Genomic DNA, 72,089 nt, shown 5'->3' on the forward strand with positions numbered 1-72,089 from the left:
CGTCTCCGCGAACTTGGTAGGGTCTGTGACGTATTCGTAGGGATAGACCCCCTTACGCCTGAAGAGACCTGCGTCCAAGTTCGGAAAGTTTCCGGAGGTGATGAGCATTTGCTCGTCGCTAAGCTTCCCTGCGAGAGCATCGAGGCTTGCTGGGAGGAACCTCAGGGAGTCGAGGAAGCGAAGCTCGACGGTAGAGTGTGATCCTGAGATCGACACTCGTTTGCTCACACTGATGTAACGCTCCTCGTTCTGGGCGAGAACGTTGATTCCCTCGTTGTCGTACCCAAAATGAGGCACCAGATGGTGGAAGTCGTATCCCGAGCCGTTGTGAAAAAACACAGGGATAAAGTGCGGGTCCCGGGCCATGAGGTTGCATCCGTTGCACCAAGTACCAACGTACCTACCGTTAAAGTGATCGTGGTGTTGGACTTTACGGTTGTTGGCGGTGTACTCCTTGACGCAGACAGGGCAAGCAATGGCCTCGTCGTGTCTACGTTGATCATCGGGGGACAGTGGGAGCATAGACTTGGGGGCCAACAGTACCTTCCCTATCTCATTGGCCTCGACAACCATCCTCTCGAGGAAGTGTTTGGCTGTGTCGGGACCACGGTACACGTAGGGCTCGGGGGCGATGTGCTGGTCTCGTCGCACCACAACGTATGCATAACTCGAAGCCTCGTGGAGTTGGTAAGGGGTGGTGGAAGAAACTTCAGGGTCGGGATCGCAAGTGGACAGGGGTTTGAGGAAGGCTTCGAAATCCGCGATGATGATAGCGGGATGCTCTACCATGGCACCGTGCATGTGGAAACGCTCCACAGTGCCAGGTTTGGGCAAGACTGCCACACCCGGCTCGTTGGCATTGCAGTAGATCTTGTGGCTGGCAAGCTTCTCTGCAGCGATGTTGGGACCTCTGATGCGCTGGTAGTCCTGCTGTTCTCGATTATCAAAAGTTGACAAGCACCTTCGACAAACTTCTATGCTATCACGATGCTTGCTTTTTTGACTCGACACCAACCGAGAGATGGAACGGATGAGGGTGTAGTGGTGATGGGTCTCGTCCTTGATGAGCAGAAGGTGAATTTCCTGCGCACCATCGCCCTCTACGTCGCTCACCCGGATGGGGTACACCGCATTTTTGTCAGTGAGACCGTAAACGTTGATAGCCAACCGCGCACGAACCTCAAACTTTCGAATGTCCGAAAGCGCCACCGGGTAGTCGATCCCAACCATCGCATCTTCCAGCTCTGACTCGTAGGGTAGGTAGTGGTTAACTCGGCGTGGTTGGTTTTTCCGGTCGACAGGGTGCAACGCTGCCAGAACACACCATACGAAGCACTTGGCGTCACTGTTCTGAATGTTCAGGACGGCCTTCTTTGCCGCAATAGTAGGTGGTAAGGGGACGTAGCTGGAGGCGGAGAGAGGCACGAACTTACAAAGTTTGACGCACAGTTCGTGAGGCTCGCCACACAGCGAACCCCCCGAGCCTTTAGCTTGATGTTCCTCCTGTTTTGCCACCAGCTCCTCGGTAAACTGGTTGTAGATGACCTCGAGGTTGTCGACATCTGCCAGATGCAGCGTCTTCGCCTTGGTGTTGTGGCAGAAGCTGTAAATTTCGTCAGACGGCTTCTTGTACTGGCAACGTAGCGATGCGTAGAATTTAGTGGAGTGCGTAGCCAGTGCATCGCCGAGGATGGAAATAATTTTGGCTTGCACGTTCTCCAAAAAGCTACGCACGTCGCATGAGCCCTCCGAAGTGAGGACAAAGTCCTCTAACAACCGCTCGAAAGCAGTCTGGTTCGCTTTCGCCACAGGCTTGATGCGTTTCGTGGGTGGTGCATTGATGGAGGCTGCTTCTGCCTTCCTCTTGGTGGAGGTCGAAGGCTGGGCCCCAGATGTATTTTTGCTTAGACAATTAAGCTTATGCTTCTTGACATACGCAATTGTGAACTGTTTATTGCATCCGGAACATAGTTCAGTGGCAGCCAAATGCTTGCCTGGCACGCAGGTGCGACAATGTCTTGCAAAATGTTTGCTTGATTTGGTTTCCTTGCACACAGGACAACTTTTCATGGAGCGCATTTTTTTTGGGGGGTATGTTTATTTATATGTGATCTGTTGGTGGTAGAGTGTTTACAAAATAAACCCTGTAAAAAAATTTAAAAAAATATATAAGAAAAATATGATTGTAGATAGGAAAAAGCACAATAAATATTGTATGCATGTGTAATTCTATTTAGCTTATTTTTGCTAGACACGAATCTTCTTCAGATTTTATTGCCCATTAGTATATTTTTCTACCAATCTAGTAGAGGTATGAAACTATGAAAATGTACTTGTTTATATATATTCTATTGTTTCGGCTGATATAATAGCAAATATATATATATATAGCTATTTTGAAATTCTAAAACTTTCAGGTATACTTATTTTTACATGCAAACATACATCATAAAAAATTACACAATCGTATTTTTTTTCCATACACACATTTTTTTTATTTTCAGAAAACAAAGTTATTTTCAGAAAACAAAGTTATTTTCGATTTTTTTTAAATCAAACAATAAACATTATTTGTGTTTATAGTATTTGTCGGGCAATAGCAGATAAAACAAGAATGGGTTTTCTACGACCCCCAGTTTACGAGTTACAAAACAACTTAGAAATCACATCTTGAAATTTAAATTTAAAATAACTCGAAAACAGTAAGCACTAATCATTATGTTTCCAATAGGTTGTAGAGTACATTTAATTTTTTATCAAATGTCATTAAAATTTTCGAAATAGGGTAAAAACTAAGCCAGCAAATCAAGTTTCTCAAAAAATAAAAAAATTGTCTATATTTTCGAAACTTGAGGGGGTGGAATCGATTTTATTTGCTAGTCGTATAGTTTTTGTCAAATCCTATCCAACAAACCTAAAATCATCATCCTAGGTCAATTAGGAACCAAGAAAATCAATGTCTTGGAAAACATCTTAAGACAAATATCTTAAGAAAAAAAAGACCGGAAGTCGATTTTCTTAAAGATTAAGACAAATATCTTAAGATGTTTTTCCAAGACATTGATTTTCTTGGTTCCTATGGGGCCTAGAATCACGCAACTTTGGATTATGTATATACCGTTGTTTTTTCCTACATATTCACTAGGGCTCGAAAGTGCGGTAGTTGTGTTGTTGCCTTGTAATCAAGAGGTCCTAGGTTCGAACCCGATAAAAGTACATAGTGGTTCGGGTCCTATTTTAAAAAAACTGTAGGCCTAGTCCCGATTAGTTTTACTGTGCATATGTGAATATAGGAAAGTACAATGCAAAGTCAGCAATGTGTGATGTGGTCAGCACCAAATATTTTAATTTTATATGTATATTTAAGTTTCATGCATAAACATGGCAGTTTTCCTATATGCTTTTATGGTATGGTGCTATGCACGGAGGAGCACTTTATTTAAGCATATTTAACTTCTCTTTCCATCTCTCAATCTATTCATATTTGACACGGTCATTGCAAGTCGGCCATTTTGTTTACGTAGCAATTAGGCTTAAAAAAACTTTGGCCGTGTCCGGATTGGCAAGCGCTCCGTCCAGTTCTCCCCCGTTGCTCTCGCGTGCCGTCGAAGTCACGTCCAAGTCGTCCGAATCTGCATGTCCCCTTGTAGTACGGTTGTCACTTTTCCCGCCAGGTGTCAGCTCGAACTTCACCCACCGCGCTCTGGGGCGCAGGCGCATCGCACGGAAGCAGAAGGCAGACGCCAAACAAACATGACAATGATTTCCACCTATTTACTACTCATATTAAAAATGTAACACGCTATTTCATCATTTACAATTTTTCCGCATTCAATATTATCGATAAAATGTTAAAGTATAACTGAGTTTTACATCCTCTAATCAGTAAATGTTGTCAGTACAAAGTGAAAATAAGAATATGGCTGCCAAGCGCAGCGTCACAGGGAGTTCAAGCGTGCATCTGTCGCTCCTCTCTGCTCCCCCCACCCTCCGACTCCACGTCTGCCGCGAATTCGGACAACGGAGGTTGGCTGAGTCCCCGGATGGAACGGTGCTCTAGGTGACATCTGCTGTCGATTCGGACGCGGCCTTTGACACACTCATTGCAAGTCGGCCATTTTGTTTACGTAGCAATTACGTTAAAAAACTTTAAACCACATTATTGTTATTTTTTTTGTGAATGCTTGTTGTGATATAAAAACATAATTAGATATATTTTATTTAATTTTATGTTTAATATCTTTTCTGTGTATAAAACTAAATAATAATAAAATTCGAAACACTATGTACCTCCACTAAATATCAAACGCACAAAAAAAAAAAACAGGCTAACACACGCAAAATTATACTGGTCTGCCAGACGCCAGAGCCTCGTTACTCTACAGTCCAGGGTGTACTACGCAGAAGTGAGGTTAACTGTTGGGCGTCTTACCAGAAAGTCGTCCTCTTACACCCTGCATATTGCTATTTTGCATATGCGGGGTGTATATAGTAATATGTAATAAATATATATATAAAAAAGCAAAAAAAAAAAAAAAAAAAAGAGAGATACATGCAACACACTTAAAACTTGTATACTTTCTCTCTCTTCTTTTTGCGTGCAACACTACCTATTTATATAACACAAAGCCAACTCATCCAAGCAAACAAACAAATTTACTCACGTTAGTTAATTTCAATCACAATCACAATGTTCTTCTTGCAGCTCACAATCACAATTTTCTTCTTGCAGCTCACAATATTCTCCTTGCAGCTCACAGAGTAGAATGATGCTTTATTAGTCAGAATAGAGGAAGCTCGCTTGTGTGATCTCCCGTTACATGCCTGCCTCCCGCCCCACTTCCCCTAGTTGTTATAAAATGGCGACGGAAGTGTGTACATGTTTCTTTTCTCCCCGTCTTTTTTTTTTTTTTTGGTTTATGAATAGAAGCAGGAAACTTGGTTCTGGCGGCATCAGTGATGGGTAACGTGAGTGACGGTCTAATGTTAATGCCCTCGAGCTTCTAGTTTTATTAGTCGAGGAGTAATATGTAGGTTAACAACATGGACTAGTAGAAATCTGCTCTGTCAGCATGAAATTCCATCATTATTGTTAGCTTTTAAAAAAAAAACAGGAAGTACATCCGCCACTGTGAATAGCCAGAAATGCTGCCCCCTCCCAGTCATCCATCTCTCTTACAATAGCGTGTGTGTGTGTGTGACACATCGTTCCCCCGAGAGAGGTTTACAAAGGTCACGATATACAAACATTGACCCCCGGGAGTTGGAAAATTGCGATATGGCGCATTCGTTCATTACTGTTGCCAGCCATAAATCTCTTTTTCTCTTTTTATCTTACAGCAACGTTGGCATCTCTATTTTTTTTAGTTGTAAGTAAATTGCCAACACACTCTAGTTAATAATGCTACATATTATACGCACACACGCACACACATACTATATTACCATCCACCCATCTTTCTCTCTTTTACGGCAGTACATATTTGTTGCCGGCTCTCCTTGTTTAGTATATGTAGGTTGGCAAAAATTGCTTTATGCACTGTAAGGCAAGCCTCAAGCAAAGTTGACAGCTCCTTGCTTTAGGCTAGGTTAGACCAAGAAAAAAAAAGCTGTAGGTAGGCTGTCGGTTGTTTAACTCTTCCCTCTCTCTCTCCTCTCTCTTTTTTTTTTGTAAAAGGCTATGGCAAAACTACCAGTAGGTTGGCAACTTTGCTTTATGCACTGTAACGCAAGTCTCAAGCAAGGTTGCCAGCTCCTTGCTTTAGGCTAGGTTAGACCTGGTTAGGTTAGGTTAGGCTAGGTTAGGTTAGGTTAGGTTAGGTTAGGTTAGGTTAGGTTAGGTTAGGTTGGGTTAGGTTAGGTTAGGTTAGGTTGGGTGTTGGCAGCTGTCGGTTGTTTAACTCTTCCCTCTCTCTCTCTCCTCTCTCTCTCCTCTCTCTCTCTCTCTCCTCTCTCTCTCTCCTCTCTCTTTTTTGTAAAAAGCTATGGCAAAAGTACCAGTAGGTTGGCAACTTTGCTTTATGCGCTGTAAGGTAAGCCTCAAGCAAGGTTGCCAGCTCCTTGCTTTATGCACTGTAACGCAAGTCTCAAGCAAGGTTGCCAGCTCCTTGCTTTAGGCTAGGTTAGACCCAAAAAAAAAACCTTGGTGATTTTTTCGAGTAAAATATTGGCAACACTGCCAGAAAATAAGGCTCATGCCTTACGAGAGCAATCCATTAAGGCGAGCCTCAAGCAAGATTGCCAGCTCCTTGCTTTAGGCTAGGTTAAACCCCAAAAAAAACCTTGGTGATTTTTTCGAGTAAGGAGCTGGCAACACTGCCAGAAAATGGGGCTCATGCCTTACGAGAGAAATCCATTAAGGCAAGCCCCACCGAGCCCCATTTTCGGTTTCAGAAACCGCCCACTACCACTACTCTCGTTTCATCAGCGATAATGCACACGTTTGTACCAAGTAATAACATTTTCAACTTCCTTACAAGGACATTTTTGAAACTGCAGATTAGATCATTCTGAATTTGTGGACTTAAGTAAGTGCAATTTCTTGGCCCGTTCACTAAGTGTTTTTTCAAAATGGGGTCATATTTGGAAATTATATCAACTACATCTAGAAATAACCCCCCTGTCGTATCCTTCTTTATTCTCAGTATGACCTCTCAATGGGCGGCCTCCTTTTGTAAGACAAGGAATTATGTTTATTAGCCTCTCCATGATTTGTCGATTTTGCAGTCTTGTTTGTTCTTGCTTTGAAAGAAAAGCCTTCTTACACTCATCTAATTGGACGTCAATTGGTTTATTTTTATTGTAGTTTGACCAGGAACTTAAGCTTTGCTGGTGTCCTTTAGTTTTTTCATGACTTCGAAAACATTCGTTTGCTCTATGCCAGTTTTTAAAACACCGTGTAATGAATGCTTGATCAAGGTGCCCTCTCTCTGATGCATTGTTTGAAGCAAAAACTCTGCAGTAAAAACAAAATGCAGAGTCAACATCTACACTATATTCCAACCATTTGTAACTGTGAAACCAGCTAGATTGAAAATCCATTTCTTTCCCACCTATTCTACTTCTAGGGAAAACCACCAGGTTTGGTTGGTACGGTCCTAATTTCAACCTTACATCACATTCTGTTCTGTTATGTGGTATTGCATTCACAGGGTCACAAGGATCTACTGATATGTCAATAGGCTTACCTGGTGTTTGTTCAGCATCAGGAGCATCGAAACAGGATGGTTTGTTACTTAGAAGTTCACCGATACCACTACAACTTGTACTATCACAGACGTTTGAACTTTCAACTGTCAGCTTTCGATCGGGACCACCTTCGTTTCTTTTCAGTTTTACGACAAAACGATCCATCTTCTTTTAGAGCATAGACTCACTATTTAAAAAAAGTACGGTAAGTTTACACGAACGAAATATCACGTATCCAAGCGGCAACTTTCATCATATAATGGCTCCTTCGATCATTCCGACAGACGAATTTGCAACAGAATCCGAAAAAGCAAGTACAACGACAGTTACAACGAAGTAAACTAGTCGGTTCAGGAAAGAGATTTAAATACCAGCCACCAGCGACATTGATAAATAAACTTCCAACAATATAGTTGCATTGTCAAAATGTTTACTGATAAGCTTTCTGCCTCACAGAAAGCATACAATAATTAGTTGATTGTGAGAATGGAGGGGAAGGCGATTGTTGGCAGCAAATATATTACTGTGACATTGCTGTTATTGTTATACATATTGTATCCCTGTATTATATCAGTTTTTAATTTCGAGCGTTCAGTCAAGAAAATAATCTATTTCCACAAATATAGGTAAGTTTTAGACCAATATTGAGGAAGGGGCTTGGAATTCTGGGATAAACTCAGCGAGTTCAATATTTCTAATAATATATTATTTTAATAACTTTGTCCTGGAGAAAGAAAGATGCCGCTTATTTTCTCTCTTTTTGAAACATCTGTCTTTAATTCTCTTGGATAAAGCAGCTCATTAGGGTGTGCCTAGGCACACCCGGCACACCCCGTAGCTACGCCTATGGTCCCATGTCTATAGTGATGCGAAAGTTTTCCTGTGTAGAATGGAGGGCCCGAAGTAGACTCCGAGACTAATGTTTCAGCGAGAGCACAAAAGTTTCTACCTTACAATTTCTGTAGTATTTATCACAGTGTAATGGAATGACATTAATATTATTTATTTGTCCTATTTTCCTTTAATATCAATGGTGTTGTCGAATTGTCGTTAGATATATATTTATGTGTAAAGTTCTAACATACTGGAAAATAGAGGGTAAAGTTACGAGACTGCCGACTTTCGTGACTGAGTGGTTAGCACAACGCGCTGCGCTGCCACGGGCTCAGGGTTCGAATCCTGGCCCGGGCATGGTGGATGTCCCTTCATCTACATCGTCATTCATCCGTATCTTTGCGATTAGTTACAGGTGTCAGAGGAGCAAATAAAAATGAACCAAATGAAAGAGTCAATCAAGTTATGAGACTGATTGCGCAAAGGCCTCCGTTTTTCAGTGCTATGGAGAGCCTCATACTTCTATCGCCGTCATTCCTTCTGCTGGTGTGTGATATGTTATTGTATTAAAATATTTCCGTGGCGACACGGACAGTTTCTCATAGATATAATACCGATTGATCTAGTTATTCTGTATATTTTCTATCCTTTGGATATTTGAAAAGGTTATTGCTGAAAGATTCTGGTCTAGGTTGTCGAAGTTTTCGTTTGGATATACAGTAAACTACTCATTTACTTACTCATCTCTTTGGGCGAGAGGCACGTGTCCCTGTGTCCCGCACTCAAAACCTGCCACATCGGAATCTGATTTCTAAAAAGTAGGTTTAATTTATGTTGGAATTAGTTCCCAAAGGGCATTACTAGACTAGAAGGCATATATTATAGAACTACGTAAGACAACTCAAAATTGAAAATTTATACTCAAAAGTGTAACACTTCTTTTGGTGTTCCATCACATGGTGTATTTAGTAACATTGCAGCACTTTTTGTGGTAGTCTGGTTTCACGAGCGTATAGTACAGATATTACAGCTGTAAGAATATTAAGGTTTTGTAGTAATTTACTTTAATGGTATCTGGATAAAACCTATCCTTCACTCGTCAATTTTGGTGAAGTGTTCTTTAAATACCTTGTAAAGCTTGATTTAATGCTAACAAACAAAATGTGATGGCAAGCGAGACGTGAAATACGTGTTACTTTTATGTGATTTCACTATTGCTGAATGCTACATGTATGCCATATTTGTTTTCTTTTCTTTTTTCGATTTTTGGGACATAATGTAACTCAGAAAATGTTCGAAGTTGCACGTACAGAGTGCTTCACGAGGCTTCAGTCATTCAATTAGTAATTAGTAAAGTTGTCTCTATTTGAGGAGAGGAAGATCTCTCACCGAAAATGAAAGCACAGCTTTACATTAGAAATTATATTTTTGATCAGCAAGTGCGCACTTTTTAACACTAGAATGGAACACATATACATAGAAATTGCAGGAACAGTTTTGAACTCTCACGTCCGGATGTTGCCTGCATGGGGGGCCGACGGAGTTCAAATTTTGAAAAAAAAAGGAAAAAAAAAAGTATTCCTTCTGCTACTTCATGAATAAGGAATTATTTTGCAAAGATTTGTAGTCTAATCTGCACTGGAAAAAAACGAGCGTAAATTTGTAACTCTAGAAATATATTTAATTTAAAACGTTGTGAAATGCTAACATTTCCGCTGAAAACACACTCAGCGTCGGAGCCTATAGCGTCAAACGATCCTCGGGATTTAAGGGTACGAGGTGTAAATATTGCTTTGGTTCAAGATATTGTGAAAAACATGTGAAAAGTTCTTTAAATCCAATATAAATACCTCGGACAGAAACAAAAATGCTCCTTAGCCCCCTGAAATGCAATTGTAAATGTGGTATTTAGTGGCACATCTGATCAGAGCGATAAAATAAGTTCACTTTACCCTTATGTAACAAATTTGTCAAAAATAATAAAAAAGTCTCACTATAATGGTTGACGTGCCTTACTGAACATCCTCTTTTTCCTCGTAAGGTTTGATGCAGCTAGTTATCTGAAACCTACTTTTGTGGCGGAAAGATAAAAGTATGTAAATAATCCAGGGAATTAACTAACGTTCCACGAGCGTATCACTCTGTCCTACTTTGTTACACGGAAGTTTCCCTGAGGTCAGGATTATCGTCGCCGAAAATGTCGGGCAGTGAAGAATTGGAAGAAAGAAAAGCATCACATGGAGAAAAAAGGCGGAAGCGACGGATGACCTTCTCGACATTTGGAAGCACGAGTTAACCGAGGAACACTAATTAAGAATCACAAGACTTAGAAATTCTATGGTTGATATTCCAGCGCCTCTCGCGGCGATTGTTATTTCTAACCACCTAGTCACGTAATCAAGTTATTCCCACCACCTGTCGTTAGTGTCGTTTTAGTTCAGAGCCGTTTGCAATTTTACAATTAGGTAAGTATGTTAGGCTGTTTGAAAATGATTAGAAATTTTCTTTGTGCCTTCTGTATATTTCGCATTATTATTATTATTTGGAATACACTGGATAGCTGTCGGGAATATTAAGTAAGAATCTGCATGCAGACTATAGCTGTTGGAACCTAGGATTGACTTTTAATCGTATAAAATTTGCGTAGTGGTTGAAAGTGCAAACAGGATCTTGAACACCGCACAACCATATCTCTTATTTCTTTTTTAAACAAAGCAATTTGTGAGAAAGTATATCGATGAAAACCTTCGTTTCGAACATAGGAGATGCTGCCTGGAATTTTTAAATAGGCACTAGCCCACTGATCCTAACGCTGGTGCCAGCAAATTATAACAAATGAAAAGGTTATTTTACAGAATTTAGGAAATTGTAGAATTGTATTGAATAGCAACGTTAGCTATAAGTGTAATATATTCCAAAATCAACCATAGTTGATTGCAATCAGCTTCTTGCCCTGCGTTTCCAAATAGTGTGAAGTGTTTGTATCATCGTGAAGGGGGAAACCGTTCACATCGAAAGCAGAGACATACTTTTTAACGTTGTTGATCTCTTTGACAAGAATGTAATGGAGGGAAGTCATACTCATGATAAAATGTACACAGGAAAATATTTTGGATTTTCATCCTTTGTGCCTTTTTTGTGCAATGATATCATACGATTTTTTTTCTGTGTTTGAAGTAAAATTTCATACTCTCAAACTATGAATATTAAGTTTTCAGTGTAATACTAATAGAAATAAAACTTTTTATTACAGGTAATATTACAGATATCGGTATTAGTGTAGACATCTTTGGTGTTGTTAGTATCAGGTAGACGTCTCTCTTTTCTCACAAATTCTGCACTGGTAAGAATGATTTCATGAACTGATTTGGAAATGATTGCTGACGAAGTTACAACTGAAGAGATATATTATCGGTAAAGCTCGTATGTGTGGAAAGAAAGAATGAAGCAGTTAGAATTTATCTTTAGAAATGATGATAACATAAAAAGACAATTATTTCAACCGAGGAGAATTATTATTTCGTAATAAGCTTTCAAATCCTACAAAGAAGGCAACATTATCTCATGCATATATTTGTTTTACTGTTTTTTCTTTTATCTTTGCGTAGCTCTACTGTTTCTTCGCATCAGACGCGTAACAAGAAATACTTGTCACGATTTGTTTTTATTTCTTAACAGGACTATAAATGTCATAGACGATTAGTGTGTCTATGTTTGCGTGCGTTTGATCTTTCTATTTTATGTCACTCTTCAATATATTTTAAAGGTTGGATCCTAAAAAAATGTGAAATGTATGGAGACATTTCTCCTATCGCTTGCAGGTAGAAATCAAATTAGATGTATTTTACCTTCAATCAGAACTTTTGGGCCATGCTTCTGTTTCTTTATTGAATAAAAAATAAAAAAAGAATCAATGTATCTAGGGGCATTCATTTTTTTGCGTAAAAACACTGATTTGGCAAGTATATGATCTGTACTCGTAAATCAATATATTTTATAAGTTCTCCCCCCCCCCCCCCGATGGCGTAGTGTCGAGCTCCGTGGCGGAGTGGTTAGCACAGCGCGCTGCGACACCAGTGGTCCCGGAGTCGAATCCCGGCTCGGACATGGATGTTTGTGTTGTCTGTCTTGATAAAAATGATACAGAGAATTGAGTCAAATGTGATATGAGTGAATGACGTGTCATAGGGATAGCTGTCGCTTTCCTTTCATTAAAAAAAATAGTGGTAATGTCTTCGGCTTGCAATCAAGGAGTCCTGTGTTCGATACTTGGTGGGAGCACACAGTGATTTGGATCCCTCTTTAAAATGTAGATCCAGTCCGGATTGACCTTCCTGTGCATAAAGTGAACTAAAAAAAAGCTCAAATTTTGCATAACTATTTCGCATTTGTTCCAACGATCAAATTTGATCACATTAACATATTTTCTCCAACTACAAACTAAACTTTGTCAATTTGTGTTTATTAATAAACGTTTCCCTTTTCTGAATAATAATAATAATAATAATAATAATACATTAATAAAACTATACCATACCGTTAAAATTAGTTTGACAGCATCTGTCTAATGTCCTTATGAATTTCAATCTTCTCAGTCCTCGTGCTGTCTGTGCTAGGCAATTTAGATATGTTGTACTACGTAATAAAACAATGGAATTTGTTACAAATATTCGGAAATTTGTATGGCGGCTTATTTCACAAAGCTGTACGAGGTCTGTCTAACATGAAACCCGAACTTTTTGAAAATCCCTCTATTATCTTGTCATACAACTTAATCAGATGTATCCCCTTCAAAGTAGTAAAGCTCTCAGCGTCTTTTAAGTGCTCGAATGAGCTCTTGTTTTATATCTTCTGTGGAATAGCTTTAAGTGGCGCAACGAATTTTCTTGAATGTCCTTTATCCTTTGAAAACTGTGTTCTTTCACGGTGATCTTAATCTTCGAAACAAGAAGTTTGCAGGTGCGAAATCAGGCGAACAACAGCGCTACGCCGAAAAATCGCTATAGCGTTGTCATGGTGCAGTATTCACGTTTTCCATGCTAACATATCTGGTCTCTTCTGCAACAAACCCCGCATTTCTTTCGAATCAAACTCTTTGCCGACTGTTTGACTGTGTGACGTACTCAAAACGACGTCATTCCAATCCAAGGAGACAATCAATATCACTATTTTGCAACAGTTTCAGAGTGCCTGTATACGTCTTGCCCAATTTGAAACAAAATTTCACATTAGCCCATTGATATTCAAGAATCTTCATTTTCTTTCAGTACGAAAATACTAGCACGCACGAAACAGGACTTCACTCTAACGCTTGCAAACTAAAATTGATAGACAAGCCTCGTATATCCACCAGTTACATGTCATTCATATGTGCTCACAACATTTCTCGGGTTTCAATAAATAGTCTTAGTGACATGAAGGCGCTTTAACCAAGAAAATCAAGCACCGCGTACCCAGTCCATTAGATGAGACAGTTATTTGTTAGTCAAGGGTTTGCAGAATGAACGAGATTGAAGCATCAATTGTTTTTTGATCTCACCAAAGCAAGTGTAAAACCTACTTTTGTAGCTGTAATTTAAGAGTTTGTCAATTATTGATCAAAACTTATAGGGAAATTTGATGTTGCTCTCTTGTTGTCAGATTACTCTTTTTCTTATTTGCAGATTTGCATTCCGTAGTGTCAGTGAATAAATTTCAATACAAATTTCAATAATGCAATTTAGAAATTATGTACATCAGAAATAACTAATAACTTGAGATTAACCAATGTATTGAAGAACAACTCGTGTTGGATCGTTATGATCCTCTACTATTTCAAATATGTAGGTTGCTTAAAAGAAAACATTCACGATTTAATTTAAAATGGCAAAAACAAAATTATATCCTGGAATAGTCAAACTGAGAAAACGTGTATTAAATTGGCAATAGCAAGTAAAAACCATATAGAAATATGCCTATAGCCTATAGCTAAATTTTGAAGCTCTACTCATACAAATATACTTTAAAATATTAAAGAATTTTGATGCCTGATAGTCCATAAGCATGTAAAGATGATTCCTTTGTTACTTCGTAGGTTACTGCTATCTTTTCTTTAGATTTTGCATGTATGAAATATTTTAAATACAGATGCATTGTGCAAACATTTAACTCTATGTATGTTTATAGATATATGGAATTAAATTGTACTTTTAAATTAGTCATTAGAGCCTTCTTCAAAGATTAATTTACATTATAATATTATATTAATATTATACATTTTTGATGAATTATCAATTAAGAAATCAGAAGACTATTGATTATTATATAATGAAGTTGAGCAAACAAGATATGCATTGATTAGATCGAAAAAAAAGCATGATACCTAATTATGTATTATATCTGAAAAGATATAATTATCATTTATTAAATGCGATCAAACAGGATATGAATAAATTTAACACTTTGTCAACATTTCCTTTCAAAGAAGATACGGAAGTATCATTATATCTTATGCAAACATCTGTTATCTATTTATAGGCCATATTCATGGACAACATTTATTGACATGCGTTGCTCGCGATTTCAATTAACGTACTAAAAGGTGAACTTCATTTTGAGTTTTAATACCGGAGAAAAAGTTACAAATTTGCTTTACCATTTCTCCTGACTCTTGCTATTCATTGGATATTTATGTACAAGTTACATTTAAAAAGTAAAGTTCTTCCTGTGCGAGACTTCCTCTACGTATCATAGCCAGAATTCATTTATTTCTTAAATGGACCAGAACAATTCTATTGTTATGGAGCAGTTAGTAAAGTTCTCGTACGTCTTTTCCCCTTTTCCAAGAAATATGACGCCATGTGGTTCAAATCCAAACTCCAGAATTTTTTATGAGTGATATTACTTAACCATGAAGTGTAGTAATGAAGTGAAATAATTTTGCGTAAGAATGTTTGTAAAATTAATTAATTGTGTAGATCGATGAATTTTATTATCTGCTCAGCTGCATTAATTGGTTCTCAATCTGACGTTTCATGGTGTGCTATTATAAGATTAACCCTTAACTACTCTGGTGGTGTCTGACAGACGCCAGTCGTCATGTATTTCTAGATTTAAAGCTACTCGGTAGATGGCTCTGGTTTCTTGTCTACCTCATAGTTTGAGATGCACTTTCAATGTGTAAATGAGACCAAAAATTTACTGTGACATTTTTGCAATATGATTCGCTTTGGGTCCGAGAGACCCCACCAGAATATAAGTGTAAGTATTTTTCATTGAACATCGTGAATGCAAAACTACTTGTAGTCTTTGCTTTCGTATAAAATATTCCGTTTTATTATGGACTGAACAGGTACAAGTTTCCGTGGTAGTGTGCATGTGAGTTTCCGAGTGACTTGAAAATGCCAAGACAAGGATGCACCACTCTGCATTCAGCACATCAACGTGTTATGCAAGAAATGCATGTAAGGATAAAGAACCTACCGCTAATACAAAATTTAGATATATTTGTCTGTGCTAGGTAAACATCTTGAACCTCATACTATATATGTATTGGTAAGTTAGTATTAAAAGGAATATACTTAGTCAACCTTGTATTTTTTACCATCTTGTGTTTGTAATAAAACATAATACATATAAACTTTAGTAAACCTTTAACCTTGTATGTTTGTAATAAAACAAGTAAACCTTATTCAACTGTGTACTCTATATGTATTGGTAAGTTTGAAATAATACAAAAACACTGAATCAGCCTTGGAAATTTAAAAAATTCACCCGTGAAAAAAACAATTGGGATCTGTTAGACCCCACAGGAGTGATCCTACTGCGATTGGTGGAGTTAATTATGTAATGCTATATGTGAAATATTTAGAAGCAATTTCTCATTAACTTTTCTCGAATACAACTACTGTTATTATTTAATTTAAGTAGGTCTGATTATACACTTTATTTTCTTTAGAAATCAATAGAAAATTTCATCAATACGGTTGCAAAGTATTGTTTCTGGTTTTCATTGCACATGAAGAATGGTTGTCAGAATCCAATGGAAATTATTTGGTCAAAACGTAATGCGATAATATGAAATCTTCCTTTTGACTGCACCTATCACGTGATAAATTTTGTTTCCTGTTATTGAGACAACTTTCTGGAATCTTAACTTTACCCATCTCTTGAAAGGAATCAATTTTCCAATTAACGTGGATAAATATTTTGTCAAACACCCGTTACGTTTGGAAAACAGGAATCTACTGACACCCAGAATCGGAGCTTGGACCAGTGACGCACAAGTCGATCTCGATACTGCTGCATGAAGCCAGGGGTCCCGGGTTGGAATTCTGGCCTGGCCATGGGTGTTTCTTGTGTGTTCCTTCATCAATTTTATCATATCATCACTTATCCTCATCTTTGCGATTAGACCAATGTGGCAGAAATGCGAAGTAAAGTAAATAATATAAAAATCAAAATTTAAAAAAAAATTCCATACTGCTACACCACAGTTGCCACTTGAAATCATTCCCAAGCAAACGAATTTTCAACACGAGATATATGCAAGTAGGGCTAGATAAATAACGTATATAACATTTATCAAATGAAGGTTAAGAGCAATTCCACTGTTCAAATTTGAGTCTTTAATTTGCTTTATTTTTCCGACTCATGAAATGAGTGCTTCGTGTCACACTGGTGTATAATATTGCCGAATAGGAAAAGAATAGAAAAATAAATGAAGACTGACCCACAATGTTGCCATTTCTCCTTGAACCTGACGTTCGTAGTTTCCCTTCTTTCTTCTATGTAGAGTATAGTATGTCTCACACTATTTCACAAGTACAAGAATTAAGATAAATCTATCACGATTTTAATTTAATTTGGGAATGAGACATTTTATTGCATATATCAATGTAGTTCACTAATCTACATTTGCACGTGAATTCATGATATTCTCACCTGTCACGTTTTCTACATAGCAAAACAACTTGCGTAACACTTAACACCATGAAAATTTGTGGTTATGGGGTCAAAAATCACAAATAACTTCCACACCTGGACGGAGATTGGAATTTCATGTACTTTGTTTTACATTGCTTTAAGATAACCATTAAACAATTATTATTTCATAGTAATCTTTTGATATATTGACAACATCAGCAAATAGTCGTGCTCGAAGTCACTGTGTTTATTTGTTTCGAACAGTGTTTTATGTTCTAATTTTATTTACATAGCATTTAATTATCCTTTTTTCCTTACACAGGCAAGCGATTCTCAAAGAGCTGGCAATGGACGAAGACTTCTTAAACAGGAACGAATACTCCATAGAAGGCTTCTTCAATGTAAGGAAAAATACCATCCTCGAGAAGAACTCTATCTTATCCTCCAGAATTCGCGAGACAGTGGAAGCTGTCAGGCAACTGATCAAAGGTAATGCGAAAACTGGCAACAGGCAGGTTTAAACTATCCACTAATAACATAGATTTAATAATAATAATAATAATAATAATAATAATAATAATAATATACTGTATATGGTGTTTTAAAGGATCTACACTTTGGGAAGGCATTCACATGGTTACTTTAACCTTACAACATCCAACCCTTCGGTCGCTATGGCTGCAAATACCACCACTAAACGGCAGTTTAGATTCTATTTTTTAAACATGGAACGGGCCACTTACAATGTATTTAGCACACCACATACATAAGCTGCTGCTTAACTTAATCTGTAATGGAAGTAATATCATCTTTTGGTCCCCTATATACGATTTTACTCGTAGTTATAATGTCTAAGCCAATTTACATCAGATTGTTATATTTTTCTACAACATTTCAAATATCCCTTTTTTTTCCATTTCGTGGCACTTTTTAAAACAACCTTGTACTTTGGAGGCCCTAGGAAATTGGAGACTCGGTGCAGCAGCCCTAAAAGCCCCACTTAATTATACTATTTGTGCTTGGCGTTCAGACTATTTGTAGAAATACCTGTTCCATACCTAAACGACGGTTACATTACCTCTGAAGTTCAGCAAACTGAAACGTGTTGAATGATTTCTCTAACATGAATTATTAGACCAGTCCTTGAACGTACTTCCTTGCTCTGACCTGCATTGTATTTAGGTAGTCATCGCACTCACATTTCTGTAACGTGGCCCTTCCTACGTTACCTCGAAGAAGTTTTAGTGCAAAATTGTAGCTGCAGAAGTGCTCTAAAGTTCTCGTGAGATTAGTTCTTGCTTTCAGATCATATCCGACAACAGAGTTTTACTTGGACAGCTCGGTTAAGCGAGCGTAAAGTAACATTTTTTCAAAATTCCATCTAGTTACCTAAAACTAAAATTAAATAACTCCATTTGCATAATATACTTACATAATTTATTTACTGCATTAAAATCTACATAAATTCAAGTTTCTTATAAATGTTTGATGTGGCTTCCTTTTGTCACTCGGCAAATATCCCACCGCTGGTTTGAAACTCATTTCCACATTCGCGTAAGCAAGGCCGCATCCACTTGTAACGGTGATTTGTTGTCGCAGGTCATACAGAGTAGCAGTAAGTGAAAGAACCTACATTTTGTATTTTGCAAAGGAAAAAAAAAAAAAAACACCCTTCAACAGAAATTACGGACTGTGTTTTTCGTGGGTCCACAGACAACACTGTACGCGATCCGCACCGCTGTTAGAGTCCATGTCAACTGGTTTATTGGTCACGTAGTCGCCTGTAACAGAGCGACTGACCTCTGGCGGACTAGAAATGAAACTTCATGGCATGGCACGTATTAACAAACACATATGAATCAATACTTTCGGATTTACTCAACTTCAGTTTGAGATAACAAATTCAGAATAACATAGTACGTATGTTGACATAATTTTCTTAAATATTGTACCTAGTACACACGAGCTTGCGTATGTATATGTATGTGTATATACAAGGTAATTTGTAATTGGACGTCTTCATGGAAAGGTGTAATACAACAGCATATTTGCAACAAACTTGACCCTATGCACCGGCGGTCGGAAATCAATGGGTTTCGATTTTTTGCAGTGTGTAGATTTTCGTGACATATTCTGATTTGCGACCAAAAACCACTAATTGTGAAAACACTACTCCACCCTGGGCACTTAATTGACACGTTGCCAACAGCTGACAAATGAGCAACTACTGGGAAAGAAATTCATGTCCAAAATTCCCATACCCACAGAAAGAAACAGTCATTAGATCACAGGTCATGAACAAATTTGGAAACTATCGTTTAAATCGAAGAGGATGACTCAAAAAAATGGTAACACACTGAGCGTAGAAATTACGGAAAACCTTCCTCGTTTCATAAGCTCTCCAAAAATATACAAATGTTGTCAACTGTCAGACGAGTTGGGGGAAGAACTGAAGAACAAGCGGAGAACGTGCGATGCAGGCCTCTTTGTAAAGTGAAAAAAAAATTGTCGGTTTTAAGAAATAAATGAACGAAAATCAGTGAAGTAATAATGTTATTTACCATTCTCATGATTCCAGGGTGTCAGAATTAAATGTTACAAAAATACAAATCCTGTTCAAATTTCCCGCCCCGGTTACGTATGCAAGCGCGCAGCCTATGGCGTATTTCAGACGCAGTCACTCGCGTTGACAATCTATCACTTATGTATTGGGCGGCTGCCACAATTCTCTCTCTCTCTCAGCTCTTCTTGGGAGTCCGTGCACTGATGTACTGTAGACTAACCCTTTCATGTGACCCCAAATGTAAACGTTGCATGGCATCAAATCCGGACTCCTCGCCGGCCAGGGGGTCGGGCCGCTTCGACCAATCCATCTCATGCGATATTTGTTTTCCAGCCACTGTCGCACACCCCGGAAATAGTGGGCTGGGCAGCCATCATGTTGGTAAATCATACCCCTTCTTGTGGAGAGCAACACATCCTCCAACAGCGTCGTCAATTCTTCTCAGGAAGTTTACGTAGGTAATGCCGTTTAGATTTTCTGGCAGAAGGAGTTCCCCAATCACATGATTGTGGATGATTCTCATCCACACATTTAGGGAGAATTTTCTGTGGCGAGCCGTTTCTTTCGATTTTCTTGGGTTATGGCCCTTAGGAGCCCAAAAATGCGCATTGTGAAAATTCGTAATATCATAGCAGTCGAAATTGTATTCGTCCATCGACAGAATTCTTGTCAGATGATGGGGGTCTTCAGTGTCGATACTTAGTAAAAATCGACAAGAATCCATCCTTTTGACAGGATCTCCCTCCTCAGTAGTATGCACTGACGTGTAATGGTATGGATACAGTGGTGGTGTATGCACAGTGAACCAGACTTCCCATTGAGTCACGCCAAGTTGCCTCGCCACAGCTCTTGTTGAAGTAGTGCCGTCTGCTCGAAAACACTGCACGATTTCCTCCTCTTCGACAGAATCATGAAATCGGGGTCTGCCAGCATCGCCTTTGCGTCGTTGAACCGATCCCATTTCTCGAATACGCCGATATGTCGTACCAAACACGATCACTTCAGGTAAACGGCGGTTAAGGAAACGCATGTGGTAGTCTCTTCGTGCTGCAGCGGCGTCACCATTACAAAACAAGGTTTAGTTAACAACGCAACGTCCGAACTCCCAATGGTTGAAGGTAACTGATTACGGAATTGAGCGAGAGACTGAGCATGGGTTGTGTCCCCGAATATTCCCGCAGATTCTCGAATATTCATGTAAATGAAAACAAAAAAATTGGCTACTTTCTCTGTGCTTTTTATTCAGATATTTTCCCCAATCCATGTGACAGTTGACGACATTTATATCTTTTTGGAGATCGTATGAAAGGAAGATGTTTTTTCCCGTAATTTTTAGTGTGTTACCATTTTTTGAGTCAACCTCTTCGATTCAAACGATAGTTTCCAAAATCGTTCATGACGTGTGATCTAATGATTGTTTCTTTCTGTGGGTATGGGAATTTTGGGCATGATTTTTCTTTTTCAGTGGTCACTCATTCGTCAGCTGTTGGCAACGTGTCAATTATGTACCCAGAGTGGAGTAGTTTTTTTTCACAATTAGTAGTTTTTAGTCGCAAGTCGGAATATGTCACAAAAATCTACAAACTGCAATAACTCGAAACCCATTGATTTCCAACCCCCGGTGCATAGGGTCAAATTTGTTGCGAATGTACTCTAGTATGACCCCTTTCCAGGAATAGGTCGAATTACAAATCACCCTGTATATATAAATTCATGTCTTTCGCCACGCGATCGATACATAGAGCATGCCAGGGACTCAGATTTCACAGATTGGGTCTTCTCAATATGGTAGTTTCCTTTAGAAATTTTAACTAAAACAGAATAATTGTAGCAATGAATGTTCCAATTTTAAGGGCAGACTGATACGAGTTATCCGCATGCAATATTTTGTCAAGAGCATAAAATTAAGTTAGAATAATTTTTAATTATCTCAATTCTTCTTTCCATTCTAACGATGGCCCTTTGCAATGAAAGTGGTGTAAGTTTTAGAGTAGATATTTTCCTTTATTTCTGCGACATTCCGACTTGTAATGAAGGGATCCCGGGTTCGATACCCTGTGGAGGCACATGGCTCAGTAGTTCGGATACCACTTTAAACTCGAGGTCCAATTACAGATTAGCCTTTCTGTGCATAAAGTGGACTTCAAACAATCAATCAATTTTGGGGCATTCCATGTCCAAGTGACCCTGAATCTCAATTTTTAAAATTAATTGCAATGCTGTAACGTTATCGTATCTTGTACGTGAACAGTCTAAAATTGTCATTTGTATAAGAATTCAAGTATTATACATAATTGAGTTAGATGGTATTTTCTTATTGTTCGTTAATTTTAACTTTTCGATTTCGTTTTGTTTTCTATTTTGTCCAACCCTTGACACCAAAAAAAGATTAATTTCGCCTTTAACTGTTACATTTCCCCCTCAACTCTACTAGAATATTGAAGGTCAATTACCCTCTCTTAAATAATTTAGTTTTCATAATGTGATAACTCACAGAAATTAAAATAAATTTCTTAATAATTAAAGAGGTAGTATTTCACCTGTCCGACACGTGACACAAAGATGTTCACTTGTAAATCTGGGAAAGTATTTGAAGGATAGTTATGTTCAATCAACAGTGTTAAGTTTAATATTTCATCGCACTAAAACTGTAAGAAAGATGTTGTGTAACTATCAGTAGAACAGTCACTTTAATATAAAACATGTAGTCCGCGTGTCCCACCCGTGACAATAGAATGCCTGTCCTCTACAATCATTTTGTACATTATGTTTCTGAATTGAATGTATTAATTCTCGATCTAAAATGTTATTATCACAACGGATACGCATAATCGTATACGTTTGTTGATTCTACTGAACTACCTGTGTTTATTATCTTTTATGTGTAACTTAATAAATGGACGTATTATTTTCAGAGGATACAGATCTCCATTGTCCTACAGATGATGACTTTCTTCTCCGTTTCATATTTGCGTGTGACTTTCACATCAAATGGTCCGTTCGTTTGGTAAGGAATTTCAAACATTTATCTATTTGAACTACAAAATATTTATAAGTTCAAAATTTACACATGACTACTAATTAAATTAGATATTTAAATACATAATGAACTAATTTCCCTAGAAAAGGAAAAAGTTGTTCTGGGTTTGAATTCCAGTTAAGACATTAATATTTGTGAGTACTTTTATCCCATCGCGATGCATCGTCACCCACAGATAGAAAAATGACGTTAAATAACCAAAATTTGATAACAATATCAATCACCCAATCCCCGATACCTGTTCAAAGCTATAATTTAATATCTCATTCTGTCTTATTATATTTTCACAGTTCTGTAATTTTTGTCCACTGCTCAAAAAGTTCCTATGAATCCGTTAGGATTCTCCCGCCAAAAGCAGCCGTTAAAATAATATTGGCTACGTAACGTAATATACTCTGAAGGTTTAGATTATTCTAGAAACACAACTTTGGTGAGACGACCATATAACTGCTCTTGTCTCCAGTGCATGTTCGTCATAAGTAGTATGACATGAGGAGTTGATAACAAAGCGCCCGTTAATGTTCTGAAATGCTAAAAAGATTTTTTTCAAGTGTGTGAAAAACGTGTCGACATATTTTCTTGAATTTTTGTTCATTACACAATTTTAACAGAAAATAGAATGAAGAAAATTCATCAACATCACTTTCGAGTGCAAATGCTGTGTGTTACAAAATAAACTTATCACAAGTTTATGTGGAATTTAGTAACTTTATTGGTGAATTTGAGTAATGATTTTTGCTATTTTATGGCTGATTTTGAATTCTGTTTTCTTGCGATTATATACAGTAATTTTCATGTTTTAAAGGTAAATTTTAAATGCCACGAGAATTTGAAACTTAGATATAAAATACGTGGTGTTATAATAAAGCAAGTAATATAAGTAAAGGAAATAATAATAATAATGTTTGGATAATTGCTAATTCCAGTAATACCAATGATTATTGCAACAGTGAATATTACACAAATGTATTTTCGTGTTCACAGATTCAGGAATACTTCATGGCGAAACTGAACAATCCTGTTTATTTCCTACTGAGGCAGCCAGAAGAACTGTTGGACATTTGGGAGAAGAAAATAGCCGTCTTGCTCCGAGATCGGGATGAAAAGGGAAGAAGAGTTAGCATAATTAGGTTTGGTACGTAGAAGGAACTGATTTCATAATACATTCACAAATATATCAGCAGCGCAATTCATTTTATCACTCCGATTTCAGTCTAATAAGTATTGATAATTTTAATTTAAAACTTTTGCTTTATAATTCACTGATAATTATTTTTTAAGTTGTATCTCCTTTCTTAATTTCCACATTATTACTTAATTTCTGAAATTATAAAGAACACAAAAAAATTAAATCTAATACGTTTCTTGTCCATATGATTCAAAGTTCCTTGATACTCCTGAATTAACATATTCACTACATACAAAACTTTGATGAATTAAGCAAACGGATTTTATGTGACTTCTGTTTCATTAGTACTTGAGAGCTAGATGCATGCGTGGTCTGGCCGGGGCCTCCGAGATTACATGTACGGGCCTCGCACCACACCAGCTTTCGTGACGTCACAGGATTAGTCAAGTGTAGTCCATTTAAACATTTAACAAAGTGCATTGTAAGAGAATAATATTTAATTTTCTGAGTGAAAAGTCCTCCCTTATTCATTCAGAACGTTGCTTTCACCTGAAGAACGTCTCAAATGTTATATGACATTGGAAAATACGTAAATAATATTGACAGAAATAAAATCCAATCTTTACCGTTCTGCATAGAGTACTTTTATTTTTCAAATAACCAATGTAAAAAGGCTATATAGATAAAATTTCATCCTACATTTGGAACTTACTCTAAGTTCGTAAAGAATTATCGTCGTTAGTATATAACTGCTATTAAATTGCTGTGGAATTAGAACTTACTGTCCAAGTTATGTATGCAAGATAATTTTGTAAAAGTTTACGTACAGATGGTTGAAGAAATAGCTTGTAATATTAGAATTTCGTATTAAATAAGCTTTCCAACTTACCAAACTCAATTCCCGTGTATAATTTGATAAATGTTTAATTTTCTAGAAATCTGGTAAATATTTGGATGCACCTATTTCCGTGGTTTGGTTGTAGGTTACATTTTTTTTAAAAAAAAAACATTTTTTGCATCAAAAATCTTAACATGCAAGCAAAGAGAGAAAGTGTACAAATGATAATGCAACAAACGTCTAGCCTAACCTATTCGCAAATGCTAAGAATACCAATCTTAAATAACCTAATAGTAATTCAAACCCATTTAAAGGGATTTTCGATCACACGGAAAATGAAACTCGTTGAGAATATTAATTCAACATGCAAGCAACTTTCTTTAATTAAGAGGACCAAAGCAAAAAGCAAGAGAATACAATAAACCTAATGCTCTATCAGGAGATAATTGTTAAAGGAATATTGTATTTTAAAGTCCTTATAATTATATTCCCTTTTGGTAAGCATGTTACATAATGGTAGAAATCAGGTTGAGAGGTTGAGATAATATCTCGCTCTCCTACTTTTCCACAGAGCAAAAATGTAAATCAATCGAATGTGTTACATGAAATCACAATGACTGACTATGCAATGTATATAATCGTTATTCTTTACATAGTAAATTTTATTTTTAGCAACTTGGCTACAACTTGTCTACATTTCCAAATATCTTAAATGCTGGTGACACAAGTACACGTTTTTATATAATTAGTTCGTTAACTACATCTCAATAATCAAAAAGATCATCCTGTTTTTGACAGAAATAATCGGCAAAGGGAAAATATAATATCCATTACCGAGGACAAAGGTACAAAATTATCCACACCGTATTTTTGAAATATGCTAATAAAATTATATTGATGTACATTGTTTTTCTTTAATGTCATGTATATGAAGCACATAATTCTTGTAAACTGGAACATAACATGAAAGAGTAAGTGAATATCCTTTACTGTGACTGGAAAGAAAATGTGTTAAAGACGTGACTGTTGCAATTTAAACTGCACAATTTCAGACAATGTATGAGCAATAAAACGGACATACAGGGTGTCATTTTAATGGCGTAACTTAGTAACAAATAACACATTTTTTAAAATATTCACCTCGCTAGACGTTATTGTTGCTTTTATTACCATGGACTGACTATGGCACTGTACAGTATGTGCCGAAGTGTTCAGTTTTGAACAAAGAAACCTCGGAGTGCGCATCGCAAGGAGATGAGCGTACGATGGGTACAAAGAATCAAGTTAGTGGCGAACCGTAACCATACATTCGCAATTATCTCGAACGCTATCTATGTTCACTGAGACTTTTTTGCTTCTACTATCGTGTACTTTCACCGTTTCAGTTTTCGCTATCACTTCTGGTACATCTTAACCCTATATACACTAGATACATAACCCCCCCCCCCCACACACACACACACATAAATAGTGTGACATGAGGAGTTGATAAAAAAGCGCCCGCTAATGTTCTGAAATGCTAAATAGAGGTTCATTTTTTTAATAGTGTTCTACCTATCAAGTAGATAGGTATAATATTTATTTAATTACTGTTTGCCGTCCTCCGTGACAGAGTGGTTGGCACATCACGTTAGGACGTCAGGGTTAGAATCCCGGCCTGAGCCTGGTTGTTTATTTATTTTTTTATTTCATAAATTGAACGCAACAGGTATATTACTAAGTTATTGCGTTCATTATACGATAGTTGAGTTAACATTATGAATTTATTGCACAGATCAATGTAATTTAATATATAGCCTAGACAGATTCTATCGTAATTTATGTAATTAAATATTATTCGTTTCAATATTGGGGTTGGGAAAAATACGTCTACACTGTTTTCACTTTTATTGATATCGTTAAATGTTTTACACATGTTCCAAATAGGGGATATTGCCCATGAGTTGGTTCTACTTCTTTGGAGTCCGAATAGTCGCTTTCTTGGTTAATTGGATGTAGAAATCGAGCTGTGACAGGGCGAAGGGAGATTCAATGTGATTATTTAGGATTTTGTGGAGGAAAATTAGCTGGTGCATGATGCGTCTGATGTTGAGAGTTGTTAGGTTAAAATATCTGAGAATGTTCTCACGATATTCCATTTGAGGGTAAATACCTTCTAGTTTGTACTTTACGTGTCTTAAGAATTTAATTTGAATTCGTTCTATTTTGTTTATGTCTTGATGGGTTTGAGGGTGCCGCACTATGTTCGCGTATTCGATCTTCGCTTTAACGTAAGCTTTATAGAGCATCATTAAGCATCCGACACTTTTGAACTCCTTGCATGCACGCATTAAAAACTCCAGAAGTCTGTAGACCTTGTTTGTTATGAAGTTAACGTGCGTTTATTTTGTTTATTTATGCAATATTCGTATTTTATTGATGTAGTGTTTCGAGTATATGACATTTTGTAACTTTTTTTACTATTTAAGATTAGTTTGATCTTTCGCACCATTCCACAAGACTGTTTATATCCGCTTGTAACTCGGTGCAGTCACTGAAACTGCATATTCTATGCATATTTTTGAGTCGTTCGAAAATAGTAGCTTACCCGATTAATTTAAATATTCATGAAGGAAGATCGTTTATGTACATGAGAAAGAATAAGGGACCAAGGTTTGGGGAACTCCGGATGTAGCCTCGAATTCATCAGAAGTATTTCCCTGAAACGTGACGTACTGTTTGCGTTTTGTTAAGTAGGATTGACACAGTTGTGATTTTCACTTCATCAATTTCATCCTTTCATTCTGATTTTTGCGATGAACCAAAAGTGGCAGAAAAGTGAAGTAAAAAAAACTAAATCAATCAATCAAGTAATGTTTCCCCATTTTCATGCGTTTCCGTGCGAGTTCTTTTCATTGGTACATGAGACATTTTACATATAAGATATTTTACACATTACATTTTCATGTAATTCCGTGAATGAAATATATGGGATAGGTAGATAAAACTTTAGTCAGGTACGTTGCTTAAAATATGACTTCAGTCACAGACATGTCTTAAGCGAATCGAAATATATATTGCCTTTTGGTATTTTTACGATTGATTGATTTTTGAATTAAGCATTTTGGGTGCGTCGGCACATATGGCCATTGCGTACCCTTCAAGGTATACAGGGAAATATCTCTTGTCTGAAATTCTTACTTAAATATTTAAACATGTAGTGTAAAAAGCCTGTTGAGAAAAGTTGAAAGTGCATGTTGTAAAGGGACCTGCAAAACACACAGACACACACACACACACAACAAACTAAAAGCTTCCTCACAGACAGTGATAGAAGTCTGCCGTCATCTCCCAACAGGGATAACAAATAGTTGGAAAGATTTAAAGCTTGCCTGAGGAAAGCAAAATCGGCACATTCAACAAGAATATATCGAATACTTAGAACGACATTACTAACACGACATATTCGAGCTCTTGCAGCAAGTCACCATGGGTTAGACGGTTCTGTCCAATATGTAGTCGAGTGAGAAGAGCTTCCTCTCGACGAGAGGGACGGGACGAGGAACACCACGCACCTATGGTGGGCTTGATAGCCTGAAGCTTGTTCCCCGTTACTGCATCCTACTCTTCCTGCCAAGTCTCAAGAAGGTAACAACGAAAAAGGTTCTGCAAGTCCCTACCTGGCGGAAGGTGGAGAAGAACGTTGCCATCTGCATCAGCAGACTTGGTGGCTGCTTCGTTCTCATTTATGTCCACGTGACTAGGGGCCCAGCAGAAGCGGACGTCAGCACTGGCAGATAAGGACACGCGCTGTCGAAGAATACCCTTTACTACCGGATGCTGGGAATTCGGCGATTCCGGACTCTGAAGCAAAGTGAAGACAATGACTTTCTTCGTCGCTATTCTGCGAAATGCCTTGTGGGGGGGGGGGGGGAGTCTACCAACAAGTACGGTAACGAGTGTGGCGTGAGGCGTACTCAAGCAAGTGAGCAAGTACCACAAACTAGTCCAAGTCAAACTGGAAAATTCAGTAGCAAATCTAACCTCGTGTGATTCAGTGTCTTAAGAAAAATGTATCTATCTTTATGAAATGTTATGTAATTATTCTGTAATAAGTTTAAATTAGCGAACCTCGTATTTTAATTGCTTATTATATTACCTATTATACCAATTACACAATATCTAACAATAGAAAACTCAATTTTGCAGAACATATGGATCCTTCAACGCAAAAGTTCGAATCAATAATCCAGAGCTTTCTCATGGGCGTGGAGTTGTTGTCAAGGGAACCAGAAACTCAAATGGCAGGGTTTGTGACGATACTGGATCTGTCCGCATTTGGACTGAGTCTCTTGCGATGGGCAACGCCTAAGAATCTCAGCATTATCATGTCATTCATTCAGGTAAGAATGGTAATAATTTGTAGCACAGCATCACATGGGACAATTTGTTATCCATTGTCTGTCTATTTTCTCGATTTCTTCTAACACTGACGATTCGATTGTGTAGTAGTAACGTCTTCCTCTTGTAACCAAGGGGTCCCGAGTTGAATACCTGGGGCATGCACATTGTAGATCTCACTTTGAACTGTATGTTCAGTCCTGATATTAGCCTATCTCTGAAAATGGACTTAAAATTTCAACTCTCCTCACACTGCTTTCGTAACCCAATGAATGCACTTCTCTTGTGGCTGCCACAATGCAACCTGATACAGGACAATTCAGAAGCCTTTGGTGAAGGTGATACCTAAGCACATGAAATATACACGTAAATGAGAAACAGAAACGAAGGAATCTAATAAAACTATAATAGAGTAGAGTAATATGATAATACATACAGGCAAAAGTCCTGCACCACCCTTTTAATTTGAAAATTAATTGACGGAGGACGATAAAATTTCAGATATGGATAATTGGGGTGGGCGCACATCAGATGAAGCTAGGGTGTATCATAGCGGCCATCTTGTAAGCCGCCATCTTAGAATTACATCATATTTTTAAATGGGAAGGGGGTCATGTAGCATATCATTTTACATATGCGTTTTCTCAGAAATAAGAATATGCCGTCATTTTTTCCCTAACTTTATTCGGTGAGGATATTTTCACAGTTGAAGTTCACATTTAGCATCTTCAAGATGTGTTCTATGTGTTGCCTGTTCTGTGCTATACACAACTTAAGACGTTTCATTCGGTCCTCATGGACACGCAATAACACTGCAGGGTCGATAGAGTCACATGCTTGTTGGATCCGGTGCTGGAGATATAGGAGATCAGTGTTTTTCTCTCGTTAAACTATGGCTTTAAGATGACCCCAAAGGTTAAAGTCAAGTGGCGTAAGGTCCGGAGAACGGGCCACTCAGTGGGCCCTCTTCGACCAATCCAGTGACCCGGGAGCTGTTCATCCAGCCACTGCCTGACATATAACCCGTAGTGCGGAGGCGCGCCTTCCTGCTGGAAATCGGTTTGTAATTCGCCATCTGGGTTCATTAGTGAGGGGAACACATCTTCCTGGAGAATATTCAGATATCTCTCCCCATTCAGGTTGCCGTGGATGAAGACAGGTCCCACAATTCAGGTGTTCCATATCCCAAACCATTCAATTACCTTTGCACCGACTTTCTTACGAGGATCTGTCCACAATGGGTTGGTATCTGAACAATAACGATGATTCTGCTTATTTACCTCACCGTTCACGAAGACAATGACCTTATCGCTAAACAGAACACTTTTCGGGAACTGGGGATTCTCATTGCAACGAGCCAAAACCCAGTCTGCAAACTCTAAGCCTGTCTGGGTCATCCTCAGTTAAGAAATGCTGCATTTGAATTTTGTAGGGATGCCGCTTGTTAGTATGCAACACACGGAGTATGGATCTCTGACTGACTCCTGACTCTGAAGCCAAACGTCGGATACTGCGTTTCGGGCTCTTGACCAAGGATTCCACGATTGCTGTTGCTGTTTCTTCGTTGGTAGCTGTTCTCGCCCGTCCACTACGTTCTCTTTCGCACACGGATCCCGTCTTCTTACTCCTTAAACTTCTGCGTTACACGCAACACTGTGATATGTGAGATGTCGTCTCTCTCTGGATGTCGGGGATTGAAATCTTCTGCAATGACCCTGTCACTGCGCTACCCACTTATAACAACAATTTCGATCCGTTCTTGGAGATTTAGAGCCATGTCAGATCACCTGGAACAAATAAATAAAAATCCATTACATTACGCTAAATGTGAACTTCAACTGTAAAGATGTCCTCCCAAATAAAGTTAGGGGAGAAATAACTGCATATTCTTATTTCTGAGAAAACGCACATGTAAGATGATGTGCTACATGACCCCCTTCTTATTTAAAAATCTGGATGTAATTCCAAGATGGCGACTTTCAAATTGGCCACCATGATACACACTAGCTCTATCTGGTGTGCACCATCCCCATTACCCATATCCGAAATTTCATCGGCCTCTGTCAAGTCGTTTTCAAATTAAAAGTGTGGTGGCGGACTTTTGCCTCACCCTGTACAACAAAACGATTTATTATAAAGAAGAAGGAGGTAAAAGAAGTTGGCTACAAGCCCTGACCACAGAACTTTTTTACGAGGAGCTTTCAAGTCAAACCGGTAGATTTTATTTTACAGAATGACAGAACACATTTGAACGCATGTAAATTAGATTTTTATTTCTCAATGTAATTTGCCTCTACACTCTTGCACTGAACCCAGCGTTTCACTAGTACTTGGATATCAGCAGCGCTGAAATATTTCTAAGTAGGCTTCCGTCAGCGCAATGATCTGACCTCCGAAAACTCCTTTAAGGCTTGATTCACATCTACGCTCAAGTAACGCTCAGGTCACGCTCCGCTCATGGTACAGTCAAATATTGTCATTTGTGTGTGTACAATGGGAAAAGAGGTGTTGGTCAACCTTCTGCTATGGAAAAAAATATTTTTTTGATATCTAGCTCCGAATGAAGATTAACAACGAACTTGTTCTTTGTTTACGGAAAACGATACAAAACAACACCCCCTTTTTAAGTTGAGGGAGGAGACTGTTCACACGATGTGCGTGACAATCCGGTTCTTAAAACTAGGCTTACAAATTCAGGGTGAGGCAGTCAAACAGAAAGATTTTAAAAAATCACAAAAAATAGAGAGAACAAATATTAGTTATATTTTGAACATTAATGTAGGGGAAGGTGGAGGACTTTGCAACACTTTTCAGTTTAATTTTTTTTATTCAAAAACTGTTACAGTTGGAACAAGTTACAAATATGCTATGAAATGGTACATCTTTTGGCTACTTAAGAAACAAATATGAAATTTTAATTTTGAACCTCAAGTGAGAAAAGTCTGTTAATTTAAAGCAGGTCCGAGTGTTGCTATGTGCCCCATGCATGGGGTAAGTTGCAACAGTGTTTGGGGTACGTTGCAACAGGGATTATGCGTTGTCTGAATGACACTATCTGCAATCAATGCACACATAATAAGGATTTCTCTCCGCGCACAGCCAATGGGACCACATTTTGCATTGTTTGCACTGCACCCAGTCTTCTTCTTCTTTGTAGGATTCTCCACACACTAAACAGTGATATTCTTTGCAAGAACTTTGGAATAATGTTTCCTTGCACGTAATTTTCTTCTTGCCCTTTTCCTTTGCTCTACTCTTCTTTGCATCTTCCAAAGCCTTCAGGTGTGTCTGTTAGAATGGCACTTCGTTTACGTTTACGATTCGTCGTTTTCCTGGGTTTAGCCTTTGGGTATGGACGAACATTTTCAGGAGAGAAGGAAACTTTAGGTCTACTCACTACTGAAGACATTTGTGTGCCACTTGGACCCGGCATTTCAATTTGCGAAAGCAAATGTTCATTTTGAACATCACCTGAAGATGATTTAGTTGGCACTGACTGCATCGCACCTGGCAGTTAGGACTATGTCATCACTATCAGATACGGGAGGCCTACTATCTATCTGTTGTGCTGGATTTCGTCGATCTGAAACGAAACACGACGCAAAGTCGCTTTCTTGGAATACCTCAGAATTGAAGGGAAATATTCCTGTTTGAACAAAACCTGATGTTATGTTGGTAGGGGTAACTTTTTTCAGAAATGATGTTTTAACTATCTGTGGTATGTCGTCGATTGTAAGAGTTTTTCCTGGATGATTCTTATGCCAATAATCAATTGCTCGGCCACACACTTTCTTAAATGGACCAAAAACACTGACATCTAACGGTTGTAGTCGATGCGAACAGTGTGGAGGAAATGACAAAAGGGTAATATTATTATTTTTGCATTCATCTAAAGCTTAGGATTCACCTGAGAAATGAAGTGTCGAATGAATTGGACAAACGTTTCCTCAATCATCCAACCTGAACCAGTAGCTGCTCCAATGCAGTCTGTTGGGCCATCTCGAATGAAATGGTCCCGAAAGTTCTTACGTGAAAATATTAGCATTGGAGGTATAAAAGTCCCTTGAGCACTAACTGCCACTGCAACTGTCACAAGTTCACCTCTTTCTGCACTGCTCACTATGCCAAACTGTTTTGTTCCTTTTTCGAGCTACAACCTTATTTTGTTTCATGACAGTTGTGACACCAGTTTCATCCATGTTCCAAATTCTTGAGGATGAATAATTGTTTCTGGACAGAACTTCGGAAACTTTGTCAAGAAACATGCGCACATTTTCTTTGTTGAAACTGGACATTCGTGCTAAAGAAGTTGATTCAGGCAAGCGCACCGAAATATATTTGTTTCTCTGTAGGAATCCCCTGAACCATTCAATACCAGCCATTCCGTTTACAGACCATGATGAAGGAGCACTTATGTCAAACTTAACTGCATAGAGATGAGCCAATTTTCGCACTTCCTGTGGTGTTAATCCAAACATAATCTCACTGGAACGCTGCAAGTACATTTTGAAGATATTCTCTTCTTCCTCTGAAAACACTTTTCACGGTTTCGCATAACCACAACTTATGTTCTGTCCCTCATGAGGACCACTTTCTTGTAATTTCTTCTTTTGTATGTATCTTGAGAGGGTTGAATAATGAATGTTGAACTCTGCAGCCACTTGTCTTAAGCTGACATTTTTGTCATCTTCGTGTTCCAGGACTAAATTTGCTGCTCTATCCATCACATCAGGCGGTGTAGTCCCCTTTTGGGTCTTCCTCTTGTAGTTCCTCATTTTGCAGGCTACCTGAAACAATAGAAATAATAATAATAATAATAATAATACGGCAACAACTATACAGCAATTCGACAACAATAGTTTCGGTGGAAACATAAGAAGGAACATTTTTTTAGAAATAAATCTGCAAGACGAAAGAGACCATTTCAGAAAGCATAACAATATTAATGTTCCGTGCTGCTACTAGAAATTACATGCACATGATTATAAACAAAAATTCATTCACAATTTACGTATATATCTAGCACTACTAAGTGAAATATAGTGTTCTCTTGCCGTACTGACGTGCGTGTAATTTTGTATAACAATAAATAAGTGAAAATTCAAAATGTGTGTTGGTTACTGAATATAGGACTAAATATATGTATTTAGTCCTATATTCAGTAACCAACACACATTTTGATCACATTTTTCTTTTACTTGTAAAATTAGTAAACAATAAACCGTATTTCGATTTATCACATTCGGGACAGTGAACAATTACATTCAACATCATATTAAAGCGCTGGTCTGTCATGGGGCAGTTTGCAACATTGTGGGGTTAGTTGCAAAATCTGTTGCAACTTGCCTCACCGACATGTTTGATTAAGAAAGCTATTCTTGGCTCCACAAAAATTGCATAACATAAAAAACAATATCACTTTCCACACCTTCAATAAACATGCTTTCAATTGACCACATGTCGCATGCTGTGGTCATTTATAGGAATTGCGTATTAAAAATTGTAAGAGATTCTTAAAAATTACTCACCGTCCTCAAAATTCTTATTTCTTCCTCCACTCTGACAACATCTGAAAAACTGGCGTAATGAACGGTTCATCAGAGACACCTACCAACGTGTGTTGGAACGACAGTAAGCGCAACGCAGTAGAGCCATCGTACATAACAGAAAAAGCACTGTTGCAACGTGCCCATGTTGCAAAGTGCCCCACTTTCCCCTACTGTACATGAGTGGAAATTACTAGTGTACCTGAAAAATGTTCATTTTTTTAATATGGTACATAAGTCCTTGGTGTTGCAAACAATGTCGGAGTCTCAGAGTAAATCCGCCCATGACGTTGCGTAACATCTCCAACGGAATGTTGGTGATCTCTTGCCGAATTCATTCTTTCAAATCATCCTGGTTCTTGGACACTTGTCCTTGAATACTTTACTTTACCCCAAAGTAAAAAGTCAAGAGCCGACAAGTCGGGTGAACGGGCAATCCTCGGAATATCGCCGAATCTGCTGATGAGACGACCAAGAAATGCAAGTCTGAGCACATCCATAGACACTCTGGCAGTATGGCTAGTTGCTGGAAGAGTGTTTCTTCATCTGGGTCATAGACATCGAGGGCACGCAGGAAAAAGGTTACCAACATGTCAGCATAACGTCCAGTGATTACTGTCACCGTGTTCATTTTCGAAAAACTTGGGCCCGATGATTCCACAAGATGATAATACACACAGCACTGTTACTGTTTTCTGAATGGAGATGTGTTTCATGGAGAGTGTGTGGATTATTTTCTGACCAATACCGAATGTTCTGCTTGTTGACCAAGCCACTAAGGTGAAATTGTGTTTCGTCACTCATCCATACGTTGTGAACTCTATCTTCATGTTCTCCAATAACATTTAACATCTCTTGGCAAAAGCGTATTCGTTTCTCGTAATCTTGAGGTATCAGGGCTTGCACTACCTGCATCTTGTATGGATGGTAGTGAAGGTAATTCTTGATATTCCTTCTCATTGTTCGATTGCTGAGACCAAGTTCTGCGCTGTGCCGCCTAGTTGACTTTCGCGGACTTCGTCCTAAGGCTGCACGCACCCGATCAATATTCTTTGGGGTTCGGCGTGTTTTCTTCACTACCATTTCATTTCTTTGTTGTGCTAGCAGTGGCTTCAAAAGTTCTCACCAAAAGGCCGATAGTGTTAGCAGAAGGCACGGGAACATGTGGGGGTAACTGAAACTCTCCATGGAAAGCGCGTTGAGCTCCAACAAAACTATCGGAGTTTTTGTAATATCCTTTACAGCAAACGCACGCTGCACACTCGACCAACGCTCCATCGCTACTGAAGCTTCCGGCTGTCTATACTGAACGTAACTCCAACTGACAGCTGGGAAACAGCGAATCAGCGATCAGTTAAGTTTTCTTCGACTGACATTGAGCATTTTCGAGTTGCAAGATTCCGAACGTTGTTCGCCGGACGAAACAAATGAACGTTGTGTCCACCCAAGACCATCTTGAGGTTCAGGTCGCAGCGCTCAGTCAAGACGTCATCATCTGGAGGCGATCGTCTTAACGTTGTAAACTCATTGTCGTATTTTTATTGTAGAGAATTAAGGTATATTTATTTCTTTTGTGAAGTTAAATTTTCACATTTACCCTTCCGACGAATATAGTTAGAACAAAAAGGTAGAATATTGAATATTTACACCAACATTTTCATTCAGGAAGTCACTATGGCTACCACAAAAATTCCTACCATAGCACAAAGAAAGAGTTGCGCGGAAAAAATAAACGTATTTCTTCAGAAAATGTTATCCGGCATATTTGTCAGGTACAGTAAAACTCGTTACAGCTTTTGCATGAACATTTGTATGTAAAAATCAGTGGATTAAATCAAATCCCCGCTTGTTAGGTTGACTGTAAACTTGCCAAGATACTTAATCAAATTAAATTTTATTTAACTTTACCCAAAATTAATCAACCAGATAATGCAGATATTCTGTATAGCTATACAATCTCAATACAAAAACTTAATTTATATAACCTTTCAACAAATGTGAAAGAAATTTGTACAAGGGCAATGTTACATTTTTGTGAATAAGGACTAAACCTAAATCACTTGCACATTGTAATTTCAACCGTTTTGACTTTATTGAACGAAAGATAATAAGCAAATTGAATCTTTTCATTGTCGTTAGTAAGATCTGTGACCATAACTTAAGAGTTAAAAAAAGAAAGCAGATTAATATTTCGATCTTAGCGTTCATTTGGAAAATAAACATTTGGAATATTTCCTCACACTGTGTTTACACTCTGTTACAAAATCGTGAAGAATGTTAGTGAATTATGAAACAATAAACATTACCAATGATTTAATAATCAAAATTACGAACATCGAAGCTTCACAAAAACAAAAATAAAATAACAGTTCACTTGAAACAAGTTTATAAAATTTACTACATTTGTAGTTCATAACTAGGTAATAAAATGCTTTTTGTGTAAAAACATTTGTGTTTGAAACATAAGTAATGTAATCTTGGATAATTTTACACACGAATATTTCATCGAAGTTCTTGTTACACATAGTACCCTTGTATTTGAATGCATAACATATCTTCCATTCACCTCCGATTAGCCTAAAGAAGCATAAAAGCGTGGTAAAATAAGAATGTCAGTGTACACATGTATCAATTTGGATCAGTTGTATAGCTTTCTCTCATTAAGCATATTTTGAAACTGAAAATTTGTGTAAATTATATGAATATGTTATCGAATGCTTGCATAACATTTAAACTAACAAACTGCTTTGGTAGACATAACCGTAATATTTTAAACTTTGATTAAATCTTGAAACAAATTATTTTGCAATCATAACAAGGCATCTTAACATTAACCTTAACGTTGTAATTCAGGGTAAATTATTTGATATTCCTTAAACAATTGTTGACAAATGATAAAACTTGACGGAATCTAAGATTATATTAGATGCCTATTCCGGACACTTGAAATCTTTTGATGTAAAGATTTAATGTGTCCGGAATAGGCATCTAATATAATCTTGAACTATTTCTGATATTTATTTATGAGTATAAAACCTTTGTTACTTAACTTGTATTTTTTCGTAGGGACCGAATCACATGGAATTGCCCTAAAAAATTTCTCATTTTCAGCAACATCTTGAAGAATTGTCAACGTTACTCTTACCTTTTTCATCATAATTGCCTCTGCAATTGAGCACACAACACTTACACAATACCTTTTGTACATTTAAGCATATTTACAAGTCATGTAAACTCGATTACAGTTCCTAAATTTGCATTACAATTCCATATTCACTACAAAGGTCCATCATTGATTCCGAAGAAGCAAATCAGACATGGCGGCTATCTCGCCTCCAGTTGATGACGCTTGGTCACGTGCATGGAGCAAGCCATCAGGCTTTCAGATAGAGAAGGTAATGGTCCACCACATGTTGCCAAACGTACCGTTAGGCGAGAAGATGTCTTCTCGGGTAACGGTATTGTCAGAACAAAAAATCAGTGGGGGTTGATGGTACAACTGCACACGCGGTCCTGAAGGATGAAGTTTCCGGAAGGACCCCCCACAGGTCGGAATGCAGGTGGAAACACATTCATATAAAGACAACTGGCAAAAACAGAAGTACGCTTGGCAACGTTGCTTTGGGAGAGCGATGTGATCCCTTCAGGTCTTACTTTGCAACTGAGTTTGTTGATACTCATTGGACCACACGCCCCCGAAAATGAGTGGGGGACAGGACGCGCCAGAAATAGCCATCAAGGTCAATCGCCAGTTGAAGTTGCGATCAGTATGGTGTCCCGACAAAACGTACCAGCGCCGAAACGTACAACTTCGGTTTTTGCGACGAAACGTACCACTCAGATAAACAGCTACCTGTGAAGGATCCACTAATAACTTCAAAATATTTACTTCGCGACAAAACGTAACACTTGGAGAAAAACGCTTGAACTTGCCCTTGACATGTCAAACATTCCAATACTGTGCGCTATCTGCCACCCGAATCAGCAGCTTGTTAACTTGACCTTGAGTTAGGTTAAGTTAGATTAGGTTATAGGTTAATGCTCCCAAATTGGCAGCCATATCTGCGATTCGCCAAGTGTTTCCTTCGACAGAAATCAGTGCTTCTTCCATTTTAAGAAATGCCTTTGGCGTAAAGTTTCGGTCGAATATCGAGAGAATGAGGAAATCCTTTGCAATACGCATGTGTGCCGCTCTGGCCTTCTTAAAAACGGAGGAAGTTTATGATGGATGGCTGAAAATACACTCTCTAAGGCCCAGAATCAGCTAAGCTAACTCTTTTCTTTGATTACTTTGTGAATAGTTGGTTGCAAAACGCGGAAATTCGAATAACAGTGTGGAACTGTAATAACAAAGGACACGATTTTTGATGCCGTCCCATCAAGTGGTACTTTTTGTCGCATCGCAAATATTTTAAGACTCATTAGAAGACCCTTCGCAGGTAGCCGCCCAGTTAGTAGGTACGTTTTGTCCTGGTAAGTTTTGTCGATGGTACGTTTTGTTGCGTATTCGATCAGTATAGGCTACCAAGGTCATGCCCCCACTCTCATAAAAGCCAACCACGCCCGCCAGCCATTCCTGAAATCTTCCTGTTTGACTGCCTCTTGCAACGTCATGGGCGGATTTACTCTGAGACTCCGACAATGTGTGCAAAACCAAGGGTGGCATCTTACTGATACCATATTCAAAGAGACGAACATTTTTCAGGTACACTAGCAACTTCCACTCATGTACAGTACATTCATGTTCAAATAATAACTAATATTTGCTATCTCTATTTTTTGTGATTTTTTTAAATCTTCCCGTTTGACTGCCTCACCCTGTATTTGTCAAGTGTTGCGTTGGAAACTATGTAATAAAAGAAATGGTCAACAATGTCGATATGAAACAATGAACCTGAAAATGTTCATGCCAAAACTAGACAAAGTAGTGTTTACTATTGTTGACATTTACAGTTTTGCACATTCTAGCTGCAAATAGATATTTGCCGCTTACAAACCAAATGTATAACATCAATAAACAGTATTGTATTTATAATAACCGACCTTCGTGGCCTAGTGGTTAGCATAGCGCGCTACGATGCCACGTGCCCTGGGTTCGGCCTGGGCATGGATGTTCTTTGTGAGCCCCTCCATCAACTTCGTCATATCACCACGCATTCTCGATTGTCTAGTTGTGAGCAAATTGTGTCGATCATCGGGTAAAATAATGTTACTCTGAACCAGCTCTCTCAGTTGGTAAGTTTTTGGTCCTGACAGAGTTCGTCAAAGTGCTTCTTTGTCTGACTGATTATTTTGTCAGAGAATTCATTTGAAATCTTCCACTTGGCAATGGTTTATACTTATTTTCATTACTTCAACAAGTGATTCAAGTAAACCCCGAAGCCCAGTCGCGCTCCTTAACAGTTTTTATGCAGCCATTACATCACGAGATGCTATTTTTATTGAGGTAGAAGTGATATTTATCTGGTCCAAGACTTTACGTTGAACAGTCAATAATAAAATTGAGCGGTGGCTCAGTCGGTAACGCGTCTGACTACCATGCTCAAGGTCCTGGGTTCGATCCCCGGCCGGTTCAAATCCGGGAACTTTTCTAACGATGGAAGCGGCCCCGGCACCCACCCAGCGTCGAATAACATGGGTACCTGGGGGAAACCCTGGGGGGTAAAGGCGGTCAGGGGTGTGATGCTGATCACATCACCCCCACTCACGACCGGATCAAGAAAGTGTGGGGCGTTACCCCCACACCCCCTATACGCCTTCATGGCGTTGTGCTAAGCACAGGGGAGCACTTTACCTTTACCTTTTTAGTCAATAATAAAATGTAACTGAAGGACACAATTTTCCCCACAAGAAGCCTCACTCCCTTCATTTGGCTTCCTGCTTGTTAATATTACTTATGTAAGAAAATCTTTCAAAACATCACAAAACCTCTCTTTAAGAGCATACACAGATTCATGTCTTCCTACCCATATTGTTAGATTATTAAGCTTTCTCAGAGTTGGGTTCGGCTTATTTCTTGTTCAAGATTTTAACTCTCGCCATCGCAAAATACTGTTACCAGAAAAATATACACATTCTGAACTGTTTTAAAAAATAGATCTCTTCTTCGGTTACCATCTACGGCTTCTTTAAGAATAAATTTAAAATAATAAGCTTACGGCACTGACGTACCCAAAGGGAAGCTGATGAGGCTACACCCCCTCCCGAAATTTTGAGAATATCAACATTTTCAAAAGAAAGTAGTGAAGAACTTGGGAAAGTTATCACTTCGTGCTATATGCAACTCCTTCTTCAATTGGCTCCCGATTATCATTTTTGTCTTTGAAGAAGTATTGAAACGAAGGTTAAAAGTAGTAATTCCGAAATATTTTATAGAGTATCTCTTTTTTTCTACAACGCAGCTATGTAGTATCCACCATCACAATTTCGAGAAAGAAATCCTCTGTACGCTATGGAATTGAGATGCAAGGTATTGGTTCTCTTTTGTACATACACCGATTTCCAGGTGAGCGTTGCAATCCTACTTTAATTGTTGAAGCAGTTGTTGTTGTAAGTATATTTTATGCACAGATTGGCTAATCGGTACTAGACATAGAATTTAAACTGGAATCCAAAACACTGTGCAATGCTACTCCATCGGTATTGAAACCATGGCCCCTTGATTACAAGGCGAATACGTTCCACTACGTCATCGTGGAGGACCCTTAGTTTAATTGTGTTAAACCTTGCATAATTTCATCTCTCTAGCATTATTTGCTTAGCACGGTGGGAAATTGTGGCATAGGCTTCAGACGTGCACTTATACGAAAACACCAGCAATGGGTCTCACGTGTCACTGTAATCTTCCTGCAGGGTCAGTCTAACAAAAAAATAAGTCAGGATAATCCATTACAGTCTTATGGCCTTTCGGGATATTTTTACCTCGAGGGCCCGGAGGCACCTCCCCGGCTGCCCCAACCTAGTTACGCCCCTGTGATGGGGTGCGATGTTGAAAATAAAGGAAAACTGAAACATGCATGGATGCTTTAGCCACTACTTCAAATACCAGTGACTTTTTAGTAGGCCTCTGTGAAAATATGACAATGACTTGATTCATTTTTGTTTGCTTACCACTACATGTACAAAGAACTATACGTGGCTTCCCTTTTATATACTAAGTATCATTGGCTTTCCTGTAGTATACAATAATAGTGGTCTCTCTTCAATACTAAAATTATACACTCAATGTGACGACATGGTTTTAATAAGTCATAACGTAAATGCCACTGCAGCACAAAAAAAGAAACATGATATGGTTGAATTAACAAAACACGTTTCGTTAAGCTATTTGGTAACTGTAATCAAAACAACAACAAAAATAAATTTTTAAAATAAAATTAACTAAAGTTGGTAATTTTATATTATATTTCATATATATTTATGTTATATTATATGCATGTATACCATTACTAAAGAGTCTTTACTTTAGTACTGGTGAATAATAATTTATTTGTCGCTTGTTTAAACAGACGTTTCGTTGCCACAAACTATTTTTGATTATTCCGAACTTTTTCCTCTGTGAAGAGTTAATAGTATTTTCGGCTGAATGTAAGTTTTGAAGAAGGGGTGATGAAAATTAAGCAAGCAAATCAAGCACCCTTTCGCACTCCTCTTCCCCCGGCGCTACCCCTGCTGACGTTGATCGTACCTTGACCGGAGCGAAGCTTGACTGCTAGTGTGGATAGTCTACCCCGTGACCATGAGCGTTGCTTGAGCGTAAATGTGAATCAAGCCTAAGAGTACAAACAGGTAAAAAATCGCTTGGAGTGAGTTGAGAACTGGAAGAGGGTGAATGACTAATTCCCAGACGATTCCTCTAGTTCTGCAGATCGTTCGGTGAACATTATGCGGATGTGCAGCAACGTAACATTTTTAGTGATGCAACTTGGCCGCTTTTGTGATTATGTTGAAACTTCCGATAAAGATGTGGCTATATATTATCCGTCGTTTTTCCAGGACTAGGCGTTGCACTCGCTGAATGTTCACAGGAACGACCGCAGTAGGCTCCGAGCCAACTCGGCCGGGATCGTCTTGTTGTAAACCGTTTTGCACCATTCTAATGTCTTACCACAGATAAGGGTATGCCTTATCATACACTTATCTGTGGTCTTACTGCGGTTAAGAGTTCCGTTCCATCACCGTATAGTGTGCTTGAAATCTTTGCATGCTCCTTGATTCACAAGAAATTTCTACACAAACCGCTTTTCTAAGTTCGCACTCACAGGCTTCTCCACCATCTTGTTAAACAAGTGAAACGAGTTGTCCGCAAGATTAGCGCTCCACGCGGCAATAGCGGACACGTTTCTCTTTTAAGTAATACCTTTTATACAAGTGTGGGTGTGTTCCGTTGTTGCTAAAAGTCGAAAGTTCAGGTTTGACTTAATCTCACTCGTACAGTTAATGCAAATGTGTGTGTGCACATTTTCTCACAAATCTAAAGTTGAAATTGAAAATGCTGTTCAAAAACAGGGTTTTCGTGAATTTTGCTAATTTCTCACTCGCAAAAAATAAACATGTATAAGGAACCGAAAGGAGGGCATTCCAAGTATTCCATACACATATTAGTGTGTGATCACTGATCAGGGTGAACAAAGAATAGTGAAGTCAGGGGTGAATGCAAAGTAGGAAACATGTACATTACGGAAAGTTCCCTTCTTAAAAAATAAATAAATAAACACTTTATATTTTTCCGACTAAATATTACATGTACTTACAATAAGTTACAAAATTCGGCTCCGTGGAACTTGCGTCGATGTAACTTCCGCCGACAAGAAAAACCGTGGAAACACCGTGATGAATGGGGAAGTTGCGCCGAAGACGCATTGTTACCAACCCGAAATCAAATACCCCAAATCGTCGAAGATAATAAATAAACATATACCAATGCGGAATCATATTTGTTACTTATATTTCCAAGTTACATACATTAGAATTTATAATTGTTAACATAATTTCTTACATAACATTGATCATTGGTCATTCTACAATTACAGAAAGTACATTACACTCTACATTATACAGAAAGTACTTTATGAAACACATGACAAACATTATCCAAGTCTTTGAACATACCCCAAGCTTCGAAGACAAGTCCTCAAGTCCCCTGATTTTTCAAGCCCGACTTTACCGACGAATACAGGGGAAGTTCGGTAACCATTTCGTAACTGTTATCCTCTACAGCTTTCATCTCTTGCGAGAACACTTCGGGAACAGGTACGTGTAAACCTACATCTTCCCATACTCTCTTCATACAAAGTCAGTGCCTTCCTCACTTCAGCTGCTGCTATATTTGGTACCCAGGTATGGTCTTTCTGCGAAATAATTGTTTCCGCATTTGTTGATATTGTCGCCGGACAATACCCTCTTCTCGTTCAGGCATGACTGAAATAACATAAAAGAATTGTTATATGGTGTACGGTTTCTATTAAATAATTAATTAATTCTATTAATTACAACAAACAAGAAATATATTATTATTACAATTTATAAAGAAACTTACCCATAGCACTGATTCCTTGTTTCTCCTCTTGAGGCGAAATTGATGCCCCTGACGAATGAGCAGTTACTTCGAACTCCATTTCTTACACGATACAAGTATGGAAGTACTTACAAGTCTGGTCTTTATGTTCGTATTTCTATTCGTAGGAAAAGTGAAAGGTGTATTTCAATTCGTATGGAAAAGTGACAGGTTTTTCTATTGGCTTACAGGTAAAGGAGTGTAAGTGGGGTTGACAACACTTAACGCAAAATCAATCCCGGAGCAAATTCTACGCGGCGCAAATTACACTGGCGCAAAATCCCCTCACCCCAAAATTCCTCATGAAAAATAATTCATTTGACTTAGAATTCTTGAAAAAGAAATCTGGTCAGTACTGACAAGTTTTACTCACAATCGCAAATACTTACAACTTTACCGAATTATATTAAATTTCGTCTTCTGATGGGGCTTCCCCGTCTCTTGCCCTTTGTTCGAGATAAAACAAATGCAACGAAGTGTTGTTGTACTCAATGGTGTGCCAATGGAAGGGTCTGATGAGGGTACAGCTCCTCTCAAATCAAATACACGAGAACATAACATTTTGAGGTAAAAAACTGTAGGATGTTACCTGCAATTAAATGAATACACATATGGTCTACTGGAAATTATGAAATTGTCAATGATTGCGAATAATTTATATTTATAATTGTTTATTTTAATATATATTTTATTTATTAATTTATTTATTTTACTCAAATTCATTTTAAAAGTAATCTTAAAAAAATAAGGAAAATTTTGTACAAATTTTATTTTCCAAGGCTTACGCTGCACTTGAGAAGCAGAATTTTTAAAAAGTTAGCTGGTCAATCTAGTTTTTAAATCTTAATATTAAAAGCATATAATTGATAATACATCGTCCATTGATACTAGATAATAAATACCTACAAAATATCGTTCACTTTATGAAATATGAACATGTTCTTTTCTAATATTATTAAGTTCACTCACTCAAAACGAAATGAGTGGTACACTACTGCTTGTAGTATTCCATTTTGTATTCTCAATGCCACATGGTTACTTTACAACGACGTTTTTTCTCTCCCACCTCAGCGCAATAACATATTTTCTTCCACTCATTGTTCGATCGGTTCCTATAGGATTTAATTCCACCTGCCCTGATTGGTAAGTCAGACTTACCAATGGTGATTTTTGAATGTTAAGTTTCAGATTTAAGAGAAATATTAAGGCCATGTTCAAGTTCAAGCTGTAGTGCATCGTAAACAGCACCGACTCATTCCACTTATTCTGCTATTATTGCACATAGTTTTACAAATATTTTGCAAATATTTCAGAATAAATTTTATGGTTGACCATTTTTCTCATCGGTCAGCAAAATATGAACATCCAATCCTTATAAATGCATTAATGAATGTATAAATACATTTCACGTATAATTAGAACAAACCAAGTATAATTTTATACCTATACGAAACACATAAGTATATTGTATTATTTATAAACTTATTGTTGTTTCTATTCATAGGACTGCACACCATTGAAGTTTCAAGCATTCCATTTCCTATTCGAGCACTTCATCTTCAAAACTGTTTTTTCTATGTTAAAGCCTTTAATCAAAGGAGAATACAAAAATAGGGTAAGTAGCTTACTTAATTATTTAATCATTGCTTTTAATATCATGACAATATTGAGAACCTTGTTTCAAATAAACATGAATCGTGTGTGTAAGTACTCTCTGAGAAGACATGTTTGTGGTTGATGATAATTGGATTGTATCAAACTTCATTATTACTAGAACAATTTGTACTAGGACAATTTTCTTCTTGCGTTATCAAATAGTTAGAAACGTATTCGTATCCTGTTCTTATTCCATGTTTGATAATGTTACCTTTTCTGTTCTACCTTTATCCTGTCTTGCACAATGGTTTCAATGGAAGCAACTTTCGTTTGCAATTTATGTGAGCTGCTTCCACAGTATGTGTATTTGCAGGATTCGTTAAGACATTATGTAGATACTTTTCACATTGTTAACTTATTTTTTTTTTTACTTTTTAAAATTATATTACAGCATTACTATATACTTTCTTAAAACGCAGTATTTTTTACTGCAGGTCTTCTGGCATGGGAATAATCTGCAGACGTTGCACGAACACATAAGTCCCAAAATTTTGCCTGTCGAGTATGGAGGTGTGAAGCTACCCTCAGAATACACGTATTGGTACCACAGCATATTCAGACATTCTGATGTATTCTCAGGTGAGTGTCATTAATTCTTCACATTACCACATTATTTCTAAATTCTCGTTTTTTGGTACTAGTCAGCAAATGTTAAAAGTTAATCTCCAATTTGCGTCGGCATGACTTTGTCACTAGTGTATTTAATATTTCAATTCATACGCTTATGTTCCAACATGGTCACAGTTTCTGATCACTGAGATTCAAAATATATTTTTTGAGCATTTCTAAACAGAAATTTGTAAGTTTATAGAATTATTCTATGTGGAAGGCATTAGGATTATCTTTAATATAGCACGTAAATATATAGGCGTGCGCAAACTAATATATTTCAAGGTGCCTTAAGGTGAGTTTCATTTGCCTATCCGAATAATGTTAGCCTATTTGTCGTAACTTCGTGTTCCTTTTTTACAAGAACTATTAGATATATGAATATCAAATTTCAATTTTATAGTCTCTCAGCATTCCTTATCACTTTAGCACAGGTTTTCAAACATATCACATATCATTGTGACGATATTTATATAACCTAAATAATGAAATTAATGATCTTAACTATGAAATGATCCGATACGTAAAATATTCTATTTTATGAAGCAATGCCTATTATAAAACGTAAAAGAACTGAACCTACAGATATACTTGTAAAGAGAGATATTCAGCTGATATTACCTGTAGAGATATAGACTTCTTATTTTATTGCATTTGATTAGCGTTGGTGGATTTTCAATTGTTTACTTTCAATAATAATAAATAATAATACTAAATATATAGAATAATAAATAATACTAAAATAATACCATGTGTTATTTTACGTTACTATCACGTAAAAATATCAATCAATTTTCCAATTGCATTATTATTCACTTGGACCCTCAGTTGTTCATTATAAGATAAATCGTCAAAATCAATATTTGTACATCTTTCACGAAAAAACAACCTTGAATATTTTTTTATATTTGTTGTTATAAAACTAATATTATTATTACTTTACAAATTTCACAGAGCTCCTCCATAAATCGGTTTGCATTTATTTTCCTTGTGGGTATTGTTTCGATTGCAACTTGAATTATCTTGTTGTGCACAAATTTGGATGTAAAGTAAAGTGTGTGTCGATTAATGGAGGAGTTTTGTTCATTTATAAAGTGAAAAATATCTTTACTACGTGATTACTGACTTTATAATAAACAATATCACATTGTTTTAGAAAGAGAGGGAAGGGGACGTCTAAAATGAAAAGAAATTATTTTCTTCTTTTTTAAAGACGGTTATTATTTTCATTATTTTAATTGTAGTTCCTACTTTTTTTTAGTTTCGAGCACTCATTAGGGGGCTTATGCACACCTGGCACACCCCTGCGGACGCCTATGCTCTAAATAGCAATATATATATTGTTGCTAGGTATTAGTAGAATTTGCTTCTCTACTTCAACAGAAATGCAGCATTTTTTTTCATGTGATGTACGATGATTTGGAGTGTGTGTTAAAATTTCCTGGACTGCCGCTATAGATAATCAGATATTGAACGCAACAAACAATCGCCTTACCCTTTTCACACTTGATGGTCTTTGAAGGTTTCCCAAGTAGCTTGGCAAAGCTTATTTTTGTGTGTTCATTAGTTCATTCGTTGTTGCTATTTTGATTGCTAAAATGTCACCTTCCTTTCAGTGTTTTTATCAACGGAGTAACCAAAACGAATCGCATAGGGTGTTTTTTCGGTGCCTAGTAAGAAATTTTGTCACGGGACGGTGTGTGTGGTCTGGCATTATTATGCAAAAGGGACGAAAGACAAAGATGTTCACAAGTCAGGAACCTTCTTCTTAATAGCAACGATAACGATACCATAGGATAATTTGTATACTGCACAGAAAGCTAGTCACCGAGTGGAGAAGTTAGCACAGCGCGCTACGACGCTAGGGATAATACATGGGTGTTTGCTTTTGTCTTATTGATATACTACAGAATTTAGTAAAAACTGATATAACGAAGAAAATGTCAGGATAAACTGTTGCTTAGGATTCCCCCTATGCATATAAAAAGAAAGCGTTAAATGGACGACAATTCTTGCCACTCAAGGTTGCGGGATCGAGTCACGGCCTGGGCATTAGTATTTTCTTGTTTCTGTCTATTCGTCAATTTCATTTAATCATCACTTATCCGCATCGCTATTAACCAAAAATAGTAGAAATGCGACGTAAAATAAAAAAATCACGTAAGATGATAGAGAACAGTATGCTTTGACAAACCTTCTGCCATTTGCTCAGACGAGTTCAAGAGCCTGAATTCAGACTAGTAGAAGCTACAAGGCTTTAGTGACTACTTCAACACCATACTTGAGGTTCTGCGTCCATTGTCAACAAAAAAATTTCTGCCACTCAAATGTATGTAGCTATCCTATGCCCTCCTGCCATCTGACATCTGGCATAGCGCTTCTCAGCAAATTTTCAGAACCATAGAATTCGCACTTTTTTTTATTCCAGGCAAAGCTAGGGACTTTTGTGTTTTCTTCCAGGGAGAGGGAAGGTGGACAAGTATAACATTTCTTACCCGAAAATACTGCACCTGTGTGTGGTTATCGGATTTCTAAGATACTATGATTTATGATCCCATTCCAATGTGAGAAACTTGGGCTGAATCCAAAATCATGAATTTCAAAACGGCAGGAATGTAGCGGAAACAATCTGAAAAGTAGGCCTCCTCCTCCCTTTGTTTGATCGGGTACCATTTTGTTAATGAAATAAATGTATGCCCTGTGACTTTTAACTCGCCCTGTATATGTGTATTTATGTATGCATTTACGCGTGTGTGTTTGTTCTTTGTGTATAATTATTAAATTGTTACCCCTATCCATGTAATATAATTAAATTTTACGTATCTTTTCTTGCAGAGTTAAGAACATATGGATACCTAATTGAACCAGAAGCTGACTTCCACGAATGCTAATAAGCTAGTGGTGTTCTATGCAACATCAACAGAGTGAAAAGAAGGAAATGTGCGTCCCCATTGTAGGTGGTGTATTATCGAACTAATGGTGCTGGTATAATACCAAGATGCTTGTTGCCAGCAGTCGGGACACAGCACATGTTGTTGAGAAATAAAGATGTCATCGTATTTTGGGATGATTGTAAATGGTTGCATCAATCACTTAGCATTCTCAACATCTTTGTACGTTATGAAAGATAAATTCAATGGTAAACTATGTTTGGCAAATCGATTTATTTTTTGATTGTTTCAATAGGATAGAATTAGCGTAGACATGCCATTGGGGTCACATCTGCAGGCCGAATACAACACTATATTAATTGCAGATATTTTACAAAATTCAACCCTAATGTGTTACGATCATCAAAATCAGCAACAAGATACATTTTAATGGTTATAGGTCTTTTCAGTTCCTACGACGGGAGCTCGAGAAGCTTGCAAGGGAAGTGAGGAGCGAGGAAGCCACCAATCTAGCGTGATAAGAAACGCAGCAGTATGCAGAACGAGGTGCACGTAGTACTTATTCCCACCACATCGTAACTCTTAAATAGAGAAGTCTGTGTATTTTACAAGTAATGAGTTTAAGTTACCTATAGTAATTTATTTGTAAATGTAGAAGGTTAAAATCGACTCATTCGAAATTTTTGTGTTTTACGTGGTATAAAATATTTATTGAAGAATTTGCATTTTTCCAAACCTTTTCACTTGCATGCACAAATTCATTCAAAAAGATTACAATAGATTATCTTTAGCTTTTATTTACATTTCTGATGTAGCGAACACATAGCCTGATACAACGAATGTATTTTTTCACTTCTAACTGTCATTATTATTTTCAATATTGAATTACATATTTATTATTTATTACTTCGGTGGTTCATATGCATTACTAAGAAAGTGTCTTAAGCATTTCTATTGAAACAATTAGGTCTGCATGGTTTCATTTCCTTCATAACCACTTGAATCATCTTTGTCAATAAAAACGTTTGTATACTCGGTCAAAATCATATCTTTATTTTATAATATAAGTATATAACATAATGCAGTGCCTTCATTTGGCCATTGTGCCGCTTGAACGCGTGCCGTGTTGCTGCTAGAAACACGTCTGCGAAATCTTCTATGTTGATTGCCTCCCCGATGGAGCAATGATATCGCCGTCGCCTTGTAATCAAGGGGTTCCGGTGGAGACACATTGTGGTTCGGATCCCACTTTAAACTGTATGTCCAGTCCCGACTTGCCTTATTGTGCATCCAGTGGACTGAAAACGCAAAGTTAATCTATCAATCAATCAATGCTATCTTAATTTAAATATTTCACACCTACAGATAAATGAATCAGGTACTATTGTAGCAGATGATGTTGCAAATGTTTTTCTACACACATTTTTCACATCTTTGAGTGAATGTGTACTTATGTGTAACATTATAGCAACACAAATAACACATAATAACACTCAACACTTATCACATATCAGTTTATCGCTTGTGGAAAACCACGCAGAAGCGAATATATCTCTTTTGTCAAATACAATACATCCATCATACGGAAAGCAAGTACTGATATTCACGACAGACAGAAATACTATGCTATGTTCCGACGAACATGTATCTGCTTTCGATAACACGTTGTTTCGTAGCGTGCTTATTGAATAGTATCTTGACGAAACCTCGGCTTCAAAAGCTACCAAATGCGCTAAGCACTTGAGTTCTACGTACATCCGATTTCCTCGCAAACTGGTCCTATCCGCTACACGGCACGCTACCGATTGACACAGTAATCAAATGAAGGCACTGTATATCAAAATTAATGTTTTAGTGTGGATTAGGAATGTTATCTATTATCAAGATAGAATATATTATATTTTAAATTGGTTATGCATTTCTACTAATATAATAATATTTTGTGTAAAATTATTTGTAGTTTTAGTTTATAATAATCTATATCCAACATTGTGTGAAAAATAATTAGATTCCTATCACTTCATGATTCTCCATCAGACTAATAGGTTTTGTCTGTTACATATATGTATGTCGTAAAAAAATCTTTCAATGTTTAATACAGAGTTTCTGAAATGAAGTGTATATTTATATTAAAACTGTAACAGTAGTAATGGTAGATAAAATATGTTAAAAGGCTGAATATGTAGTCAAACTGCTGTTATTGTTCTTTCATATATTGTTCTTACATACATTTAATAAATATATTTTGTTAATACATTGCGTTTTCTTTGTTTATATTATGTTATTGTGAAAATATTTTCTTAATATTTTCATACACTTTCAAGATTCAATCCAAATTAAATTCAAGTCAGTCAGTTTTCTACACTAGAAATATGTTTACTCGACAGAGCTTACATCAAAATTCTACACCATGAGACTCTCACAGCCTCGACATAAGATCTGGCGGAGTGGTTAGAAAACGCACTACGACGCCAGGGGCCCCGGGTTCGAATCCTGGCCTGAGCATGGATGTTTGTGAGTGTCCATTCATAAATTTCCTCATGTCATCACTCATGCGCCATCTTCGCAAATTAGCCAGAAGTGGCACAAGAGCGAAGATAAATAATGCAAATCAATCAATCGACACCATATCGCGCGATAGATTTCAACTTCTCATTCCCCTCCATAATTCCAATTTCTACTCAAAATTAATGTGCAATTAATATGTGCCAGCCCTCAATAAGGAATTATCAAAATTAAAGGTCGGCTTGATTGAACCTTTTGTTCACAAGAACATTTGCGTCTAGCAGCAAGTATGAAAGTTACAAATTTTCTCGGACGGGGATATTTGCTACAAACCCCTTCTCGTCCTTTTAAACACAATTACAGCTCTGCTGCGTGATGCAATACTCAATTAGGCTACAGCTGCCGGAATATCTCAATTAACCTTCGGCGTGAGGAAAAATTACATTACAACTCAATAACAAAGAAAACACCACTTAAGCGACCTGGGCAAATTTTAACACACATTACTCTACACATAAAAGGATAAACGGCCATCCCTCAATTAGCTATTCAAACGACTTGGCGGCAATTTACCTTACAATGGAGCACGCTTTGACAAGTTACAGTGAAATTTAACGCAGTGAAGGACCGTTATCTTTAAATGCTGACCATTATACGATATTAAAAATAAACACAAAACGACCTATTTTATGACAATACTCAATTTCCAGACACGAAAGTTAGGTTTTGAATTCCGAGTCACTTCGGAAATCGCGAATCAATATGGATTTTGTTTTTGTGGTAGAGCGATGACAGAAAAAACAATACTTTCATATGTGGATATGAATCGACAGATGAATACTGTAGGCTACCAAACTCTGCTTCTTCGTCGGGTGGTTCCATGGTGACGAAAAATGTTTCTTCGGTTAACCACGGCGATGGGCGTCGATAATGATACTTGACACTTTCACTTCCTTGACGTTGCCTTTCTCTTCTTCGCTCTGACCTCGGCCTCCGACGTCTAGCATTTCCAGGCTTGTCGCTTTCATCTGGTGGGCGTCTCTCGGGTCCACCTTGAGTGTCTCTCTGAGTGGTTTCGGCGTAGCATCGTTCCGTGCTTCCTCTGGCGGGCATCTCTCAGGCGTCAAGGGGTGTATGGGGTACCTTCCACATAGGCGCCCAAAAGTCAACCTCACTTCCACGTAGTGCACCCTGGACTAAAGACTAACGAGGCTCTGGCGACTGGCACTATGGCCAGTATAATTTTGTGTGTGTTGTCCTGTTTTTTGTCCTTGTGTGTGCTGAGTGCCAATTTACAGCTTTTAACAGAAGTCAGAAGATTTTAAGATTTTGGGTTACTCAACGTTAGAGTTGTTATTTGTAATGGTAAGGGGCTGGCCCCCGTATAATGTGCCGGGAGCAAAATAGCCTAAGTGCTGGCGCTCCCAAAATTTTAAATTCAAATTCAAATTCAAATCAGGCGTCAACTTGGCATCCTTCATCTGAAGCGTCGATGTTGTTGGCGGCGTCGCTGGCTGGTTTCCATGGCATGGTGCGTTGTTGTTGGCGTCGGCTGGTTTGGCTGTAGCGTCGCGCCGGATGGTAGTGGCTGCATCTTTAGGGACTTGGGAACCCGACGTCCCCTCTGCTCTCTATCCTTATAGCCTGCCATGATTTTTGATGTTCCTCGTTTCACAAAACTATAAACTGCGTAAGGTTATAACATAACCACAGTCTCGCTTCGGCTTCCTCCAGCGATTGATGTAAACACACCCGTATCAACTCACTGACAGTAAGACGCTGATGTTCCCAAAAAAGTCCACGGTAGACGGAGCTTTGGTACAGAGGTGCTCTCATTACGAAACTTGAGGCAAACTGTGTCGATATTTCGGGTTTCCATGGTTTTATACCACTTTTGAAAATTTCGTTTGGTAGAACGTTAAACAAGCGTCGCTTCTCTCTCCGTCAAGCTTTGTTAACTCCGGGTGCATTGTGTTCTCGCACGGTCAGCTCGTGTCCTCAGGTAGGTAAGGAAGAATTAAATTCCAGTCTCCCTGGCGCCTCGCTTGCAGATCCGTATTTCGCCCATGATTTGTCTTTTTATAACCGATTCGATCTTACATCGTTGATATTCAGTTGATCATCTTGAAATTTAATCCAGGTGTCTTTTATAACATGCCGCTTCGGTTGTCCAAATATCAGGTATATCCGCCAACTGGAAACGGAGAAAAAATCCTTAAGGCCTATTTTTGTACAGGTGGGACGTAAATTTAAAAACAAACAACCTTGGTAACCATCGTCGCCGTGACTCTGAACTCTCGCCCCTAACTTTCGTTGCCTCACCAGAATTTCATTGTGCCGACTGATACTTATCAACTTTTAAATCTGAAAACTCAAATCTCAAATCTCACGTCTTAAAAGAGTAATATATTGATTGATTATACATAATTAAAAATAGTGAACAGTGATATACAAGTCCAAAGAATACCATGGCAGTGCCTCAACCGGGACCTCTTGATTTCAAGTCGCTAACGTTACCGCAATATTATCGGGAATATGAGATAATCTGGAATGGAACTACAGTTTATAGTATTCCTTCTAGGGATCGAGCCAAAGACCTGTTGCTTGCAAGGTGACAACATTGTTAAAGAAAGAGGGCTGTTTCTTCATAATATCATTGCTTCTGATTGGTCAAAATCTTGGGTTGCTCTTCGTTTGTTTGAAAATATTATTTACCTTAATAGTATAGAAAATAACTTATACACTTTTAAAATACATTAAAAAAGGCCATTGTGTAACAATGTCTGTGTGAATAAAGTAGGTAGGACATGTCGTGGCGACGATGTTGATCATAATGGGAAAACTGAGAAGGATGAAAGAAAAGGTGGATCCCAGATTGGGTGCCGGAAATCACAATAATAATGAACACACAATTATTATATGGTTGTTGAAGTTGCTTAACAATTTGAGCGAAAGCCTAAACATAATGGTTTTAATATACTAAACACTGATGAAATTGACAATATCCAGCATGTTCATTACTTTTTGAACAGCCCTCTTTTATCTTGAGAGATAATATTTCTTTTAAGAGGGTTCTAATGTCATGCTAAAGCATAGACCCAAATTTCTTTGGATAACCGTACAACTAATATAGATTCGGTAAAGAAGAAATTTTCCGATATAAAAGATTGTTTTATTCACTAGAGCATGTGAACCTTATCATTTTGTTACGATTGTAGCCATTTAAGTAAATAACAGAAAATATAAGGTCTCCGTCATGTTCAAACTGCTGCGTACAGATGGCACTGAAGTGGTAGTCTTTTTTACCGGTGCATTTTTTTCTTTTATGAGTAGTATGGAAAATTTCGTGGTGAAACAAAAATCACATGCTCTTCCCGCAAGTATCTGAAATACTATGTGAAAAAATGAAAACATTTCGTTCTTCCAGAAAGTAGTGGTTATCATTAAAATTTTTGAAGTGGTGTTTCGTCGCAATATACTCCGTGGTGCAGTTTTAGCATACACTGTTGCCAAGATTTCATTCCGTGTTGTCTAACGATATGATCAATGCAAGTTCTTGAAAGAGTGAAAATCAAACGAAGCTACCAGAGGATATCGAATCCAGTACATATACGAGAAGAAGGGAACAAATATTCCATGGAGGATGTTAAAAAGCTGAACAAGCTCGAAGGTAAGTCTTAATATTTAATTTGCTTGTTGCTTAATATTATCCATCAAAAGCAAAATGTTTGAAATATAGACCAAATGTATAATTTATTTACATGTTGAAGAAATATCTTCAGAGTAATTTCGGTGAAAATATCGCTTAAACCTATGAATTTCTTAAACACTACATGTCTTATTTACTTTCAAACGAAGTTGATAATTCTTTGTAAATGTAAAATCAGAATAGGATGTTATATTTTACGTTAGGCATAATCCTAATAACTAGCGTTTTCAGATCATTACAAAAGCATAAAATATACGTAGCTTCATATAGAATATATCTGATATCATTAAATGAATATTGCATAAAATGCTCTATTTTCATTCCTGTAAGTTAATTTCCAAACCTAGGAAACTCGTGCTATTCACATGTACAACATCGGAATATTTATTACAAATCAGTAGTTTGTTTAAATGTTCTTTGTACATGAGTACTCTCTGACCTGTTTTCTGCAAGTGTGTTTCCATTTTTATTTTTGAAGCAGCTCGCAAATATTCATATGTATTAAGTAGGTCAGGCTAAGTTACTTCCTCCATTCATATTGGGGGTTGGGCGTAGAGCTGACAACTCTGCACTGTAAAAAAAATGTCAAGAAACAGCAATATAAGGTCATGGATGTTCCCAAGGTAAAATATCCCGGAGGTAAAATATCCCGGAAGTAAAATAGTCCCCCGTTCGGATCTCCGGGTGGGGACTACTTTGGGAGGTCCCTGGACTAAGGATAAGATCTACATTAGGAATAAGGATATTAAATTAGGCACCTGGAATGTTCTGAGCCTTTACCGGCCTGGGGCATTTCAGTGTACAGTTAATGAGATAGTTAAGTATAAATTAGATGTAGTAGCAATCCAGGAAGTTAGGTGGCCAGGAGAAGGCAATTGTAAAACTAAAAATTATACTTTTTTCTATGGTGGTACTGCAAATCATAATTTTGGAACAGGCTTTTTCATAAATAATAGAATTATCTCGGCTCTTAAAACAGTAGAATTTATTAGTGATATGATATCATATGCAGTTTTACAGGGTAGGTGGTGTAAAATTATTTTAATAAACATACATGCACCAAAGGAAGATAAATATGATAATACTAAAGATGATTTTTATACAGAGTTAGAACAGGTCTTTGATAAATTTTCTCAGTATGATATGAAAATTCTGTTAGTTGACTGTAATGCACAGATTGGCAAAGAAGAGACATTTAAACCCACGATTGGTAAAGAAAGTCTTCATGAATTAAGTAATGATAATGGTATAAGATTGATTACTTTTGCAACCTCAAAGAATTTAATTGTGAAAAGTACCACTTTTAAACATAAAGATATCCATAAATATACCTGGTCTTCTCCAGATGGTAAAACTCATAATCAGATAGATCATATTCTCATTGATAAGAGAAGGCATACTAGTATAATTGACGTTCGTACATAGAAGTGCTGACTGTGCCAGTGACCATTATTTAGTAATTGCTAAATTAAAAGAAAGACTCTCAGTGATAAATCATAAGCAACAAAATCTAAAAGTTCTAAAATTTGATACAGAAAAGTTTACTGATGAAAGAATTAACAAAGATTACCAAATTTAAATGATGATGAAAATATAAATGAAACAGACGTAAATAAGAATTGGGAGCACATACGTAATGCAATAGAATCAGCAGATGGAGAAAGTATAGGATACAATAAACCGAGAAAAAGTAAGCCATGGTTTGATAATGAATGTCGTAATCTAATAGAAATAAAAAATCAGGCTAGACTTAGGTGGTTAAATAACTCTGATGATACAAATCTAAGCAATTATAATAGAATAAAGCGAGAAGTTAACCGCACGTTTAGAAGTAAAAGAAGAGATTACTTGAAAAGAAAAATTAACGAATTTGAAACAAACAGCAAAAATAAAAATATCAGAGATTTATATAAAGGTGTAAATGAGTTTAGAAAGAGGTGGCAACCTATTGATAACAACTCGTTTGAACCAGTTTCCAAATTCAAATAGTTAGGAGTAATATTGACAAATGAAAATAAATTGAGGAACATAAATTGAGAGTATTTGAAAATAAGATCCTTAGGAAAATCTTTGGACCTAAAAGGAATGAGGAGACAGGTGAGTGGAGAAGGTTACATAATTTAGAACTACATAATTTGTATTCATGTCCAGATATTATTAGAATAATTAAATCAAGAAGACTTAGGTGGGCAAGCCATGTGGCACGAATGGGAGAGGAAAGAGGAGTTTACAGGATTCTTGTTGGGAAACCTGATGGTAAGAGACCTGTAGGAAGACCAAGACGAAGATGGAAGGACAACGTTGAGATGGACCTAAGGGAAATCGGTAGGGATGGAAAAGAGTATATAGAACTTGCTCAAGATAGGGAAAGATGGAAGGCCTGTGTTTCTGCAGCCATGAACCTTCGGGTTTAAGAAAGCTAGAGAGTTAGTTAGTTAGTTAGTTTGGATTATACAATTAACTCTCTCTCTTTCAAAATGGTAATATGAGGACAGGTTTCTTATTATAAGAATTGGTAATTTTAGTGGTCTCAACGCATCTAAAATCCAAAATACTAGATCGACGTTATTTTCCTACTGAATTCTAAGTCCACTTTTTGTACAGATAGGCTAATCGGGCCTGGATCTACAGTTTAAAGTGAGATACGAACAACTATGTGTCTCCACTTGTTATCCTGCACTGAACTTAAACAAACAGCTCCCCACCCCCTTTTTTTAAAACAAATTTACATGAAATATGGTATTTATAAGATAATCATTATGGATTTGATTGTTTTTATTACTGAACGTCAAATAAAACATTTTCTACAATTACCTCTTCGCTCTATCTCTCCCAATATCTTTCTGTTCCTCTATTTTCCCCCTTCCCCACCTCTCACATACATGTAACAAAATAAATATTTTCTTAGGTTTGTATGTGTATAAATATAACGTTAAATACCCCAAAAATACTATTTATTTTCTACTTTCCGTCACCCCTCTCTCATTCCCACAACCCCTCATTATTATTGGCGTTCGCCAGACCATAGTAGTAATTTATCGACGTCTTGTAATCAGTGTGTCCTTTTCCGAGTAGCAGCCAGGTCGCATAAGGTTCCAATTTAAATGTATCCCGAGTCGTGATTAGCCTATATGTGCAAGAAGTGATGTTAAAACGAACTCCCTCAATAATGCAATCTGTGTATTTTCATTCATCTGTGGTTCCCTCTTTCCGCGAAAAATAACGAATTAACCTAATCATTAACTCAACAAATAAAAATGCATCTCTAAATTAATTAATGAAAACTGTTATTACACCCAAACCACTATTTTATCGTAAATGTAAATGAAATGTCATCTCACGTAGTGAAAACAATGTGAAAATTGTTCTAATGAGTGATATATGATTGTCAAACACACACATGAATACATTAAGTTCGTGAATTATAATTGGGATTATTTAATACCAATTTGAAACGATTAAAGGCAATTAAAGTGACAAAGTAAACTTTTGCGCAATCTTTCTGCTGATTCGCGTTATTGAAACAAACCAATGGGGACGTTATCTCATGTTTGAAAATGCTGCATTGGTTGAACTTCCTGTGGACAAGACCGTGAGTCACGCCTCCAGCTCCTCCGAATCGAACATCACTCTGATTGGAGGATCGTATATTTCACAACACTTCCTTGTTTCAGAGCTACCAACATAAATTCATAATATGTTGGACTTAGAAAAATTCCATGCGATAGATTTTTCTAACATGACTGTACAAATATATTACAAGGCTGGATATTAAATAAAATTATATTTTAAAATAACTCAAAAACATCGCCAAAGTATAATGTTGCACCCGAAACCAAAGTCATTCGCGCCCGTAACCAGATGTATGTCGCACCCGAAACCAAACAAATGTGAACAAAAATAGTGCCAATAGTTTAGTTTTTAAGTATATTTAGAAGAACTACAAGCATGACATTTTGAGGTTAGAATATTGGAAGTTATTAAAACTTATCGATGTTTCGGATTTCGGGTGCGACATGGGTACAGCTTGAAACTACATATATGATAATAACGCAAATATTTTCCTTTTTTTAGGAAATCAAACAGAAATTATGTTGCAAAGTAATGTGTTTACTTATTGTTGCAGGTTTCTTATTATCACTTGCATTGACAGCTGGAAAATGTTGCTAGATGTAATGCGCAAATTTGACATTTTGCAAGCATGCTTTTTTGCCGCACTTACAAGTACGATTTTTTCAGAAAAAAAAGAAATAAATAGATGCTTCTTATTTAGTTTAGAAAGTACGAATTGGGTAGATAATGAAATCGTAAACTAAAATGGAATATCGTTAATTAAATTTTTGAAGGCCCAGGCTCACTGTACATGGAAAGAAGGTAAAATTAGTTAATGTTCAGTAATGTTCTCTACTTTCTTTAAGATCGAAAGTTCCTTTTCACATCCTACATTATTTTGTACCTAAACGTGACCTAAGACTTTTATACTTCTATATTTATAGCACAACAATGTTTAACATTCAACAGTAATTATTCATTTCTGATGTTCGTTACAGTAGTTATGGAACTTCATTAAAAAACTGACTTCCCGAGAAGCAGCCCTGGCCCATATCCATGGTTTGGTTTGGTTTGATTTGGTGTTTTAAGTCCACTTTATGCGCGGTAAGGCTAATCGGGACTGGACCTACAGTTTAAAGTGGAATCCGATCCACTTGTGCCTCAACCGGGTATCGAACCCGGGACCCCTTGATTACAAGGCAATAACGGTACCATTGCGCCATGGGGAGGCCCCCATATCCATGGTAACGGTTGAAGTTTTTGCTTGCGATGACGTGTAACCGGCCAAGTGAATGCATCAATTCAATGTGAAGTCACGTGAAATGACAGAACGACAGTGCTATAGTATTCAGACAGAGGGGGCCACTCCGCGACTTGAACGTTATTGGCTAGAGCTTGTGACGTCACCACGCGGACACGAGCGGTAGAAAGCTATGCGTAGAATGTAGCAGATGGCCCATGAAACGCTGTGTTTTCATGCATCTTTTGATATTATACACCAAAGCTGTTAATTTAATTTGACAACAAGAGATCAAATACGCGATAGAAGAATACACTTATTCCGAAACAATGCATAGTTTATTTTTCAGACATTATTATGCATGATATCTTGTCCCTGTAGGCTGTAGTCCACTGCCGGCTTTTCTTTCCAACTAAGCTATTGCATTTATTTTAAATGTCTAATTCTAAGGAAAGTTGTCGTCCGGTCATATTCTGATATGAATTTTTACTGAATGTCCTGGAATTTCCCTTTAATAATTTTACGTTACTTTTCAGATTCTCCAGTTGATCGCCACGATGAGGATATATTTGTTTTTGTTACTTAGCGTCTTCTTCCACTTTTGGCTAATTGCGACGAACAGGATGAGTGATGATTAGTTTAAATTGATGCATGGACACTCGCAGCAGGCACGTATCCAAGGAGGGGCTTAGGGGGCTCGAGCACCCGAAAGTTTTCGGTTTACACTAGATAAAATTAGGTTTTTGGTTTCTTGTGGTGTGAAATAAAATAATGTGACGATAATTTAAGGAGATAAATAATTATCGAATCAACCACGTATCCAAGGTGGGAATCAGGGGGCTCCAGAACCCCCTTCAGGAAATTACGCTACATAAAATTAGGTTCATGCCTTCTTGAATAATGTGATGATAATTTGAGAGAAATAATTATCGAGGCAAGACACAGAACGTTCTATAACACTGTTATTGTTAATAGCGCGTTAGCAAGGTGGGATCAGGGGACTGGAGCCCCCCTTAAAATTTTTCAGTTTACACTACATAAAATTAGGTTTTTGTTTTCATGAATAGTGTGCCGATAATATAAGGAAAGAAATACTTACCAAGGTAACACGGAGAATGTTCTATAACCCTGTTGTTGATAATATTGCATTAAAACTTTTCTTGCGCTTTCGGTGTTGTCGCAGCACTATGCAAAGACTTGTCAGCATTTGGAAGCTGCAAACGTAGCGCCACACGTAGGGCGATTCATTATAATTTTTTAATCTCTGAAAAGCGCGAGAAGGAACGTTATTGAATAAGAGAAGGAGTCGAACTACTGGCAACATTAACGTATCGTTTTATCTGCGGAACGTTCTAGAAATTTTTCCAATGTTTAGCATTTAGGAATTAGGTAGTTTGTGCACTCCTTGATTCGTTAACATCGTATTTCTTACTCTCGAATATTTACAGCGATAAGGATATGAGGGCTTGTGTAGCTGAAGCCATAAACCTTCGGGTTTAAGAATGCTGAAGAGTTAGTTACTTAAGGATAGATATAATGATGAGACTAATGAAAGAACATCTCTAACTCTCATGCAATTGTCGGAACTCCAATAAGGAACTAACAAACAGAAAGGAAACATAACGCTTCTTTAGTTTTTGAACGTCGTCCTATTATAAAAATCCACACCTGTTAGACCTATTCCGAAATAATTTATACGATTTACAGAGGCTAATAATTGAACACATTCAGCTGTATATGCCAACAACAATCAAAAAACAATCTCACAGCCAATGAATACGTCCATATACCAGGCAGGCAACAGATTTCGTAGCAAGTTTGGCGACTCATGTTTGGCATATGACTTAGTATCGAATGATCAGTAACCCCTTGATTTCAGAACACATCGTAATAAAGTAATTGCGATCTAACCGAACTAGAAAATGTACTTGAATGTTGTACTTGTCCCAATGGAAGTTTATAAAGAAAAATGGAAATTTTACTCTTTACGATTTCGGTCGAAATGCGTCTACCGTACTACAAAAATCTAAGGGGGGCACAGGGGGGGGGGGCTTCAGTCTCCCCAGCCTGCCAGTAGAGCCGTCCCTGCTTGTAGTCAAGGGATCCCGGGTTCCTTACCCGGTGTAGCTACATAGTTATTCGGATCCCACTTTAAACTGTAGGTCCAGTCCCAATTAGCCTTTCTGTGCAAAAAACACCAAACAACACAAATATGAAATATTAAATCTAGCTTTTTTATTTTTATTTGGTTTATTTTACTTCACTTTTCTGCCACTTTTGATTAATTGCGAAGATGGGAATGAGTCATGATGATGAAATTGATGAATGGACACTCACAAACATCCATACCCAGGCCTGGATTCGAACCTGGGACCCTTGGCGCCGTAGCGCGATGTGCTAACAACTCTGCCACGGATGCCGGCTATTAAATCTACGTGGAAAGAGTTTCTGCAGTATGTTTGAGTTGGGTCAAACAAATTTCATAATGTGTATTCTCGCGACATGTATTCAAATGTGTACTAATACATGGCTATAGCCTACCTACCGACTGCCGGCCTCACTTCCACCTGCCGAGGTGGGAGATAATCCAACCTGTTACTAGATGATGTGTGGTCAGCACGACGACTCCCCAGTCATTTTTGTAAGTTTCCATGACCGGATTACGCTACTCATTCGTAGCTCTCCAATTTCCTCAGAATGGTGGGTGGCCACCGGTCCCACATACAGTCCGAAACCTCAGAAGGAAAGTGTTACTCTTCCCCTAGGAGACTCGAACCTGCGCGTTCCGTAGCCAGAGCTCAAAGCATGACGTCTTAGACCGAACGGCCACGGTGTGAAACTAAATATGCACTAAGTTTTAAAAGCAAAAGTACCTTCTACGCGTTGTATCATGCCATGAATGAATATAGGGTTTAAGATTCACAATCTCGACTATTTATAAAGTTGGTGTTAGTATCCCGTTCCGGGCCCCAAAATACTATTTTTTTAGACCCCTTGTGAACCTCAAAGCAGTTTTCATGCAAGGACGTTGCTGAGAAATTCCCTCTCGAGTAGGGATGGCCAGATCCGGATTCTGGCGGATCCGAAATCCGGATCCGGATCCGTTTTGCCATCCCACATGCGCTTCTTTGGAAAGTAAGAATGTGCTTATAACAAACATATTGTTACCTGCTAATATATATATATATATATATATATATATATATAATATACATACATACACACACACACATATATATATAGTGTGTGTGTGCGCGCGTTGGCGATTTGTAATTAATTAATACACTTACAAGGGAGGTCTAAGTCTCCCCCTCCGATTTCCATGAAACTTGGCAGGTGTATAGAGCCCCCCCCCTCAAATGTCAAGATGAGGAGAAATTGAAGTGGGGATCTGACCCCGAAACCACGTAAATATGGCATAGGAAGAAACAGGGGGCATAGGGCCTCTCTATACACCTGACAAATTTCATGGGAATCGGAGGGGGACACAGGGGTCAGATGATCCCCACGTCAATTTGTCCTCATCTTGACATTTGAGGCGGGTTTTGCCCCCTAAAACAGTTTTTTAGCCGAAACAAAAAAAAACACGTATTTCTTCCATTGGGCCCCACTATACACTTGCCAAGTTTCATGGAAATCGGAGGGGGACACATAGGTCAAATGCACACTTAAATTTGTCCTCATATTGACATTTGGGGGGGGGGGGGCTGCTCACTAAAACAGTTTTTTAGCCGAAACAAAAAAAACACGCATTTCTTCATTTGGGCCCGTTTATACACACACCTGCCAAGTATCATGGAAATCGGAGGGGGACACAGGGGTCAGATCCTCACTTCAATTTGTCCTCATCTTGACATTTGAGGGGGTTTTGCCCCCTAAAACCGTTTTTTAACTGAAACAAAAAACACGTATTTCTTCCTTTGGGCCCCACTATACGCCTGCCAAGTTTCATGGAAATCGGAGGAGGACACTTAGATAACCTCCCTTGTTAGTCTTACACTTTATAATATATGCACTGTTATATAATTACAATGTTTTATTTTAATTTGTAAAACTGTAACTGTAGAACAATTGTATAATTTTTGTATAACATTTCTATCTTAAAGGTTTCATCCTGGAATGGAATGTCTCACATTTATGTGTGTTTTCATTTCCAATACATTCGAATGAATACATATTCTTTTCAATGGCATTTACAAAATCACCTCTGACATTTTGTGTTAAACAAGTAATATTATTTTTCTGCACGAGTGTGTTAGCCGATGCGTAGCAAAGTATTTTAGGAACAACACTTGAAAAAATTCTTGTAGGACTAACTAATGAAAAATTTCTTTGTAATTGAAGATCATAATACCTTTTAAGGTGTGGTAATATTATAATGGGATTGAGATCCGAAACTTTCGAACCCGGATCCGCAATTTTCGGATCCGGATCCAGATCCGAAACTTTCAGACCCGGATCCGGATCCGGAACTCTCGGATCCGGATCCAGATCCGGAACTTTCGGACCCGGATCCGGATCCGAAATTTTTGGATCCGGAATTTTCGGATCCGGATCCAGATCCGTTACTTTTGGATCCGGATCCGTTTGGCCATCCCTAATCTCGAGACCAACCACCCTGGGAACAGAATCCTCGTCTTCAGCTTGACAGTCAGATTATTTACCGACTGAACCAAGGAGGCTTTTTAAAGCACATATAAAAGAAATTAAAGAACAATTTCTCAACAAACGCACATAAAGTAAAGTAACACAGTGCAATTGTTAATAATTGTTCGCTACCTACGAGATTTTCAAAGTATTATTTTCGCGGGCGATGTTTCAACTCCAAAGCTAATAAAATCTTATCTTGCACTCAATATTCAATGAAGCAATACTTATAAACTGAGTTTCGATTGTTTTATGGTCTTTGAAAGTTCCATACGTGATGATACGGAAGGCGAGTGTGAAAGTAAGGCCAGAGGCGCAACCAGGAATTTTTGTCTGGAGGGGGCAAGTATCAGAATAAACCCGCCAATAATAATAATGATAATAATAACAACATTAATAATGACATTATTATTACTAGTGGTAGTATTAGTAGTATCAAAGACGTTATTATCATCATAAATTACGCAAAAGGGGGCTAGATGTCTGTGCTAAAGCATTTGTTTGGAACAAACGATTTGAAATATTTTTTCAACACCATAAATTTTACATTAGCTAATAATTGAAAACAAGCACAAACTGTATTATTGAATGGCAGAAAATGAATGATAAATGCATGCCGAAGATATTGTTTTGTACATATAACATGTATAACTTTCATGTACAACATATGTTTTACAGATATGCAACATGGAACGACATAAAATAAGAAAATACATATGCAAGATGCTAACACTAAGTTATGTACGTATTCAAAGTTTATTCAATACATATATACAAAACGTTTTATTTACATACGTTACATTACAGAAAACAAATATATTGCGAGCGAAGGGAAAAATAAAATTTTTAGATCCAATTTTTACAATTTAAAACAATATTGATTTTATAGGGAGCAAATAATATCACATGGCGCCAAGGCATTCCCTCTTTCACAACTTTTTTTTAAATTTAGATCATTTGGCGTCCATGGCCGACTCCCGCCGCCCCCTATCTACGGCTCTGAACTTGACGAGACTGAGAAATGCAGGCACTGCAAGCGAAGAGAGCAAGAAAATTTTACGAAATGTATTTTTATTTGCATAAAATTTGAAATAGAACGGGGTAATTGCTCCTCTGTGCCCCCTGCAGGTGCCTTTGGCTATCAATGTTTGCCCCTCCTAGAATTGACTTAAGTCGAAGGTTGGGGGTCAATGTCCCTGCCTCCACCTGTGGTTGCACCACTGAGTAAGTCCGAAATTTGGAGGAACAAATTGAATCAATCCTGCTACAGCAACTTGTTTTTTGGGAAGCAATGATCTCTTTATTCCAGGAAATTTTCTTCTATTATTATTGCACGTGGCAAGAGCACAAACAGGCTGATTTGTTCTCATTCTACCGGCATTCAAGAAAAGATGTGTATAAGTAAATAATCGACCCATTTATCTCAAGCTTCCGTATACGCTAACGAAGTAAGTTCCATTCTGTCCTCTTAATGACGTCATAGCGCGCACAGATTCATGGGAAAAAATCTCGGAAACTCGGGAATGGCATACCTTATAAAGGTACCTTGGTATTCAGATATTAAACACCAGAATAAGTACAATGTCTAGATGAGGATGTAAACTACAGGCTGTGGAAAAGGAGATACGATAACCACTAACGCCGTCAAACGGTTGGGCGAGAACTTTACGTCACATACCATGCATGCCCGTAGCCAGGAATTCTTAGTAAAGGGGTTGGGGGGGCAAAGTCAATCCCAGAGGGTGCAAATTTTTAATATATTGTGTCGCATTGGCAGATATAGCAGGGTGCACTTGCCCCCTCCCCCAAAAGCTATAAGTAACAGGAAAGGGATGATATCTTGAAACTCCAACGAACAAAAAAAGTTCGAGCAACATCAAATAACAGTATTTCGATAATGACCTTTCCGGGCTGCCAAAGAATACAAAGATAAAGTCTAGTAGGGACTGTATCTACTCGATATTTACAGGTCGATAATGTTAATAGACGATTAATATGTACCAACAGCTTTGAGCCTCTCTGCAGAGCTGATTAAGGGAGCCCTTTATAAATGTTCATAATGTTTCCCTCTAGTTTCCAGTATGCAACATTTTTACGCACAAAGGAATCTAATGAGAATCCAACTACAAATTTTGTCGCTTCTTAACCAAAATAATAAATGTGAAACACTATCACATTTTCATCGTGTTTGATAATAATTTGACCAACTAAGCTGTCCTACATCTTTCACCAGTCGACCTCTAGGGTGGGATGGTTACACAACACACTACGAAGCCAAGGGTCCCAGTTTCGAGCCTGGGCATGAGTGTTCTTTGTGAACAGAGGCGCAACCACTGGCGTACGCTACAGCCCCCTCATAAATTTGGAAAAATCTACAATTTTAAGTAAAATCACCATAAACTCCAGAAAAACCAGAATGGTAAATTGAAGCCCTATAAAATTATCCCCAGTTGACATTTTTGAGAGTGGAAAGTTGTAAATGTACCATATATATCTTATTGTGTATGCTCCCCACTAGAAAGCAGTCAGGGATGCCAAATTTTGAAAAACATTGGGTTCTTCTAAGTTTAAAAAATCTCAAATTCTCCCTTCCATGTATTATGATATTAATACGCACCATACTCGCTAATCTAAAAATATTATTTATTGATTTTAATACGAAAATATATAACAATAATAAATATAATAATAACACGAAAAATTCTTAGGTGCGCTATGTTCCCACGGACCCCTATAAGTTTGCGCCAATGAAAGCACCCAACTATACAATTCCAATCCCTCCAGAAAAAAATCCTGCGTACGCCAGTGGGCGCAACCACGAATTTTTGTCTGGAGGGGGCCAGTACCAGGAAAAACGTGCAAATAATAATAATTGTAATATATTAGTGGTAGTGGAAGTAATAATCGTAGCATCAAAGACGTTATTAAAAATCACGCAAGAAGGGATTAGAAGTCGGTGCTAAAGCATTTGTGATGGAACAAATTATTTGAAAATATTTTTCCAACACGTTCAATTTCACATTAGCTAATACTGGAAAACAAAAGGCAAAACTTTTTAGCAGCAACAGTCTGAAGTAGCTACATATTTGGTCTTACTTCTCTCTCGGGTGATTTAGAATGCATTACCGAAAACAATTATATTGGGATCGATGCAAGCAAGAACATTTTTAGATCCAAATATTTCAAACTGAAAATAAGGTGCAAATAATTTCAGAGGGCGCCATTACATTTTCTTTAACACATTTTAATTTCATTTAGACCGTTTTGGCCCCATAGCTATGGCTCTGACATAGTAGTAGAAATTGCGAGCGAAGCGAGCAAGAAAATTTTACGAAAATTTGAAATCAATGGGGCAATTAACCCTCTGTGTCCCTCCCCCTGGAAGTTCCCTTGGTTGTCTGGAAGAAAAAACTAATTCCATCTTGAGTATCCATTTGTCCTACTATTCTTAGATTCTGCTAGTCTTGTTTTTTTTACTTAAATGTTTGGCCCCCTGTTCAAGGTTGGCAGGACAATGCCCCCTGCCCCCCTGTGGTTGCGGCACTGTTTGTGAGTGCCTCTTCATAAATTTCACGTCATCGCTGATTGTCGCGATTAGCTAGAAGTGGCAGAAAACGAAAGCTAAGTAACAAACATTAAATATCCATTCCCTCTCTCTACTGCATGAATCGCTATTACTAAATGGTAGACTGGGTAAACAAAAAATTAAGTAGTTCAAACTTCATAGCAACACATCCAAGAAAAAACATCCGAACACATTAGGCACCTTTAATATAAGACTTCTCAAAATGTCATAACTGTTCTAGATACAGAAAATTACGAAATAATTTTTCGAACTCTGAATCAGGAAGGGATCACCCCCCAATCCTAGTACGACATTATTCGGAATCCCACACACCTCATTAAATCACAAAATCAATAAGTGTCTTTGTTATGTTGCTAGAGTAATACAGGATATAATTGTAAAGATTAGTGAGAATACCAGATAGGAATGTGTTCTGTATATTTCGCAGGCTCTCAGGGGGTGGCAGTTGCCCCCCCCCTGCCCACCTCTAGCTACCATGAACCATGAAGAAGTAATAGGATCTGAGCTGATTATGTCCTTTGCGATTAGTACACTCAGAATTAGTTCACGTCCCGGGTTCGAACCCGGTGGATGCACATAGTGGTTCGGATCCCACTTTAAATTGTAGGTCCAATCCCGATTAGCCTTACTGTGCATAAAGTGGGCTTCAAACACCAAGTTAATCAATCAGAATTAGTTCACTTCATCAAATGATTTACTAAATCTCTTCAATATACATTGTCGAGTTCATCATTTGTGTTATTTTTGGTTTAGGTTCAACATCTTCTCCGAAGAGAAAATTATACTCATTTCTTTGTTTACCTTGTCCCTGTACATCCACTGTCAAGGAAGTCAGTAATAAGGTGTGTTATATACAGTGTGCACCTATAGATTGAATTGTATCTTCTCCAAATATGATGTATAAAGAAACAAACTGCCGGAGAACTAAGTGAGGTGAGTGTACAATTTTATATTACTATTATAGTGGAACCACAAGCAAAGAAACCTGAGCAGACTCAGAACTCCTGTGCACCGTACTCCAGTGTGGAGGGGAGGGGGAGAGTGGAGCATGCGCTCTTATAGCTCGAGTTGAACGGAAGAGGAGGAAGGTGCGCGGGGACTTTTCGAGGAAGGTTCTTTTTTTGTGGTCGCTCTTATAAGTAAGGGGAACTGTGATTGGTCATTCATCTATTTTATCACTTCTTCATCATCTCAATTGACTTAAATGGCCGGAAGAGCAAAGTAAATTTGTCAAATATAAATGCAAACACGTACAGTTTAATAAATAACCGGGGTGTAAGGGGTGACCTTCCACGTAGGCGCCCAAAAGTCAACCTCACTTCCACGTAGTGCTCCCTGGACTAAAGACTAACGAGGCTCTGGCGACTGGCACTATGGCCAGTATAATTTTGTGTGTGTTGTCCTGTTTTATGTCCTTGTGTGTGCTGAGTGCCCGTTTACGGCCTCAGCTTTTAACAGAAGTCAGAACATTTTAACATTTTTAGTTATGCAACGCTAGAGTTGTTATTTGTAATGATTAGGGGCTGGCCCCCGTATAATGTGACGGGAGCAAAATAGCCTAAGTGCTGACGCTCCCAAAATTTTAAATTCAAATCAAATCAAATCAAATAAATAACCAAAATAGAATGAAAAATTAGCAGTTTGTATTTTCATTGCTTTATGTGAATATGTAGGGAAAATCGAGAGAGAATTGTACACCAATGGCAAAATAAATGGTAGGCGAATTGCCCATCGCCATTTTCCTCCAGTCTGTTTACCCCAGTCTGGTGATCACAAATTGAAATAAGCAGAGGACAACATCTGCTTTACATTATTTAAAACAACACAGGATGTAGAACAAAAAAAAAAATGAAAAAAGCGATGGACAATTTGCCTACTATTATCTATCTCTTCAAGAATAAAAATACATCTAAATTTAGAACCACAGTAAAGAGCTTGCTAGTGTAACATTCGTTTTATAGAAGATTATTTGTGTCACATTTTCCATTAACGGACATTGACTTTAAAACTTTTTCTTCTTATTACAAAATACACTACATTACTTCTTAACTTTCTTAAAGTATTATTGTTTTTACTAATTTAATAGATATAACTAGACTATTGGTTAATTTCCTTGTATTCAAAATTAGACATTAATATTATTGACATATCCCATATCAAACTTCGTGTATATTTTGTGCTTATAAAATATCGACACGAAAGTTGTCGTATTAATCATTTTACACATCGGTAAATTTCTACTGCAGAAATTAAAGACTACACATCGAAAGGTGGAAAAAATGTGCCCTTGCATGTTAACCTGAGACTGCAGTGGCGTGCCCAGGATTTTCGAAAGGGAGAGGTTACGTACACTATTTTTGGTAGCCATCTCTCATTTTGCCATCTTTTCCTAGGCACAAGTGGTTCGGATCCCACTTTAAACTGTAGGTCCAGTCCCGATTAGCCTTTCTGTGCATAAACTGGACTTAAAAAACAACAAATCAATCAAATCAGCCATCTTTTCCTACATTTGACGTTCTTTTCTTTTAGGAGTACTGGGCCAAAGGGGGGGGGGTTATAACCCCACCAACTCTCCCTTGGGCATGCCACTGCCTGAGAGAATGAAATATTACTTCATGTCAAGTTTGTGTGAAAGCAAAGTTGAACAGTATTACATTTCATGTTAGGCAGACTTTGATATATTTGCGGAAACATGTGCAGTGAAGAAAAAATACAAGTGCATAGCCTAGTGTAAATATAGCGTACATAAATGCTCATTTGAACTTTTCTTTTCTGGTATGCACAGTATATTATGTTCAACGTACTTGGAAGATGTATCTTGTGCTGAACTAAAATAAATAATAATAACAAGTGGTGTGCGGTATCTCGAAAAGTCGGGACCGGGATCGGGAAGAAAAATTCCGTCCCGATCCCGACTACGCCCAATGACTTCCCTATTTTTCTGGATCCCGAGCAGTCGGGAAATGCCGAATGGTCATTTTAAAACGATATTAATTCTTGACGTTTTCTACATTGCAAGTGTCTGGAACTTAACAGAAATTGTTAGTTTTCATTCCAGAAATACAAAGACAATCACTTAAGGTGAAAATGACTTGTAGAATTTCGGAAATTTCCCGTCCCGAATGTCGGTATTTAAAAAAATAACGTTCCGATCAATAATATTCTGTTCCGCATAACAATAAGTACCCATCGATATTTATTTTCAATTTGTCTGAAGCCACAAAATGTAAATGAGTGGAAATGCTCATTTGTGTACTCGATTTCGTGTGTTCAGTTTCTGGCATGGTTTCCTATCTGCATAGTGCAACACTAGCGCATAGATTTGGAATTCATTTCATGGATAATTTCACCTCTTACCGTCGTTTCGTCATCACGAGTAAACAACGGATTGGCCGAACCTACACTTCTAATAACCTTGCCGACAAGTATGATAATTCTATTCTGCTGCCAGCTGCAGGACAGTATGTAAGTTTTCAATTTTATTATTTTCGGTTGCTTTTCTGCAGATTTTGGCTAATAGCGAACATGCGGATGAGTGATGATGTGATTAACCTCTTCGGAACCACTCACAGAGAAAATAACTTTTTTGGGGATATTTTTATGTATGTTGTTTATTTACCTTTGTTAACACCAAAAAAATATGAATTTCTTGATTTTCAACATTACTTTTTATAAAAAGGCATGTGTCATATACGACACACTGGTTCTATATGTTG

General features: G+C 37.6%; 1 protein-coding gene across 1 annotated transcript; it reads left to right on the forward strand.

The window, feature by feature from the left end:
- The first annotated feature begins 7,769 nt into the window (after positions 1-7,769).
- On the forward strand, positions 7,770-49,948 carry LOC145979501 (alpha-tocopherol transfer protein-like). Its single transcript, XM_083112437.1, has 8 exons — positions 7,770-7,814; positions 17,249-17,415; positions 22,405-22,496; positions 23,514-23,664; positions 28,685-28,878; positions 45,483-45,593; positions 46,069-46,213; positions 49,079-49,948. The coding sequence occupies exons 2-8, from the start codon at positions 17,274-17,276 to the stop codon at positions 49,132-49,134; spliced, it is 891 nt and encodes a 296-aa protein (XP_082968563.1). The 5' UTR covers positions 7,770-7,814; positions 17,249-17,273; the 3' UTR covers positions 49,135-49,948.
- The last annotated feature ends 22,141 nt before the right edge of the window (positions 49,949-72,089 follow it).

The sequence above is a fragment of the Lepisma saccharinum genome, chromosome 26 (genome assembly GCF_977018435.1).
Source record: "Lepisma saccharinum chromosome 26, izLepSacc3.1, whole genome shotgun sequence".
Taxonomy (NCBI): Eukaryota; Metazoa; Arthropoda; class Insecta; order Zygentoma; family Lepismatidae; genus Lepisma; species Lepisma saccharinum.

What these genes read in the sequence shown, in the direction of transcription:
- LOC145979501 (XM_083112437.1), top strand. Translation starts at nt 17,274, where the DNA reads ATGGACGAAGACTTCTTAAACAGGAACGAATACTCCATAGAAGGCTTC. An exon ending in TCAAATGGTCCGTTCGTTTG is followed by an intron (nt 22,497 to 23,513) that starts GTAAGGAATTTC and finishes TCGTGTTCACAG; the next exon opens with ATTCAGGAATACTTCATGGC. An exon ending in AGTTAGCATAATTAGGTTTG is followed by an intron (nt 23,665 to 28,684) that starts GTACGTAGAAGG and finishes TCAATTTTGCAG; the next exon opens with AACATATGGATCCTTCAACG.